This window comes from Lepisma saccharinum, chromosome 21 (assembly GCF_977018435.1).
Source record: "Lepisma saccharinum chromosome 21, izLepSacc3.1, whole genome shotgun sequence".
NCBI classification, from domain to species: domain Eukaryota; kingdom Metazoa; phylum Arthropoda; class Insecta; order Zygentoma; family Lepismatidae; genus Lepisma; species Lepisma saccharinum.
Window position 1 is genome coordinate 38,750,179 of NC_139249.1, and position 72,089 is coordinate 38,822,267.

General features: G+C 38.9%; 2 protein-coding genes across 3 annotated transcripts in view; one reads left to right on the forward strand and one right to left on the reverse strand.

The window, feature by feature from the left end:
- Window positions 1-288: 288 nt before the first annotated feature.
- Window positions 289-25,431, forward strand: LOC146003986 (U-scoloptoxin(01)-Er1a-like). Of its 2 annotated transcripts, none has more exons than XM_083142526.1 (5): window positions 289-443; window positions 16,592-16,639; window positions 20,645-20,685; window positions 22,505-22,730; window positions 23,129-23,275. In XM_083142526.1, exons 2-5 carry the CDS (start codon window positions 16,603-16,605, stop codon window positions 23,179-23,181), a joined length of 357 nt encoding a protein of 118 aa, XP_082998652.1. In that variant the 5' UTR covers window positions 289-443; window positions 16,592-16,602; the 3' UTR covers window positions 23,182-23,275. The 2 variants fall into 2 exon arrangements, with proteins under 2 accessions (XP_082998652.1, XP_082998651.1); XM_083142525.1 differs by lacking the exon at window positions 23,129-23,275 and adding an exon at window positions 24,562-25,431 and having other exon boundaries at window positions 299-443; window positions 22,505-22,728.
- A 44,721-nt stretch (window positions 25,432-70,152) lies between these two features.
- Window positions 70,153-72,089, reverse strand: part of LOC146004256 (uncharacterized) — a 14,607-nt gene continuing 12,670 nt past the window's right edge. The window contains exon 3 of the mRNA XM_083142943.1: window positions 70,153-70,353. The gene's annotated coding sequence lies outside the window, so the exon portion shown is untranslated. The remainder of the gene's footprint in view (window positions 70,354-72,089) is intronic.

The window sequence follows — 72,089 nt, forward strand, 5'->3', positions numbered from 1 at the left end:
GAAATATCCTTGCGGTTGGCAACGCTGCTTTCCCGCCCGCTAACAGAATCCCACTCTTGTGCTCATCTTCAAGCTCTGACCTTCTTTCCCGCACAAGGGTCTTGAGATCCACTCTCTCTTCTGCCGCCAATCATTTTCCGCGGCTGCTGTGACGTAACAACCAACACATGGAGATAGGCCAAAAGGTTTTTGGGAATTAACCTTGGCGCCATGCGCAAATGCCATGGGGCTTTGGTTTTGTAAAGGATCGGCATTTGTTGGAATGTGAGAGTTGGTTTATACAAGACTTTTATCCAACAAAACGATCGCCCGACAGGGAGGGGGAGAGGGTATATAAGCAGACTCCCACAATGGCACTTCTTACTGAACGTTCTGTCTGTGCCGTAGTTGAGTGTTTTTCTCGAAGGGGAAAGTCAGTTCGACTTAGGAATTCTTTGACTCAGGTAGGTACATTTTCTACTTTGGGGATTGTAACTGCAACAATATGCATAGTGGATTTATTACTTCTTTGTGGGCTGTGTGAGGGTACCTTGCCTCTTACTGTGAGCTTGATACTGGTGGTGGATAAAGACTGGGTGATATATTTTCAGTTAGGGATGAACAATATCGGAAATTTGAAATCGCGATACATCGTCACAGAGGATACGATATGATATTTCTTTTCCGTATCGTGATATTGGCGATACATTGTCTCCACGATATATATCGCCAAAATATCGTGACGATATGTCGTCTAGTTGATATCGCCTGCGCGATATTTTTTTCAATATCGTGGACAATAGTGTAGACAATAATATATCACCCAACACTAGTGGGGATCTGTTTCGCTGGCTGTGCATTTTGATTTTCCTTTTGTTGCTATTTGTATACTTCTGTCTGGTTTTCTCTCTCGTTCTTCTTCATGCTTTCTATTTATCTCTTCATCTTATCTCTGTATTTCTCTCTTCATTTTATCTGTTCGTTTCTCATTTTCTCTCTCTCTCATTACCTTTTATGCATTCAATTTCTCTCTTCACTTTATCTCTGTACTTCTCTCCCTCTCTCTCTAAAATTCTTCCTCACGATTTATATTTCTCTTTCTCTCTCTCCTACTTTTTATTTCTCTCTGTCTCTCTCTCTCTCTGTGTCCCTTATTCTCATTCATACTTTCCATTTCTTCCTTTCCTTCTTTTTATCTCTTTTTCTCATCCTCCCTCGTGCTTTCTATTGCTCTCTCTCTCTCTCCCTCCTTCCCTTTATCTCCCTCTGTCTTTTTTTCTCTCCATCATAATAAACCATCCTATCAAAATTTTTATGATGCAGTTTGAAACTTTCTCATATAGGCTAGTGATGTAGGCAGAAGTGTGGGCTTTATCCCACTCCTTCCTTTCGGTGGTGACGCCGCTGGAACTTAAATGGTTAATTATAGTTATCATTGTAGACTGATACACTATGAAGCTGAATTTCCATAGTTGATATGATAAATGTACAATTTTAAAATTTTTAAATATCTTTTTTCATGTAGATGCCGCTTTTACAAAATAACGCATAACATATTGCTATTTTAAATGTTCTGGAATAGTTGGTAATTTTCATTTTTTATCTTGATTTTACCCCTCTTTTCTGCCTCTTTACGCTAACCGCGAAGATGATGGATGTTTACATGAATTCATGAAAGGACACTCATAGAATGAATCCCCATCTTCAGGACGAGAATTTAACCCGAAAAACTTCGGAAGAAGAATCGCGAATTCATAGCGTTATGATGTGTTTCGAGATAAACAGAATTGAACCTAATAGGAAAGTCTGGATAGACGTGAGACCAAGTAATAGACAACTCTATCCTTCATACAAAAAAGTTATTTTTAAGTTTCTAAGCCATTTCTAAGCATTAATCATATCTGTGCAGAGTCAGTTTGAAAGTACTTGGAGATGAGAACCGATTAGTGTTCGTGTATGATGTGGCATATGTGAATGCAAGCAGGGGACTAAAACTTGTATGGATTTTGTATTTCCTGGTACTCGAAATTATAATGGTCGCAGGGGAATTATATTAGGGTTGGCACCACTGTTCTCTTGTGGAGGAGATGGTAAGACCTTTTACCTATAGTCCACGCGATGAAAGAACAGAGCTAGACTTTCCGGCTCCAAATGAAGGAGTGGTAAAAGGTTGGAACAGCGTCATCACTTTGCTTAAATTCCGCGCTTCGGCCAGTCATCTGCTGTTCATTCACTGGTCAACCAAGAAAGTAGGGAAGACCAGATACAGTCCACAAAGTTACCTGCCCCGTTATTGCTAAACAGTTGCAATTTTTTGGCAATGCAGTGCAAGGCAAAAATAAAATCGACTCTGGTTTTGATATCATGTTACGATCCTTCACCTACCAGTGATAGGCTAAACATTGTTAGTATAAGAGGGAATTTCCTCGTAGCATCAACTTGCACAAACTCGCAAGTCTAATTCTCCTTTGTCATTTTTATTAGTGTATAAGAGGACTGTTGAGGGTTTTTAATTTAGCGACATTGCTCAAAATAAAGGCTAAAAATAGACGTTAACATTTCAAGATAAATGATTGAATGGTACTTGAGGGAATCCATTGTTGTGATTTGTATGTGTCCCTTTTCAGTCTACATAATCTTACAAGGATGCATTCTTTTTTTATATTTTCGGGATTTAGGGGGTCAAAATAACATTCAACTCACTGTTTCCACTGCACAAGGTTAGCGTGTTCTTTTTTTTTCTTCTTACTTCCCTGCTACTTCTGGCTAATTGCTAAGAAGCAATGGGGAGACAATCAAAACAGTATTTTGACAGGAACACCCGAGCGAAGGACGGAACTTGATCCGGAGACCTTCGGTGGCTAGTGGATTTATTAGCCAATGCCCGTCGGCCAATGAGGCGGTATCATAGCTTGCCGAGAAACTCTAGGAAGTTGGAGGGAGCTAGGCAAAAAGTTATAGGTCGACGTAGGTATCAAATGTCTCTCCGTCTGTGCGTCTTTTCTTCCTAAAAATGGATTTGGGTGTGTGCCATAGCAAATATTCAATGTGCTCCTACGGTAACAATAGTTAATGCAAATGAACAGATTTGTTATAAAACGTACACCGAACATAACAAGTCACAGCAGTTCGTAAACGCTAAAATCAGAATTTCATTCACCCCCTACATCCTTGCGTATATGCAGCCCGGAACATTTCGTTGTACCTCGGGTGGCCCATTCACAAGGATATATATTCAAGGCTGACTCGCTTTATCCTGAAGAAAAATTATAGTGGAGCCACAAGTAAAAATGCCTGCGCAGACTCGCGACTCCTGTGCACCGTACGCCCACGTGGAGGGGAGGGCAGAGGAGATCATGCTTCCTTATGGCCCGACCTGAACGGAAGAACGGAAAGCTGCGCGGGAACTTTCCGTCCAAGGTTTTTTTATTTGTGGTCGCTCTATACCACTATACTTCGTCCCGGGGATCTCTGGAGCAAGTGAACGAAAGCAAGTCTATGAGCAAGCAGTGGCTCGTGAGGGCTCGACCAATGAACAAGTGTGAGGGAACGGGATTGCGCGGAGGGGGGAGTGCTGCAGGTACCAGCCTTTGCAGCAGTGTGGTCTGCTTCGCCCCGCCCACTCGAAATGTGCGGTCTTGCTCCATAGAGTCCAGAGACAGAGTATAAAGCACGAGCAAAATTCAAACTGAGAATCGGATAAGATAGGACAATTTCAATCTAAAAGAAATGGATTCGAGTCCCGTTTAGGGCATGGGAACTCGATTATTTTTACCCTCGGAGAATTCATGAGCTTGATAATGGTAGAGTTTTTAGTAAACCTCGTGTACATATTTGCTAATCGGCATTAAATCCGAACTACTGTGTGCCTCCAAAAAGGATCAAACCCGGCATCCCTTGATTACAAGTCGACGACGTCACCACTACACCATCGGGGAGGTCCTGCATCTCAATGTTATTCCAGAAATAGACCTGTGTTTATTACAGTGGATCTTAGTTCAATTTAATTAATAAGTAAATATTTCAATTAAATTCTTGATATAAAAAACACGCACAATTAACACAATTGCATTCCTCGGCAACTCTTTTATTTAATAATTTACTCTATGTCACCTTGATGTCCTTATTCTTCCATTTACGCCTATTTTATGTTGTGTGTGTTACAGCTTTATAATTTTTCTATTCTGTAATTCCTAACTATTACGTTTTCTCGAAAAATATTCAAGCGTTTACTAAATTTGTATTTCTTCATATTTTCTTTTCTCAATTTCAAAAGCGCTGTGGTAATAACGACTACACATATAATTGTGGTTATCGTAGCGTTGTTCCAGATAACTTAAATTACTACGTTAAGTAACATTATTAATTCTTTCCTTCTATCTAAAATTCTAGTTCAGTTTTGGTACAATATGTATTTTTTCTCTCATTTATGTTTAGTTTTCACATACTTCTCTCATTTGTTTAATTTTTTCAAATTTTTTATATCCTTATCAATTATTTCCAGTTGGAAAACGTGAATGTTGCTTTTTCATAATTATTTCAACATTAATTTTGTCAGTTTGACATCTGTAGAACTTTGTAGATAAGGTGGTGTAACACTTATCTCCTTGACGTAATGTTTTTTTCTTTGAGATGAAATAACCCACAACCAGATTTAACAATATCAGAGCCCACAAATGTCTTAGTAATGTCACCAGAAGGCTTTATTTAGTTGATTTCGCTTGCACAGATTACAGAGAGAATTGGCCCCAGACACTTAATTCCAGATTATCTCTACAACGGTATCGCAGAATCGCTGAGAATGATATCACGTAGTAACGAATAACATTATACAGGCATTCAAGGAAACAGATTTGAAAGATTCTCGGTTGAACCACACCGAATAGCTAAAACAATATTCCAATGCCATCTGGTGTAATATATTAATGGTACCGCATCTTTATCAGCGTGTCAGAACTTTCTCATGGTCGTAACAGGGAATGTTACACACGTGTGATACAACTTTTCACAGCATATCTCTCTTAAGAACAAATACGGGCTCTGCAAGTGATATTCACATGAACTTCGCGCTTGAAGATTCTCAGGAAATAGCAGCAACATTTACGTAAACACCATTACGTAACGTAACGTAAGTCTTCCTAGTAAAGATCCTACATTTCGGGAGTTTTCTAAGCAAACCGAACGTTGTTTGTGTTCGAGACATCTTCTGCCTTACGGTAAACTCGTGTCTTTTGTTAGAGCAGATGACGTAAACTAAATGAAAGTGAAAGTTGTATGCCGAAGTGAAGATCACTTAGCGCTTCATCCCACAGCTGAGCTCTAGGCATGTCCCCGATTCCCAACCCGGTGACCTATACGCTCGCTTGTTCTTGGTCGGGGACGGGCTACACAGCCCCGCGAGGCACATTAAGCCCGCCAGTAAATATGTCAACCTTTCGAGCGTGCATTAAGATAAATGACAGTCGAGGAACATCATTTTATTTACTGGACCCTGCGTTACCAAGTCTAGTTACATCATACCGCATCGGAGAAGGTGGTGATGTATTTCATAACTTCGAACTCCGTGGTGGAGAGGTTGTAGTAATGAAGCCAGAGTTCCTAGGTTCGAATCTTGGTCTGGTATGAATGTAGCATTGTGTTTGTACACTAAAAAAGATATGCAACTAATCTTCCACCAAATGTGGCGGCTACAGAACACTTCTTTTGGTGTTAATTCGGAATTAGCGTTGTTGAGCACCATCTAAGGTGTCATGTTCCACCATTTCTGTCAAACCACATCAAGTATAGAGGCCTTTAACACTCGATTAGGTGTGTGTTACACCAATTAGGGTGTTACACAACTTTTGGTGGCAACTCAGTTGCTCTTTTACACCGTACTGTCACCATTTCAATAGTTCATCAATTCATCATTCACCCTCATCGTGATTAACCCGAGAGGTGGAATAGCTACTTGGGGCAACTCATTGAGACGGTCTGACAAATCTGAATAAATTACTGCCAACTGATTGAGCTGAAATTTGCTGGTTGAATCTTAGGACTTCAACCTGTTGATATGACAAGCAACTCCCATGTGAAAGATGGGTTTCGAGCCTTCATCCTGGAATTTGGGCGGACTGACCTTACATGCCTGTCAGCTGGACACATTGTGTAGTAGAGCGATATCTTCCAACGCTCGTCACCTCAGCCTGAGGAAGTATTTTTCCAGTACTGACTGCAGCATTCCCCGTATCAAACAGGTTTTGCATAAATGCAGATTATATTCGCACAGAAGAATGCACTTCAGCGTATTGATATTTTGAGTGCATGTACAAATATAGAACCTTAAGACCAACTCTTACGGGACAAGTCGTTAGGTAATCATGGTGATCAAGTCCTACCACTCCCTCTTCTTTTCAGGGGCGATTCCTCCATGTAGGAAGTGAGTAACTTCGTACAGTTCATTTATACTTGCTTCCAGTTCTCTACTTTTTAGGAGTTTAATAATAATGCGCGTTAGAAAATTATAGGAGTAATGTACGTACAGTTGACTAGGTTAGCTACTGTCAAGAGTCGACTCCTGTAGCTCGCTCCAGCCGCAGCCCAAAGACGATACACACACGCGCTTTGTTGCCCCCGGATGAACCTTGCTACACTACAAACATATGAGTGAGAAATAGTAAACGGGCGGGGGGAAGGTTGCGGTTTTAAAGTACCCGGCTAGAAAGCATCGAGCATTTCCTCAATCAGTGATGCCAACCCAAGTAAAATGGAACTAAACCTGGCACAGTTTGATCATTGTTGGCACATAGCACCCTGTTTTTCAAATAATGGTAAATCTAGCGCAACCTGCAAACGTGAGTTTCTGGGATAGGGAAATCTAATTCAAAGGAATATATTTTCAGGAAATAAAAATAAAATTATGTCCAAATCTACTTCACCAGCGGATATGTTTAAAATAAAAGGGATTATATGCATACACAGCGACAAGCTTTTCACAACCATGCCACGATCCATCCTTTATCTTTTATTTATCCTGCCCGATTTTGTTCGTGAGGATATTTTATGGCAGGAAATCGGTAGAAAGTTGGGGTAACCAAACAATTTTGCCAAACCTATTCAAGTTCTATGCTGAATCCATTTCCTTTGTTGAGCCATTGTACACAATTTTGTGGGAAAATTAACAATATTACATAAATTTAGTGAATAATAAGTAACGCAAGTTCAAAACTCCAAAAGTAGATGCATAATTGTACGTAAAACTACAGGTAACTTAAAAAATATAATAATAAATCTTAGCACAATTTTGAGGCATTTAGCATAATTTCAGAGTTTAAGCAGAACTTTTTATTATCCTCAATCCACACAACGACAGGGAGGAGGGGTGGGGGACAAAATCGAAATTCTTGCAAAATCTAAAATATCATCGAAGGATTTTATAGGTTCACATGAAAATATTTCATAGTTCAAGCGGGGCATGGGCCCCTTGCCCTACTTTGTGCATGGGCCTGCAGGTTTACCATGACTTAATCCTACACCCCCAAAAAGCCACGAGTCGCTACTGCTTCTGTTTCTTTCAAGTAGTTTGCAAATAGTCCCCATGATACAGAACATTGAAATTATCAGTACAACCTGTATGCGCAAGGCTCGGAATCTTCGAAGGTGGTAGAACATATTTTGGCTTGAGGTGCAGATTATGGAAATATTTTTGCACAATAAAGAACGTCACTCTAGTTATTCCATATCGATTCAACAGGTGACAAGGTCATGAATTCCCACCTCATCATGAAGTTAGTAAAAGCAACAACTTTAAGTTTTCATCATCTCTTCTTGAGTTGCTGAACCTTAACAATGAGAAAAAGTGGCTCAAAATCACTGACTTACAGGAATTTCTACAGTCGCATAAAACCGCGGCAACTGGCGAACTAAAGTGGACAGTCATTGGTTTGCTCCTCTCACAGTTACCGCAGACGAAAATGTTTCCCTTCGCTTATGCTTGAGTGCGCCCGTGTTGCCATATTTAATACTTCCTTCCTCTGCTTCGTTGTCAAAATCTTCAACAACGTTTAATATTACGCCATTGTTTTATCCGTACCGTTATCACCTTTATTTGATTTTTCAATTTTGATTTCGTGTTTTAAGTCCACTTTATGCACAGTAAGGCTAATCGGGACTGGACCTAAAGTTTAAAGTGGGATCAGAACCACTATGCGCATTTTCACCTTTATGATGATACAACTTGCTGACGACGATATGTTTAAGAATGCCATGGGATGGGGGGACAAGGGGGGCCGTGATCCCCCTGGAAAATGAAAGTCAACCAAAAGTTTTGTATCTCACACATATAATTGCATTCTAGCCACAATAATATGGGTTTATTATTGATTGAACACCATAAATTCAAAATTAAGCAATGTTTTTTTTTAGGGAAGAACACTATTTTTGGGGGAAATGTGCCTTCCTTGACCCCCTGGAAAAAATACCTTCTGTGCCCCTCCCTGGAAAAAATCCTGCGGGCGTCCATGAAGAATGCTGCACATTTTGGCAACGCAGCGGCATGATTACACTGTGAAATACTGGATTAGCCTTTCGTGGTTCCTTCAAAATATGACGATAGATTAAAATGTGAGTCCAAAATTTAAGACAAATTTTGGTCCGCGTAATGAACAAACCACTTACCACAAGCAATTGCGGAAAAAATGTGGCCGAGAAGTCGGTACTATGTGCTTAGAAGCCAGTGGTCCTAAGTTGAAACTCTGGTTAAGGCACGTGATGGATTGTTGAGTGTGTCCCACGCGTGTCGTCAATTCATCATTCATGCTTATGGCGGCAATAAACGAAGAGTTAGAAGCAGAAAAAGGAAAAACACGAAATTGAAAGCGCTGAGAACTTCAAGCAGGCCGTTCCCGTTTCATCTCTTGATGAAGTTCTGACTCACGATCTGCGTCTTGAGAAGAGGAAGCCCGTTGGTAGTTTCCCTTCTGGAGGCAGCGACCGGCGTCGAGCAAGGCCATTGCCAGTCAAGAGCAAAGAAGAAAGCACGAGGATAGCTTTTTTATGTAGAGTACGTGCTCGACTCGCCGTAATCCGTGCGCACGCCAATTCAATCAAAGGATTTGAAGACCAAAACACACAGCAAGCTCGGTGGCTGAGTGTGATCAGTAACCATGGAATTTTAGGTTCTAAATCGTGTGCTTTTAGGTTCCTAAAATAGGCTCTAAAATCCTAAAATAGGCTCTAAAAACCTTAAATTATGCTCTAAAAATCCTAAAATAGGCTCTAAAATCCTAAAATAGGCTCTAAAAACCTTAAATTATGCTCTAAAAATCCTAAAATAGGTTCTAAAAATCCTAAAATAGGCTCTAAAACCTTAAATTAGGCTCTAAAAATCCTAAAATAGGCTCTAAAATCCTAAAATAGGCTCTAAAAACCTTAAATTATGCTTTAAAAATCCTAAAATAGGTTCTAAAAATCCTAAAATAGGCTCAAAAAACCTTATATTAGGCTCTACAAATCCTAAAATAGGCTCTAAAAGCCTAAAATAGGCTCTAAAAACCTTAAATTATGCTCTAAAAATCCTAAAATAGATTCTAAAAATCCTAAAATAGGCTCAAAAAACCTCATATTAGGCTCTACAAATCCTAAAATAGGTTCTAAAAATCCTAAAATAGGCTCTAAAACCTTAAATTATGCTCTACAAATCCTAAAATAGGTTCTAAAAACGCTAAAATAGGCTCTAAAAACCCTAAAATAGATCATAAAAATTTTAAGTTAGGCTCGAAAAATCCTGAAGTAGGTTCAAAAAAACTTGAATAGTTCAAAATTCCTGAAAAATGCTGATTAGGTATAGTCACAGGCAATGAAAATGGGACATCTATATCCTGAAATACGAACTATCTTGCATAACGTTATGTGCGCTGCCTAACCCTACGGCGATGCCAGAACTTAACATTGGAAATTTGCTATTAAAATCCACTCTTCGCCGTATAGTTAGGCAAGAAACTTTTTTCATGTTATCCACAGTCAAACTCCGCAATTTTGTCTGAGAGGATCATCTTATGTGACTAAAACAACATTTCAACAAAAACCTAGTTAGTGGTGCTAACTTCAATGCTGAAATGTTAGTTTGCAAGGCGTGAATGCCACAGAGCACCAAAGTAACGTGAAAGTGAGCAACACCACACAGATCAGACCACTTTGGATTGTACAGGTAACAGTGGCACCAGACATTTTGCTTTGTTTAGAGCTTTGAAAAATCACCATGGACTTGGAGGAAGGGAAATCGACAGAGAGTACGTTTCAAAGACATTCGTCATTGATTTTTTTCGTGACCAAACAAAGCAAATGCCTCTGTGTGACATAAAAATCCTGTAAAACCTCTAAAAATATATAAAAACCTAAAAAAGGCTTGATTTAGGCACATAAACCTAAAATAGGTTCTAACAAGCAAAATAGGTTTTTTAGGCATTATAAAACTTCATCAGTTGTTGCATTATTTAATGAAACGCTGACATAACTTATTATTTCTTACATGTCTGTAAAGGGAAAAAAAGGTTAAAAACGTAAAATTTGAGGTCTAGTGATCAGCCATCGACTCCCGACAAAGGATACGGTTTCGAATCCCGGTCTGGGGATGCTGTACCCTGGACCAAAATTTGCAAAAAATTTCAGTTCTTCTTTTTAGAGTGAAGCAAGTCACCACCCGGTTGGGTGCCAATAGACCTAAAATCACTCCACAGGAAATTTGGAATCCGAGTGACATTTTTCGGCCTTGCCCCACGCGGTTTCATTTTTCCCAAAGGTTCGGATCTCACTTTAAACTGTAGGCCCAGTCCAGATTACCCTATCTATGCATAAAATGGACTTGAAATCACGTTTTAACTGTAGTACTGTAACCGTTCCAGAACTTTTAGAGGGTATAAGGTGTATCTATACCCCTACCCATTTCTCCACACCTTGTTCCTGCGTCCACTACCTCTAAAGTCTTTCTTGTAAGAAGTGTCAGTTCCTGCATGTTTGTAAATTTGTTATGTAGCGTCGCCTTCTCTGTAACTTTTCGCTGATCGCAACGGAGAGGATGAAGCTATGTAGATGATAGTGAGGGAGGGCCATTCCCAAGGCAACACCCATGCCCTAGCCTGGTACAAAATTCCAAAAATCCGATAATTTAGCAAGTCTCACCACGCGTGTTTTTATTCTTCCCATAAGGATAACATGCCTAACATTACATTGGAAATGTAATAAAGTAATTCGCAGGAGGAAAGAGAAGAATTACTTTAGATTTACTTTTGAGTCCGTCACTATTTCTTTTTTTATTCCATTGAAGTTGAAGGTCGGGATGGAAAATCAGTAGTAGTGGATTATAATTAATCTCTGCGTGTCGAATAGTGGAATTGTGGGTAAAGAATAGAATGTTCTATTGATATGGTCATGTAGCTTGGATCATTTCTACCGTCATTTATAAGCCTCCCTGATGGCGCAGTGGTAGCGTCGTCGCCTTGTAATCAAGAGGTCCCGGGTTAGATACCCGGTGGAGGCACTAATGGTTCGGATTCCATTTTGAACTGTAGGGTCAGTCCCGATTAGCCTTACTGTGCATAAAGTGGACTTAAAACATCAAATCAACCGACCAATCGTCATTTATATTTGTGGCAGTTTGTTTCGCCCTGTTAACAAGTTGCCTAAGGATTTATTACTTTGAGACTTGTGCACAGATAACGAAACGCAACCAGGAAAAACATTCAAATCCATAATGGCAAAGAAATGAACACAAAATGCAAATTTTTAGTCTTCGCATTTTCCTTTCTTTCAACACCATGTAATCACATAATCATCAATCCCTTAGCATTTATCTTTTCCAAACAGACTTCCTTATGTTGTAAAATCTTCAAGTGACGCATCACAATTCCTCAGAAACAGGGTTATGCAACTCCTCCATATCTCACGGCGGCCCTCGGTAGGGAAAGTGAAAGTGACGAAGAAATTTCGGTCCGATTCCCTCTCTACGTCTCACGTTTGTTTATCCGAATTCATGGACAGAGCCCTAAGCTCTTTCTCTTGTCGACTGATCTCGCGGAGAAAATTCGTGATTGTAAACATCACGATCAAGAGGCATCAAACAAGCCGTAGATGTGTTCGTTCATTTTTAACGATCTATACTTTCTTACTTTGCTCTTCAGACAGTCCGCACGCTTATCTTGGTTGAAAAATATGCCTTTTGACGATACAAAGACCTAAGGTGTCTATGGGTGCCTGAATCATGACGTTACAGATGGTTCCGGGTTCGAGTTCCGCCCTGAGCATCATCATCATCAGATGGCCTGCCTACCTCTGTCGCGGAGTGGTCAGCCAAACGCCCTACGGAGCCAGAGGTCTCAGGTTCGAACCCTGGTTAAAGGCATGGATGTATAATTTTATTTCACCCATCGTCCATTTCATCAATTCAACGCTCATTCTCATTGTCGCGATTAATTTAATAGATAAAAAAGTGAAGCAAAATAACTGAAATGATTATCACTGCATTTATGTTTTAAATTTTTATTTAAAAGTCCACTTTATACACATATAGGCTAATTGGGACTGGACCTACGTTTTAAATTGGGCTCCGAACCACTATGTGCTAAGTGGGTATCGAACCCGGGACCACTTGACGAAGTTACTGTTACATGTTCATTTTTGTTTGTCTCTTCATCCATTTAGGGCCAACGATTGCGCAGTGAAAACGCTGATGCCTTGTAATCAAGGGATCATGGGTTCGATCAGCAGTGGAGCACATTACACGGTGATTCGGATCCAACTTAAAACTGCAGCTCTGGTTCCGATTAACTTATCTGAGTATAAAGTGGACTATCAGAAATAATTCTGTTTTCCTCGCGGTCATGTCTGCATAAAGCTGCTCTGGGGTTTACCCAGCTTGCCATAAATTGGTACTTGGGTACCTTGTGAGGTAAAGTCGGCTGTAGCGTGGTGCTGGTTACGTCACCTCCACAAATGTCCGATATCGTGTTGGTCCCTGCTCCACATCCCCTCCTTGCTCCTTAATGGTACGATCCAATGAACAAAGGATAACATTGCCTTACCTTGTATCAAACGTCATCCATTCTACATAATGATTTCGCATCCTCGACGTCGCGATTAACGTGAGGCAGAAAATGGATGCAAGTTTCAGGGCAACGAGTGGAAAAATGGAAATAAGGGAAACAAAGAAACTGTAAGAGATTCGAACTCAGGACCACTTGCTTACAACGCCATACGTTTGTTTGAGTTTTTAAGTCCACTTTATGCACAGATGGCTAATCAGGACTACTATGTGCCTACACCAGGTATAGAACCCGGAACCCATTGATTACGAGGCGACAACGTTGCCCAAGCTCGTATCCAGTATTTTTTTGAGGGAGGAGCGAGATCCGAAAATGTGTTTATATATATATATATATATATACATACAAATAGTTCTGTGTTCCTCAAATTAACAATGTTTTCAAATTTCCTTTAATTTTCATACAGCGCCATTGAAAAGTCATGATAATCCTACATTTAGAAAATAATTTATAAATTAAATTTAGGGTATTAGCAATTATTATTACTGCAAAAACATGTCTAAATGTGAGTTAACAAAAAAAATTAATAAAGAGTTATTTTCCCATCACAACTACAGCTCGAAGAGAGTCTGGTTAAGTATTAAAACTAATGGACTGTCCTGACTAAGTCGGTAAATCGGACGTCTGGTAGCCTTGTATCAATGATTACAAAACTAAAACCACCCAATATTGCAGACTGCAGACTTCTGTCAGCCCTTCTCTACTCACAACAAACATTCGTTTTTTGCAAGAACAAAATTTAATTCTTTCAAGTGTGAAAAATCGTGGATGTTGCAAAATTTGGAAAATTGTCAAGTGTTTTTATAGGTTGACATGTAAATATTTCATGGTTAGAAGGGGGAATGCCACCCATGGCCCTTCCCCTGGGTAGGGGCCTGACTACGCCATCGGGGACGTACAGCGCTAAACGCATTGGATGAATGAGTACAAGCGTGCGTACCTCACAACCCTGACATTTGCAACAAGTACCACTATGCAAGGTGAATGCTGTTTCGCATTTTGAGAGGGATATGTGAATATGTGGAGAAGCACCCTTGATAGATTCTTAGCATAGCAAGAAGATGTAGCAATTTACATCAATAATGTAGACATAAAGGGGACGACCTCCTTTCGGAATCCTCTGCTAACCTTGACATCCAACGTCTGTCTGGCACAGTCCCGGGGCGTCTGATCATCATTCAAAGCACGTTCAGAGCCAGGTGAAAGACCCATTTTTCCTCTTTAAATGTGAAGGACATTCGCGACCCATCCTGACTCACAATCCAAAGGGGAAAGAAAACGGTGCATTTCCCTTTCAATGTTTACTTAACATCTCCGATTCTTTACGTAATCTTTGCATAATCGTGATATGCTATGTACGAGGTTCTGCTAGGAATGATTACAAGTAGTTAATGACATGTGCTCTGTACCGATCAATGTTTGGTGCATTGGAAGCTTACAAATATGTGTTAAAATGCACTCCAAATATAGAATAAAAGCTTTCAAATATCTAATTCGAAAACTACTGTAATACAGTAATCGAAAGCAATTCCTGAAAGACATTTCAACGTAAACAATACGTTTGAAGATTTTGAAGTATCATTTAATTAGAACCTTGAAGTTAAATTTCAAATTATATAATATGTACAAATGTATATAATTGTAAAATATGCATTATATAAAATGTAAATATATGTATCGTATATAAAGAAGACAATTTCATATAGAATTTCATGGTTCCTAATTTTTATACGCATTATCTCTTATATTTTATGTATTACACAACCAGCCACCATACCCTGCTTTGTGCACAGAGACATACAATCCACTCAGTGCTATCTGTTGCGCACTTTCGTATCTAATATAAGCATTTTCATGTTTATATAAATTACGTCTAAATGTTATCATAAGATTTAATGTCCTAGGTACTTAGTAGCAGTGGCGCAACCACAGGGGGGCGGGGGGTCCTCCCACAACCTTGGATGGAATTGAAATTCTAGGGGGGGGGGCAAACATTGACGGCCAAGTGTACCTGCAGGGGGCAATTACCACCTAGAACTTCAAACTTCATGCAAATAAAAATACTATTCGTAAAATTTTCTTGCTCGCTTCGTTGGCAAAACTTGCTTTTCTCAGTCTTATCAAGTTCAAAACCGTAGCTACGGGGCGGCGGGAGTCGGCCCTGGGCGCCGAACGATCTAAATGAAAATAAGATGTAAAATTAATTGATTGATTTGAGGTTTTAAGTCCACTTTACGCACAGAAAGGCTAATCGCGACTGGACCTATATTTGAAAGTGGAACCCGAACCACTGTCCCATGTGCCTCCACCGGGTATCGAACCCGGAGCCTCTTGATCACAAGGCGACGATGTTACCCCTACACCAGCGGGGAGGCACAAAAGTTGTAAAAGAGAGAATGCAATGGCGTCCCGTGAAATTATTTGCGCCCTATTAAATCAATATTGATTTCAGCCGTAATGCATTGCAAATTACCATACAGAGAAATATGACTTGTCTGAATTGATTTAGTTTTAAATTCATGAACAATTGTTTTGAGGAAAGGGAGCGTGCACATTTGAGAGACAATTTATGTAATGTTTGCTGTTGGTTTATTGTGAGATGGATGAATTGGTTGTGTAATGTATTTAAATAATATATGTTGTATATTATATGTATTAAAAAATCTTTGAATCCGTACACAATTTAGTGTCCACGTCGCTCCATGCTGCATATATGTAAAACATATTTCGTGCATGAATGTTATACATGTTAATGTAAAAAATAATTTTATTTGGAATGCATTTATCAAGCATTTTCTGTCTTTCTGTTTGTGTGCTTTTTTTACATTATTAATGTGAAATTGAACGTGTTGAAAAAAATATTTCAAATCGTTTGAATGAAACAAATGCTTTAGCACCAACTTCTACCCCATTTTTGCATACTTTACGAGGGTAATAACTTCGTTGATACTACTACTACTACCAGAACCACTACTACTAATAATAATAACAATAATGTTGGTCCCGGGTTCGAATCCAGGCTTGGGCATGGATGTTTGTGAGTGCCCATTCATCAATTTCATTTTGTAATCGATCATCCACATTTTAGCAAATTAGCCAGAAGTGGCACAAAAAGCGAAGTAAAATAAAGCAAATCAATAATAACAATAACAATAATAATAAGAATGTTATAATAATAACATTATTATTATTATTAAGATTAATATTATTATTGGTACGTTTATCCTGGTACTTGCCCCCCCCCCCTCAGACAAAAATTCGTGGTTGCGCCTCTGAATAGTAGAGTTTACTAACTGGTAACATATAAATTTGTATACCTAAAAAACCTACCCTCCACACCCCCCCCCCCCCGGAAAGGAAATCACAAAAATCACAAATACGGCAAAGATTGGGGGCATCCCCACTAATGGTAAGAGCTTAAATCGCACACTGCTTGGATATATTAAGATATTATATTATTCTATAATCGTATTGTGTGTGTGTGTGTGTGTGTATATGAGCATTTTGACATATACTTATTCTTTTGTTTCTTTCAGGGTTTTACAGAATGATTCGTCAAATACTCCTATTTACAGCATTTCTAGGTAAGTTGTTTGAAGCAAACCTTTTCATACACTATATTTTTTTTGTTGAAGAAACGGACAATTACGTGATACATAAATAACGACACAATGCTGTACATCTTATAATTAACACATAATTAAAACGTACCAAGAAGAATGTGATTGTAAGAAATAGTGTGCTGCTATTAAACACATGTGCTTTTGTGTGTACATAATGTTTTTAATTTCATCGTAAACGTCATTTGACATTCAACATAATTAACTTTGCAAGTACAAAGCGAAGTCTGTAATTGTCTTTCTTGTAATATTCTTTTATCTGCCATCTGTGATCTAATTTTTAATTCTATATTTCAAGTTAGTTCGGAAATATAACTGAAAATAAAGCGTTCATAAGATTTTAAAAATCACAATGCATTGTTTCATAAGCGAAGGAAAATACACTTTCAGAGCTATTTAGCCTTTTTCCCATTATTTATTCATTAGTTACAAAAATGCAACCGTTCATACAAAGAACTTTCTACCGAACTGCTAACATTCGAATCTAATTTCAACAACAACCTTTGCTGTATTACCTTTTACGTTGACATTGTACGAGATGGTTTGTTCTATAAGAAGCAAAATAACAGATTATAACACCATTAAGCCTTGTTTCCATGATTATGAAAAACTAATTATGCTGACCAAGGCAGTAATTTATTTTATTACGTTACCTTCCCTGGTTACGTTAGTTTATGTTTTTAATAAAATAAATTACTGCCTTGGTCAGCATAATTAGTTTTTCAAAATAACAGAGTATATCGGACTAAAAACAGAAACAATAGATAATGCAGGGCTACCATAAATAATTAATTCGATTTCTAAACACTGTATTTTCCAAAGTATTGCACATACAGATATTAATGATACATGAAAATAACTGTAAACTCACCCAGTTTTCCTCACAGTCTACAAATGTTCTACATGTGCCCCTCTGGCCACACGACACACATCCAAGAGGTAGTCGACTTCCACCCATACATGTTGTAGCAATCCCCTATCAATGGTCATCACAGAAGCATTGATACTTTCCCTGAACCTTCCCTGGTTCTTTTCTGCACTCTCTTCTGAATGCACGCTGCATTGCAATAACAGATGTGGCCATTTTGTACATATACTGTACTCGTGCTGCCATCTGGTGTGTCACGATGCAAACTTGGTGAGTTTACAGTAATTTCCATGTATCATTCATATCTGTATGTGCAATACTTTGGAAAATACAGTGTTTTGAAATTGAATAAATCATTTATAGTAGCCCTGTATTTTATTGTCATCATCGAAGAATGTTCTACCTAAAGGACTTGACAGAAATTATAAAAAATCAATAATTCTCGAGAGAAATAATTCATTTTTATCGGAGCCAGACTGCGTTCAAATACTAAAATGCAAGCCGTACAATAATTGTTTAAAAACATTTATCCGTTTTTAATTTCCTAAATTCAAAATTTTAAAATATTTTTCAAGGTAATGTGTCGCAAGTATGCACGTAAGCATGCAATGACGTTTAGCATTACTACTTACATTTTGGTTATTTAACGTTCCAACTTCTCTAGGTTAACTGAAACAATGGTGATAAGCAGCGGCGGCGTTTGGGTTCTAAAACTGGGTGGTAAAGACACTATATTTCCATTTCTAGATAAGGTTTAGCATAGTGCAGGGGCAAAAGTGTCGAAAAGTGGGGGCAACTGCCCCACTAATCGCCGCCACTGGTGATAAGTGTCGAATTGATCAAAATAGATGATGAAACAAACACAACGAAAAGTGCATGTCTTGACCTGGATTCGAATCCATGAATCTTGACGTCGTGAACTCCATTCTGACCACTCCACCACTGAAACCGGCCATAAAATAAAGCAGTCGGTAATACTGTTGCCAACATAACATTATATTGACTACCTTCTCATAATTCGAAAATTGATCATTTATTGTTCTCTTCCTTAATATGTTTTTCACTACAACATCCAGGCTTTGTGATCTTGTGCCTTACTCTTCATAGCAGCGGAGAAATTGCTTTTTTGAATCATTTACTAGCTGCACTGGTGTATGCAGGAGGTGGCTGGAATTGTATAGCTCGATATTTCAATTCATATTTAATAGGGATAGGATTTTTATGACCTAAAAATTACCAAAATATGCAAATTAAAATATGCTGTAATGACCTAAAATTTTACAAAATATGTACTAGAATTTGAAAAATATGCCCTTATAACTGTACTGTTTCAAACATGAATATCTAACATATGCTGAGCTATTTTCACATACAAACTATTTGTAGTTCACTTTATGGGTCCTGAGTTGCAATGCACAATGAATACTTTCTCTAAATTTTCAAATAAAAATGAAAAAGATATTGCTGCAGTCAAAAAAAACCCTCGAGTGAACATGGACGAATTCACTCCGAAAATGACTGTATATTTCTTATAAAAGCGAAAATATGGTGAATATGACCAAAAATCCATCAAAATATGCTCTATAACGTATACATGGCCAAATATGCCAAAATATGCCCTTAAATAGCACCTTAATTCAATTAGTTTATTCACAATATGAATTTCTATATATTTAGGGAACACATCACCCATACCAAAAGAAAATATGCTAAGTCATGAAAATCCTAGCCGTAATAATTGCCATTGTTCATAGGCAAAAAATTGCAATGGGGGTTATTTTATGGGGTTCCAGTTATCATTTTGGTTTTTCCCGAGATCTTAACTGCTTTCATTCCAAAATTTTCAATGAGGTTTTAGCCTCATTGGTAGCCATACAATTTCGATGAACACAGTTAGAAGTGAAAGGACTGGTGGACAATGGCGATGACATTTTAAACCTTGTATCAAATTGAAGGGTGACTTAACACCCCGTACAATACCTCTTACAAGAGGATTCTGTGAAATATTGATATTTTCGGCTGGGAATTTGGTTCAATCAAGTTTTAGAACGTGGGCTAGAGCCAACAGACACCTTTTGAAGTGACCCGTTTGCTCATACGTGCGAATACACTTTCCAACTCACTCGTCGATTTTAATGTCACGCGTCTTACTTTTCTGACCTTCCAGATTAAGTTCCATCCGCATGTACTTGCGTTCGTGTCTTCTCCTTGGCTCTTGAGGCAGGCCAGAACATCATGAATTTTTGGTTCCGGTCTTCCAAGACACCTATTTATTTTGTTGTCCCAACCTTCTACAGCATTATTAGTTCTGTGGCGCCTTTGGTTAGGTTAGGTTAGGTTAGGTTCTGATAGTCGTCATTGTCCTACCATTAATTTATAAAATGACCTTCACCGTCAAAGTCATCGCAAATTGTCGTGATCTCGGCTTCATTGCAATTGTCCTAGATTCAGCCTCATCAGCGTACTCCAGTGACTAGAGTTGACGAGCTGTATCTTTGCGGGTGAACCCTGCCCAGGCCCGGCTGCGCAGTAGCAAGGGGGAGGAGCTACCGGCTGCGCGTCATTATCCTTGCGTTCTGTCCTTGTTGTAAACCACCCAAAAGGCGAGTAGGTGGCAACTACATAAACGTATCTCTCTCACACTCTGCGCGGAGTAGCCAAGGCCACCCGCAAAGATACAGCTCGTCAACTCTAGCTAGTATATTCTTCTCTTCCCATTCTTCACTCCCTCTAGCGCATGTTATTACTGGCGGTTCCTTTTTACCCTGCAGTGTCACAAACAATTTCTTTCTCCCCTCTTGAACACTCTCAGCATTTGGACCAACTCTTTCCAACACAGTTTTATTTCATACGCTCCTTTTTTCACCATAGGCTCATTTCTGAAGCTTCTAGTCATTAACTGATTATAAAATGACCGTATTTATATGAGCATTTTATTTATTTTTTTATCTAAAATTCAGTTAATATTGAAATAAAATCTCCAGGAAGGCTGAAAAATTGAGTCGAGAATGGGATTTCCCCGTACAAAGTTAACAAAAGTCACTGCTTGTGAAAAACACCAGACTACATAATTATAATGGTTTTTCTTTTTGTATTTTCAGCTCTCACATACGTGTATTCAAAACCCACAGCATTACACAGAGTAAGTAGTTCCATCTATTTCTTAATGCTACAAGGAATTTATTATCTTAAAATTAGATAAAATTGTTAATCCATTTCGTTTATTTGTTATTCAATTCCAACTCAAAGATAGCGCTTTTGTACTAACTATATGCTATGATGCAAAATTCTTTAAAAAACAATAAGATTTTTATCTGTGTTTAATCATAGTTAAATTTAATTATTTAATGAATATTGTCAATATATGCTTTATTTTACGTCATTTATCACCTATTTATTAATACATATCGGGTTATATTTCTAGCAAAAGTGTATAAAAATGTATCATAAAACGTGACATTGATTTTACAATGAAAATTTTGTGTTCCATCGCAGGGATTTTCATTAATTGTTCTTGTTTTAGTTATTACCATATTTTAATTAAACTGGTCGACAGGGAAATTTTCTTTGCATGTAAGAAGGTGTTCCTTTTAGTTTTCGAGCTGTAGAAGACGAATCTGAACTTGGTTTTAGTCCTGCACCCTCAGATTTAGATATAATGCCAATTATAGTATAAACCTTTAGACCCCATGACAACGTCCGGCATCTTGGTGACCACCATCTTGGATCTAACTTCATTTCTTTAAATGGCATGACGTGCGCCAAAAAGTTGCCATGTCCAATTGCTGTAATCAATCTACACTCCCTTTCATTTTACAAGGGGTGGTCAGGGACTTTAGACTCACCCTGTATATTGCAATATGTATACTTTACATGTTTCTTAATTGAAATTCGTCCTACACGACAACTTCAGTTAGCCAACTTAATATATAGTGTGTGTCTTACTGAGTTTATGTTTGCGTAGCGCAACTGTAAGGGTTTCTCCAAAAATTAACTTTTTCCCCAAATTTTCTTATTTTCTTTTACTTCTTCTTCTACAAATTGGGCTGATGGATCCCAAATGTACCTCGTTGGAATCTGTGTTCCATAAGCTTTCCAATGAGGTATCGTTTGTGATTCTTGGATAATTAGTAGAGGGGCACAAAGGCCGCCAACATGAAGCTCTGCGATTTCCTTCAAATTTTGGCCGGGGTCTAAAGGTTTATACTATAACTGGCATTATTTCTAAACCTGAGGGTGCAGGACAAAAAAAAAGTTCAGATTCGTCTTCTGCAGCTCGAGAACTAAAAGGAACACCTTCCTTCATTAAAAAAAATCAAAGTTTAATTTTGTTGACCAGTGTCATGTCATATTAATTTTTGATATAGTGTGCATCATGACATCCACTGGTTCTCCGTAAGCTTAAGAGGAAAATCTCTTAAACTCTGAATACACATATCAACGATTTCATCTATTGTATATATATTTACAGCAAAGTCATTTTAAGTTTGAAATTAACAGTAGTAGGGCAATAGAGCAAATGGTAACAAACCAAACAATAAGACCACGATGTTGGTCTTAGAGTAGTGTTGATGATGTCTTTGGGATTTTCTATTCAAAACTGTTGAACTTGGTGTTACAAGCCTTCACATCTTATTCGGATGATGGGCATTTTTTCGGGATGGATTAATTTAGAACAGTGTTGCAAACCTCCCGATTAGAATTATTGAGCATTGTATACAGCTACGATAGCCGATGGTAGCGCAGACACGGCTAGAAACACTGCGGGAGACAGGGCAATGACGTTTTCAGAATTTCTGGTGGACACACCTTTCCTTCAATAGAAGGGAAGCTGATTGGCTGTTGCAGTCACCTGAGTCTTAACTTTGCACCGCATGTACGAATTCCTCGGCCATCTTTTATGGCGAGCTGTACCCACTGCTGGAAGCAATGGGCTAATAAATAATGATCTGTTTTTTCAGGCGAAGAGATGGGAGGAATTTCCTAACGTGACGTTTACATTCGATTGCGGGGACCGTCCAGTGGGATTCTACGCAGACACGGAGTTCAACTGCCAAATCTTCCACATGTGTGACGAAGATGGACGACGCATCCCACACATATGCGCCAACGACACGGCGTTCAACCAGCAATACAGGGTGTGCGACTGGAACTACAACTTTGACTGCAACGACGCCCCCAACTGGTAAGGGATGCTACCATTTCGCACGTGTTATTTATTCTTACTTGAGTATTAGAGTGATTGGTTTAGTATATTTCGCTTTTCTTTTCTTCCACTTTTGGATAATTGCAAAGATGAGGATGAGTGAGGATATGATGAAATTCCTGAAAGGACACTCACAAAGAACACTCAGACTAAGGCCGGGATTAGAACCCGAAACCCTGGTATCCTAGTGCGCTGTGCTAACTACTCCAATTACGGCTTTAACCGGTACAAACACGCAATATTCTGTGATAGCTTTCTACGCCGTAGTATAGAAGTTAATGACTATGAATCCATCTCGATATGGTCTATCCTGGGTTCGAATCCCGGTTTGGCCATGGGCGTTCTTTGTGAGTGTCCATTCATCAATTTCATCATCTCAACTACCTCAACGAACTTACGTACGTGACCGATCCGCCCAAACCAAGGAACTAGACGAACCGTGTGATAGTCTTTGGAAGAAAGAGTCTAGAGAACTGTGCATGTCTATAGTCTCGGAGACCTAGTGAGGGATAATTTGCAGAGTCAATATGCATCCTCATCTTCGCGATTAGCCAAAATAGGACAAGAGCCAATTAAAGCAAACCAATTCAATCAGTCAAACAACCAATATATTCAGAATCAAGAGAGAAACATCAGAATGAGTGTTTTGACTTGATAGATGTGTGCAAAACCTTTAGTAAAGATAATTTTTCGTTTTTTACACACTTTTTTCGTGAACGTGGATTATTGTAAGAGTTCTGTTTTATGCACTACTTAACAGGGGCGCCCGTAGCCGGGTGCCCTCCTGATTTATCTGGAAAGACAGAATACAATTCAAATTTTGAAATTGTAACGTGAAAACATAGACGCAAAGCCAGCAGATTAAGTTTCTATGCACATTATTATCCTACTGCTGGGGATGCTTTATGAGAATTCTCTTAACTGGGGGAAAGCATCCCCTCACCTTTTCCCCACTATAACTGCTCCCCCTCAGAAGTTTTCCTGCGGACGGTCTTGCTACTTAGAGTTACACACTTAGATTATTTTCTGTGACCAATTTATTTTTATTACTTTTAAAACTATAAAATTAAAATATTTCTCCACTTTAAATTTTTATTTCCTTCGAGTTTTACCCCCTCCATGCCTTTTACTTGTATTACATATATGTCCTTAACTTGGAGAAATAATAAACCTACTTTTGTCATGTCATTTTAAATGTGTATTTTTCACAGAGCTCCTCACTTTATTTTATAATTTGGGATTTTAGCGGAACCTTTCTGTATGTCTCCCCATGTACTTTCAGACTTCTATGTTTCTGAAACTAGTAAAAGAGAGCTTTTATAATGTAGAGATCTGGTAGCGTATTCCAACCAATTATAAGTGTATGTAGGATAATAATTATCTATGGTTTTGATTGGGCTTTCGTTTCTCGATTTTTCTCGATCTCATAATTAAGGGACCTCTGAAAAAACATATTAATGTAATTTACAATGTGCTTGTAGTTACATAATTATTACTTAACAATTTTAAGTCGCAGTTTAGATGCAAATTATATGTTTCAATTACTGAAAGTTGTTAAAAATGTAAATTATTTTAGCAATGTTTTCGCATGAGTTTACAAAATTATATACCAAATTTGTATAATTATACTTTTCAAATGATAACAGGCCTTACCATCTTTAACCTAACCCGCAAGATACAATCATATTTATGCTGTGGAAGCATGAATTTCAATTCACCTTCGTTTTAACATAGGCCTTTAGTTGCTAATTTGCCTAATTATGCAAAATATCACAGCAGAATGTGCTAAAATAATATGCACTTATTTTTCAGGTACTACCTCAACGAACTTACGTACGTGACCGATCCGCCCAAACCAAGGAACTAGACCAACCGTGTGGAAAGTCTTTGGAAGAAAGAGTCTAGAGAACTGTGCATGTCTATGGTCTCAGAGGCCTAGTGAGGGACAATTTGCAGAGTCAATATGCAACACAAGAACTCCACTAGTCTTGATTTCGGTTGAGAGAAGTTCATCGTAAGATTTCACGACAAAGACTTCAGTGATTAGAACTAGTGGTCAAAGTCTTCCGTGAAGACATGGACAACTACTAACAACGACATCTATCAGACGGCAGTGCGGATTATGACTGCAGACAACGATTCTGGATTTTGTGAATTAACTTTAAGATACTACCACTTTTAAAGAGTTTTAAAAAGAAGTGCCAAAAATATTTACTTTTTACTGTATATTGTACATAATAACATTCAAAAGTTAAATTGTTTTAAGAAATTGTTCAACGAACACAAATTTGGCGAACAAAAAAAATAATGTACAAATTTTGGTGTTGGAATTGTTAAACTAAGTTACAAACCAGTTCAAAACATTTTATTAACGTGAATAGTTTATGCCTCTACTGTGACATATGTAAATATTATAAATATTCGGTTATAATGGAAAATTTTTCATCTTAATGTGAATGAGCGAATTTTAAAACACGTACAATTATTAAATCTGCTTACATCAAGAAATTATACTCTCTAATATTGTTGAAAATGAGTTGTTTTTTCAGAAATTAGAATTTAATTGTCGTAATTCCTGCTACTCAGATTTGAAAGAAAGATAATACTATTTTTTTATTTTCTCTGTAGTTATATCTGGTTCATAGCCAAACTTGTTTCAATTTTTGTACAAAAATGCCAAGAAATAATAAAGTGATTTTTTTTAATTTAACAATTTTATTTTACTTAAATACGAAAAAGTACCTGTTTTCTCTTCTGCCTGAATTCCATATTCACGGAATGAAAAGTGACCAGAAAACTTAACAAATAACTTCCGAATGCTAATGCCCTAGTTTAACTTAACTGGGTGGTTTATACTGTTTGACCACGGAAGAGACGTTTAACTCATGTGGACGAATCCAACCACGAGGGGGGAGGCAGGTAGAAACATGCACGAAGCAACAATGTTCAGATAAGTATTTCTCTTGTATTCCTTCGATTGTTTGTCACTCAATATTTTTGTTTGTTGCGACAAACGTAAACGGACTGCGCACCAACGAATAATAAAGTACATGTAAATATGATATAATAATTTATAAAGCAAACCGTTGTGACATTTGTCTTCACTTTCTGTGCGCCAATTTTTTACTCTATAATTTGAGAGTTGAAACCAACCGATTCAGTATGTTTATCATCCTCGTTTCGAATCCAGAAACACCGTCATTGGAGCACGGTATACTAATAGCTAGGCCATAGAGGCTATGAAGCATTTCTCACAAACGACACCCCACAATTATATTAAACGAATCGCCACAATGTATTCTAATATAATTTTCTAAGAAAATCCCTGTGTAATATTTTGATCTTTTTCACTATAAGGGAAAAGGAAACAGTTTAAGTTAGAAACGGGTGCTGTAGCAACAAGAAATATATTACTAGCAACAATAATATTAATACATATGAATTGCACGATACTCTATAATGGTATACAAATGACACCTCTCAGAGCACGAGAAATGTGTTGAGATTTGCAGTCAAACAAATTCAGACATTTATTTCGATTATGAATAAATATTTTTTTTAAATAAAAGTGTGCATACATGTACAAGGGCAAAACTATTTCAACAAAATAAATCAATTCAAACTGGCTGCTAGTCAAAAAAAACGTACAATGAGAAACAAGTAAATATATATAGGGAATATCACACTCCGAGACAGCGGTCTCAACAAGGGTAGAGGGTTCGAGACCCGACAACAATAATCAAACAAATTTGTCCTCACAAAGACCCTCAACAAGTGCCAGGGTGAAAATGTGAGGGCTGTAGGGAGTATTGCACCCCACACTAGTCCTCCACACGAACCACACCCCAAAGAGCACTAAATTTGAGCAAAGCACATGAGACATGTAGGATACACTGACTATCAAGTGCAAAATAGTTCAGAATCTTGGCCGACCGACCCTTATGTGTAAACAAGTATTAATAAGCAGAAACATTCAATAAAAAATAAAATCTCATAATGTAACAAAAATGCAAGTGTCGTCCAGAAAACTATTAAAAATACTCAAAATTACATATACGTGCCAATTACTCGAAAATGACAAGGAATGAAAATAATGCCAAAACAAATTGTCTTTATTAACAAATCGCTTCATGATACACAATTTTAAATAATTGAGCAATCTTTCATCCTTTTAAAGAAGATGCAAAATCATAAAATCTCTTGCTCTAATAATATACGTTATAATTATGTTAATAACTAATATTCCGCTGACCTAAGCCAGATTGATTCGGAAAAGTGCACTATTTGAATACAATATGATAATAATAAGAAAAACTGTTTCCGCATGCAAGAAATTCTGACCTTCATCACTGTTCATTAAATGCACAAAAATCATACAAAATAAAGTTAAAATGAATAGAGAACTAATTGATGAACAGAATTGTTTCAAATAAGGTTAGAAATACGATAATATTTTAGAACACTACTAACAAAATATGTGCAATATTGGTCACACATCTGACATAAGAATACTTGCACATGTATGCATGTGTGCATATGTGTGGAATACTTACTGTGTGGAAATTTACCATACAAAAGTACTTTATGTAGAAATGTAATGTACAAAAATTTTATAAAAATAACATCATCTACACGTATTTACAGGTGCCCCGGTAACCAAACACTTGTCCTTTTTCGTTATTTACTTTTTCCTTCCTCTATTAAACCTAGAACAAGCGCACGGCTATGTAGACCAACCAATTTGTTTTCATCGCCACGCAATCCCCTCCGGTGAGCCGGTGGATGGCTCTCAGTACCTTCCTACATCATCTCCTTCTAGGTGTTAAGTTTGCTCACACACTTCTAAGTGTTAAGGAGGGCCGGATTAGGCGGGTGCTATTGATGCTGCAGCATTAGGCCCATTCCTGAAATAGGCCCAGATGAAAAGAGACGAGAATTTTCCGAAAGCTGAACAGTTTTCTTTTGCTATATTAACCTGAAAATAAATCTTAGAATGAAATTTGGATCTCCAATTTCGGACGTCTAGGCACAACGTTACTTATTATGCAGTTACTATTATTCTTTGCGCTGTGACGTAACTATAACGTCGTCGTGTTTATTGTTTACCGAAGATTTCAAGCATCAGCCCCAATTTCGTCTTAATCCGGTCCTGGTGTTAAGAACGCTGTTACTGCACTAGCCGGGGCAAAAGGAGAAGCAAGAAAAATCAGTCTGAACTGGAGTATTTTGAACTTTTTCTTGACAGTAACATTTCGAAAATTATCACCGCTTGTACTAATGTTTACTGTATATTGATCTATTGAGAGAAAGGTTTTCTCGTCATGGGGATGCGACAAACACAGTTGAAGTTGAAATTCGCTCATTCTTTGGTATTCTGCCACAGTGTGCTTACCTTGCATTCATACAAGAAAATAGGACTTGATTTTGGACTGATATACTGTTCATTACATGCAAATTTTATATTTAAACTAGCTGATTGCCCGGCGTTGCCCAGGTATTTTTTAATCCCGATCTTCTATTAGACAGGAAAATAATGAATTCTAACTATAGTGTAAAATGAACTTGGAGTTGAATGGCATTGGGAGTGTCACAATTCATCTTAGCGACCCCGAAAACTATGGATTCCACACTAATATCGGTCGTTTTCGATTACTTTTACATGTTATCCTCTTCCCACCCCCACCCCTAGGGGTGCCAGGGGTGTCTTACCCCCGCAGTATTTTTTTCCAGATTGTAAGTGATATGTGTACCAAGTTTGATTGAAATCGCTCCAGGTGTTCGAGAGTTATGCCGGAACAACCGGCATATATATATCAAATATAAATAAAAAATAAGATAGATAGATTACTTTGTAAAATATTATTTTTGGGTTTTTGTGTTTTGTCACAGAGCTTGAACTTAAATTTGATACTTTGGAGTGGACTACAAAAAAGTCATTTTTATACAATGTTCTTCCTTTGATCCCAATATTGAACTTGTGTAATGTGTCACATTATGATGATTGCATAATATTTGTGCTTTTATTATACATGTTTGGGCATAATTGTCTTTACTAAATTGATGCTGACAAAATTACGTATGTGAAAACCGTTTAAGTACCTTTTATCATATTTTTTTTTCCTGGACTTCAAAATTGAAGGAACTTTTGTTTTGAAAAATTCACGCCTTAAGTTTTTTTTGGAACGAAACTCTCATTTTTTCAGAAAAAGTAGTTGAAATCACCATACAACCTGGTCAAAAGAACAAAAAAATTATCATGATTTTTTTCTTTAATTTTGAAATTAATTGTTGAGTTTTTAAAGAAACACTAATAGTGTAACAAATGTTAGCGCGCTTGCTCTACGGTTAAACGAATCATGACGATGATAATGAACTGGTTACATAAGATATGAAAGAGTGACTATAAAAATACATCAACTTCCTTGCCGGGTTTGATCCTCCAACTGTCACAAGTAGGAACGACACAGCAGGAACATGAAAAAAATGACAGCAGAATGCTCTTCGTGAACATCAGGATTGGGTGCAGAAAGCAGACAAGAATACTAGCAGCGAAAGGTGAGTGGGTATTCTTGCAAGCTTACGAGGCTCTGGAGCCTGAATCTGAAGCCAGTATAACCTTTTTCGTGGGATTGTGTAATCAAGGGGTCCCGTGTTCGATGCTCGGTTGAGGCAATAATGATTCACTGATTTATTGAGTTGGTGTTTTAAGTCCACTTTATGCACAGTCAGGCTAATCGGGAATGGACCTACAGTTTAAAGTGGGATCCGAACCACTATGCGCCTCCACCGGGTATCGAACCCGGGACCTTTGATTACAAGTCGACGACGCTACCACTTCGAGGAGGCACATAATGATTCAGATCCCACTTTAAACTACAGGTCCCCCATCCATGAAAGTGGACGTAAACCGAAGCTCAATCTCTCAAACCACCAGTTTCAACTAATTGCCAATCATATTCATCGTCCCGATTATTTAAAGTGGCAGAAAAGCGACAAATACGAAAGTTAGAAAGTAAGCATTGAGGTAGGGGCATTATTTTCTTGGAGGGAAGTCACATTTATTTACATGAAACTGCATATTTAAGGTAAAAGTTTATTTTTCTGTCTAAGCATTGCTCAGGAGGAAGACCGGTGACTGTGGGGGCATTTGCACCAAGCTAACCCCTTTACCTTCGTTCCATAGGAAAAACGTTCTTTCTGTGTGGATCAATGACCTGTGAATAAACAGATATGCTAGAATGCTTCAGGGATAAGAAGGCGTAAGAATACATGATTACATGCAAGAAACAATTTTCACCTACTTAGAACAAGTTTATTAAACAATGAAAGGAGCTACTCATTCTTAAAGTTACTGTTTGCTTTAGAGCACAACAATGACTCTCTGTTCGGTAAGAAGGAAGGAAGTCAATTGCTACTAACAACAACAATTAGTTGTGAAGTTACAAATCAACAAAGTAGTGTACATCCTAAACGAAAGGAGAAAGCAAATCAGGTTAAAGAATTCGAGGAGAGTTTTCTTTGCAGTGAAAGTATTTTCTTGGTCTTAATATTCAATAATACATGACAAGTACCTTGTGTATAGTTAATATTCATTAAAATTCCACTCGGTTTGAAGAGCGTAAATGTAGAAATCATTCTTGGAAACTAACTTTCGACAAGAAGAACTCAATCGGACAAGAATGCTCTTAAACCATTTCAATATAAAATATTAAGGAGAATATGTGGACCAAATACAGACAATAATTAGAGATTAAGATATAGAAAACCAGAGCAGTGTTGCAAAGTTTACTTTTTAAAAATAACTGATTTACAATAACACTTACTAGTTTTAAAAAGTTAACTCATTTGCAGTTACTGGTATGTCAAAAGTAACTGTGAGTTACTTCTACAGGCACTGTTTGCTTGAAATCTTCTCACAAACAAAATACTAAAAATCAAAGATAATTAATTGCAATAAATAAACATATGAAGACTGACATGTGTTTTATTTATGCCTGTTGTACATATCAATATTATTACAACAACAAAGAAAACAAGATGGAACAAAACAGTGAAGTCTTCAAGTTCAATTAGATATGAATGCATTAAAGCGTGCATGTTCTAAATTTAGAATGTAACGAAGCCTAGCTTCCCTGCCTTAGGCGATTCCACGCAAATCCTGTCACCATAACATCCAGAGAATACACATAGTGGGAATTTTTCTCTTTCCCCACGTTACAAAATTCTTAAAGTAACTGTACATGACGTTACTTCTATTGCAAAAAGTATCTCTATTACAGTAACAACCATTTACTTTTGAATGTAACTATTTACAGTTAGATATTCATCCAAAAGTAACTGTTACTTCTGAAACTGCAAAGGATCGGGATGCTACAATGAATAATAACTAGGAACAAAATACAGTTGAAATCGTAAATAACTGCAACTTAAGTGATATACCTATACTGTACATTAAAATTGACAGAATAATGTATTACAAATTCACAAAAATGTAAAACCAAAGAAAATCCAGGAAAACTACCGAAAAAAATAAGAAATACTAAATCTCACGGAGCAGGAAAAATTGAAAGGATTCAATATTAAATAGAAGAAAATTTATATAAGGATAAAAAAAGTTTATTACAAAAAACTGTGCAAATTTTAATGTCAACATTACCTGAGTTGCAATCATTTTCAATTTCGATGTCCCATCTGTTGGAGTTATTAAGAGGAAGGACAAAGAAGCGATGAATACAAACGAGATATCGTCCTGTAGACAGTTGACAATCGAAGTAACATTCCAGCATGGCATTATCAAAAAGTCTGGCAATGCCTTCTGATTTATATCTTAATTTATTTTTTTCCAAATTATAAGCTGCAGCGTCATGAATGTCTTCTGGCGATTATACTTCCGTGCCCTAACTATAGACGGTAAGATTTTTCAAATTTTTTTCTCATATGATGTCAACGTGATTGATGACTTCATCGTTCTGTTTGGCAACATTATGTCTCTTGCATAAGATGTGGGGTGTATCACATTCCCACTGTGGTAACTTTAACAAGTTCAACAAGCCTGTATATTTTGTTGGACAACCTCAACATATATGATTCAAATAAGTTGAAACTGTGTTATTTTCACTTTATTCGCGGTATAAAAACGGGGAGGTAGACATGATTATCACAAGTTGTATGTACACTCACCGGCAATACAAATGGGACACCTAGAACCTGAAATACTCGCTTTCTTGCAATGCGTGTTGCCTAAATCTGCGGCGGTGGTAGAAGTTGACATCGAAAATGTGCTAATCGCCGAAGATCTAGACAACACACATGACACCTTGCAGTTTGACTACACTCTTGACCTTCGCACCCAGTCTACCTTCCTGGAACAGTCCAGGGACTGTTCGTGCAGCCGTTATTTGAAATACATCCATTGTTGACTTGTTATTAGACCTCATATTTCAGTGGAGCAGAATGGTGATACGTGCGAACAGTGACGGGAGCATTTTCGGATACGTACTATTTCTATATATATACAGGGTGTATCAAAAGTAATAGCGCAAAACTGACACAGTTGAAAGTACACGATAATAGAAGCAAAAAAGTCTCAGTAAACATGGGTCCGCAAACGAACCCTTTTCGAGATAATTGCGAAGGTGTTGTCAGAAGCCGTCACTGATTGCATTTTGTAAACACCGAGTGCTTTACTCCTTGCGCGTTCCGAGGTTTGATGTTTTTATAGAACCTGTTTGATTCCGACGCCACCTCTCGGAAATGTTCTGTTTTGTAAAGAAAGAGCAAACCTCGGATCGTGCAAGGAGTAAATCAATCGGTGTTTACAAAATGCAATCAGTGACGGCTTCTGACAACACCTTCGCAATTATCTCGAGAACGGCTCTTTTGCGGACCCATGTTTACTGAGACTTTTTTGCTTCTATTATCATGTACTTTCAACTGTGTCAGTTTGCGCTATTACTTATGATACACCCTGTATATCAGATATTTATAAAGTAGCAAACTAATTTCTTTATTAACTGGTTAATCATGTAAACAAATTACAAAAAAATTAACATTGTTTTATTATGTATACATATTTCATTAAATGTTGCTTTCGGTCAATCAAATAAAATCAATTAGACTTCATTCATATATTATCTTGCAGCCTTGTTTAACATGTAAGAACTTAGAATTGTGAACAACGATGTCCGTAGGATTTTTTCTCAGGCGGGCCAGAGTTACAGAAACTGTTATTATTATTATTATTATTATTATTATTGTTATTACTATTATTATTGTCAACATTATTAATATTATTAATATTTACTGCTATTATTACTGTTTATATTTTTGTTATTATTATTATTACATTACTGTAACTGCTAGTTACGTTTTTTAAACTATCTACTTTTGTATTGATTGATTGATTGATTTAGTTTATTTTACTTCGCGTTTTGTGCCTCTTGGCTAATTTGCGAAGATGGGGATGAGTGATGAAATGATGAAATGGATGAAAATGGACATTCACAAACAACCATACCCGACCGGGATTCGAACCCGGGACCCTTGGCGTCGCAGCGCGATGTGCTAACCACTCGGCCACAGGGTCGGGCTATCTACTTTTGTAATTTCCATATTCTGTATACAGGGTGTCTCATAAGTAATAGCGCAAACTGACACAGTTGAAAGTACACGATAATAGAAGCAAAAAAGTCTCAGTAAACATGGGTCTGCAAACGAGCCGTTTTTGAGATAATCGCGAATATATGATTACAAGCCGCCACTGACTTCATTGCTTGTAAACGTCGTCCTAGTTGGTAAAATGCTAATAATGTGTGCGAATGTGTGGTTACAAGCCGTCATTGATTGCATTTTGTAAATACCGAGTGCTTTAATCCTTGCGCGGTGCGAGGTTTGCTCTTTGTTTACACAACAGAACATTTCCGAGAGGTAGCGTTGTAATCAAACAGAACATTTCCTTGTTAAAGTAAGTAGAATGTTCAATAAAAGCAATGAGATCTCCTGATTTTTCGTACTGTATTATTGGTATTTTACCAACTTCGAAGACGTTTACAAATAGTTTGCGCTATTACTTTTGAGACACCCTGTATATATATATATATATATATATATATATCTTGCATAACATTAATTCATGTAAGACGAAAAGCTGTTTTTTATAGTTAGATAATCAGCGTAAAGTAGACTGTAAGGTTAAATGTAACCCTACTGCAACTAATAATAATGCTAATAATAATTGCTGTAACTTACGGCCTGTAAGTCATGGAAAACAATAGCCTACTTTTTGTTATAAAATGTCTCTACAAGTTCACCATTCTAATTATATAAACTCTTTCCAGAAATCTCAGGGGAGCAAGTGCCCCCTGGTCCCTCCCTGCGGGCGCTCATGACTGAAGTATCATCACTTAATTGCTAGAGGTAAGTGTCATGTGGGGCTAGTGACAGCATTAGCACCTTGAGAAATACATCCTAACAGCACCAAACCTGACCTGCATAACCTATCTACCTATGTACGTATATAATAGCTTAAATAAACCAAATATAACTTACCAAACCTATTTACATGCTTATTTATGCTATTATATACATTCGTGGATAGGTTAGACAGGCCAGGTTTGGTGCGGTTTGCACGTTATTCCTAAGGTGCTAATGCTGTCCCTAGCCGTTCGTGTGTAAGTGTTCCCTAAGTTTCCAATTCTTGCCAATAGAGGCACCACTGTGTTTGTGCTCCAACAGCTAAACATAGGACCAGAGCATATAGTGTGCTCACTCCCTGAGTTGATGTGGTCCACCGCCTAGATGGCAGCGGTGACGTTTGAGACGGCGCGGAAGATGCTTACATAACTAACTACATAAGAAACAAAAATGCATGTAACTTACGTTTGGAGAAAAGCTCAGCAGCTGGATAGTTTGGAGAATTTCCGAGATGATTTTACTGTCTTCGAGGCACTTAATTCCTTTCTTATCTCCTTGGTGCGGAAGAAAAATCGACATTTCAGATAGTGAAATAAACGTTTAGGTAGCGTACGCAGCACATGATCTTCACAGCATCCTAATTGCGAAGTTTTTGCAGCAATTATATTAAAATTGTCCAAACACTCAAAAACTATATATCACCCCATAAACTATTAGCATATGATAATTTTTCTGCAACAACTTCTTCCACTTGTAACAGCACATCATAAACACTTTTCGATGCATAGGTAAGGTATTTACAGCCGTCGCCCGAATAATAGTCTTGGATTAACGTAAGTGAAGCAGGTACATTAGTTGGTTCCCCGTGCAGAAAAGTTGTACACAGTTTACAATCCGTCACTTTTGAAATATACCGCACTATGTATCCTGCCAAATGATACACCAAGTAATCTTTACCAACACTTTGTTCATTTAAGTTCGGTATGTTGTTTTCCCGTCCGGTATTTGAATTTCATCTTCAACAATGGAAATTTTTTCCCTTACTTTATTTTCAGCTTGCTTCTTCACCGAAAGATTTTTATTTTCGGTTGCTCTTGCCAGAGTTCGCATATGATTAACAAAAGACGTCAGAGGAGATTCAGTCCTGTATTCACAGTTTCCGTCCGAAAATAAAGCAAGTTTTGCTGGTACGTAAATTGATTGCAGGATATGTAAGTGCAGAAAATCCACAGTGGAGGGATGATCATCACAAGTGAACGACCGCAATATACCAAAATGGCGTTCTAGGGGATCTTGATTAAATTTTCCTGTCAAAACGTACTTGTAATTGTTCTTCCACAAATATTCGGACACTTCTAAAGTACTTTCTAGAGTCACTCTTAAGGACTCTAGCCTTTTTTACTGAAGCGAAGGAATTTCGATTATCTCTAAGGACAGCATTCCATTTTATTAAAGTTGTATGTGCTTCTGATCCTTTATATAGTGCCTGTGGAGGAGTGAATGAATTTAATGCGTCAACCAGGCAGTTTAGGTCCCTTGTGAAATTTTCCGTTGTTTCACTGCCTTCTAACCCCTCTGCATTAATACTCCGATAAAATTTTATTCCATTAGCCACAGATCTGCTGAACAGCTGCAGTGCGAGTCTTACATTCATTCGTTGGAATGAATTAGGATCCAAATGAGCAGAGGTCACTTTGTAGCAAGCTTTCATACCGGAAAATTCAGTAGATGAATCATGTTCATACACTTTTCTGTAAAATGAATAATCAACAATATCACCATTATAGTACACCTGCACTTCATCATGGAAGTTATTCCTTATGCATTTAAATATATGTGGTGCGTCTGAAAATGCCCAAAGCTTTCTACTAGGGTCAGCTGGATTGGATATAGAGCACTTAAGATTGTTTCTGTTTCCGGAAATTCCTAAGCATTTCCATAACTTTTTGTTAGATTGGCTACCGTCAGATGGAAAACCAATAATTCTGACCCCTGCTTTTTCCAATAATCTGGATAAGTATTTTTGTGATAATGTCACCAGGGGTGGCATTCCTGCTAGCATATACTGCTATGAGTTGAATCCAATTATACAGAAAAGGAACAAACATAAAAACTAGAGCATGATTTGCTAATTGATTCTTGCTTTCGTCTGGAGTAAGATTTCCCAAATCAACAAAGCCGTCTATTTTTAAGGAATTCGAGATAAACTGAATTGCTTCTCTAAGTTTAACTTCATCAAAAATCAGCATTCCGCTTCGTTCATTCTCATTCTTTTCACTAAAAAAATGTGTTATAGCGTCGATGGCGTGGGAATTTACGCCGTAAGGAGATTTAAGACCCTTCACCAATTTTCTCAAGTGAGCTTCAGAAGGCAAAGGTAGCAAATCGTGATGCAAATAGTGTCTATACCCCTTGGGGGACTTAAGTTTCAAAAGAAGAGAATATAGTATAAACTCAGAACTGTATCTCATTCCTGTCTTACTTTTCAGTTGGCATTTCTTTAAGGTTGTATCAATTACAATCTTTTGATTTTTGCTAAGAGACGCGAACTATTTTGACTGTGTGACCGTTGTCTTTAATTTAGCATCTATAACGCCTTTTTCAAGCAAATTTATTTTAGCCTGTGCGACCTCTAGTTTATTCTGCGTTCTAATTAAATTGTGTTTCTGATTCTTAAGTTTTTTCTTTAGCAATGCTATTGTATTGCTAGCATCCGCAGTGTGAAGCAAATCATCCTCTACTGATAAGCTTAATAATACATTGCGACGAGTACCTACTTCATTATCATCTGTCCGCAAAGATTGCCTTTTCATGGGAGAGTTTCGCTTCTTAACTGTCTTAGAGAGGTATTTGGGCAGATTAGGAAATATATGAGGAACTGCTTCTGGTTTTAATTTCCACCTTTGTCGTGGAATTTCTACTGTTTCGCCATCCACTATGAACGAATCCGCGTTCACTAAACGGTCAGAGGAAAAATGAATATCACACACATAGCAATTATGACTTAGTTTTTTTATCTGTTCTAGGGATGGCACACTCCCATTTTGAGAAACCATTACTGTCTTTAGGTGGCCTAAAAAAATGTCTACTGCCTGAAGAACAGCGGTCATATCCAGATCTACAGCCGGGTATGAAACACGTAGGCATCTTGTAGTTTTCGCTCGCTGCTGTCTCAAACACAATAATAATGCGTTGAACACAACACAAACTATTCACAACGGATCAATCACAAATCTAACGACACTAAACTGAATAACGTAACAACGTTGTCATTAATAAAAGTACACAATGTTATTCTAGCAACACAAAACACAACGCTCTACATAAAGCGCGGCCTCACTGCAAGCAGAAGACGCTCGTCGCAAGCGAAGGTGCTGCCAGTGTTTCGGTGTGGCACCGCTCTATTCACTTGGCTTACGGGAAGAAACCGAAGTGCGCACACTTTCTCTTCTATACGCTCTGATAGGACTAAGTTATTTCAATGTTACGTCGATTGTGCTCTGAGCCCCTCATATAGCCTATATATAGATAGATAGATAGAGAGAGAGAAATATAGAGATTTAAATAAGAAAATAAATAAAAGGAGAGAGAAAGAGATAAATATAGAAAGACTAAAATTATTGGAGATAAAAAGGAAGGGGAGAGAGAGAGAAACAGAGTGGAAGAGGGCCAAGATAGAGGGGGGTAACTATGACCACCAAAGCCCCCCTTTAAGCCCCACTTAACAAAATCCTCTGGCTGTCATTTACATTCATAAATATCACAGCCTCCAATAAGCCAAGAGATAATGTCAATTCCAGTTTTAACAAATTAACAATGAAAGAAACATTCGTTTAATTTGTCAACTGTTGAAATTTCCATAGTGATGCTTTTGTCTTATATCTGACAGTGTAACAAAATCATTTTGTGACGAGGAGAAACTGAATAAATCTCGACTGTGACGGAGTGAGTATATTAACTTTAATACTACTACTAATAATTAATAATAATGAAGTTATCAGAAAAGGATCAGATGAAGAAAATCGACGCTGGGAGAGATGGTGTTCCACGAGAAGAAAAGAGGTTGGCGGTGAGATTTTAATGCTCGGACAGGTAACTTACATGCTTCCTTTTCATAGCTGCGCATCAAAGACGATTTGTATAGTCTGTTTGTCTTGCTATTGATAATATTAAGTTTTTGGGAGACTGGTCATAAGAAACCCATAATTGCCCCCTACAAAAATAGAAAAGTTTTTGTTTGCAAACAATAAAAGTTATTTTTTATTGTAAGTTTATCACACAAAACATCAACACATTAACCATGAGACATTCACTGGAAGGGTTTTGGAGAAACAGAATCGAGGAGTGCAGACGTGTTTCACGCGTTCTCTGTGAGTGCGACGTTGCCGGTTGTTCGCGCTAACGATGGGGATCGAGCTGTGCGTCTGGAGAGCCCGTATAGGCTCTTGGAATAACCGTGGAGGGCGGAAGTTGTTGCAGTTCTGCAGCGAGTGTACGGTGATTATAAAAATGGAGTCTGTTGTGTGTGCAATGGTGTTGATGGCGCTGCTTTTGATAGGCGGCGTAGAATTGAACCCAGGACCCATAGACCGCGGGGATGATGTTAGCAGAATTCTGGAGAGGCTAAAGGCACTGGAGGGCATACCCGAAGCAATCCAGAACATCAACCACAAGCTTTCGACCCTGAAGCAGGTCCACGAAAAAACAACCAATATTGAGGCCGGGCTGGCTGCGATTGAGAGAAGAATGGACGACTTGGAGAGGGAGAACCGTGAACTGAAGGAGGAGAATAAGTGCCTGTGGAGACGAGTCTGGACAGCTGAAACCCAGATAGACAAGGTGGTTGGACACTCGAAAAGAAGTAACCTCATTTTCGATGGTGTCCGGGAGGACGGCCGCGAGACCTGGGAACAGAGCGAGGAGAAAATCCGGACACTGGTGAAGGAAAAGATGGGGGTGGAACTAAATGACATGGCGGTGGAGAGGGCCCACAGACTGAACTACCAACTAGCCGGATGCAGGCCCATCATAGTGAAATTTCACCATCACAAAAAGAAGGAGGAGATACTAGCCAACAGAGGAAAGCTCAAGGGAACGACGATATACGTGAGGGAAGATTACTCTCCCTATATCGCGCGGCAGAGGCAGCTCCTGACCGACCACATGAGGGATGCCAGGAAGGAGGGGCATCGAGCTTTCCTGGCCTACAACAAGTTAATAGTGGACGGCAAAGTATATATGACTAACGACGAATGCTCGGACATCGTCTGCGTGGGACAACATCGGGACGGATGCGAGACCCGCAGATCCGAGAAGGAAGATGGGAGATTTGGCAACACGGCAGCACATTCCACCACTGGACCAAGAAATAACAACGGAGATTTCACGTCTGGAAAGAAGACCAGGGACGGCGCCATGCCGAAGGCGAGTGTGGACAATGTGTGTTTCGAACTTCCCCCCCTGGGGCAGGAATCAGTCGACCGCGGAAGAAGAGACCCGAGGCTGCGTTCCAGAAGGGACACCGATTGACGCGTGGAGCCACACGGAGACAAGGAGGGGGAGGCCCAGGGGACATCAGAGTTGCAGCTACGGAGATTTCGGCGCCCAGGGCGTGAATCGCACTCGCAGGCGGCAGGAGGGGGTGATCAGAGCGACAGAGAAGAGAGGCCTTCGGAGCTGCAGCCGAAATCAGTGCAACCGCCGGAGGGATACAAGGATGATTCTGGACACTTCCAAGATGCAGGTGAGGGAACTTTCTCTTTTGTCCAAAATGTGGAACGCTCGCTCAACGACCCCAGATTGCGTATCCTAACCTGGAATATCGAGGGTCTGGAGAAGAGGGTGCGTGATGAGAGTTTTATGGAATTTGTTCAGCAATTTGACATTCAGTGTTATATTGAAACTTGGGGAAGGTCTAATAGTGTCCCAGAGTCACTGGGGGAGGGGTTCTCGAAAGTCACGTGTAGGAGGGCTAATAGGGGCAGGCATCCGGGTGGGATAGCAATCATATTTAAACAAAAATGGAAAAAGTTCATAAAACCACTAGATATTAATTATGAGGGGATGCTGGGGATTCAATTTTCGGGGGGGTCTCTGAACTTCATGCTAATAGCAGTATACAGGCAACCACCGGGGTCAAAATTCTACTCAGAACAGTTTTTCGATAACCTTGGAAACTATTTGCTGCGTTTGGGGGAGGATCACCCGGGAATCAGCATCGTAGTCACGGGCGACCTGAATGCTCGCATAGGGGGGGGGAGGAAGTTCCTTGGGATACTTACCGAGAGATCGATGGGGTCCAAATGACGGATGACAGAATGTATTTGGGACATAGGCGAGAAAGCAGGGACAAAACTTTAAACGCGGGGGGGAGGGCGCTGTTGGATCTCTGTGCGATACATAGGATGCAGATATTAAACGGCAAATTTTTCTATGATCAACCAGGACACTTTACGTACGTGGGGGAGGGGGGAAGCAGCACAATTGACTATACCATATGCTCACTCGATTTGCTGAAAGAAATCAGGGATTTTCATGTACATGCCCAAACGCATTCGCATCATATGCCTCTCGAATTCTCCCTCCAGTACAAAATAAACGGGAAGGCAGTTTTCAATAACAGTAATACGAAACTCAAGACAGAGCCGGGGAAAAATATACGTAAATACATATGGACAAAGGAGGGGGAGGAACGATACGTGGGTTTTATGGGGGATGACATAACAAAAATGATGCGTGAACGCATGTGCGCAGCCTTAGACGAATCCAATATAGACGAAGCGGTCCAGCTGGGATATCATATCTTTGAACGTGCAGGAAGAAATATGGTAAAGGGAGGGGGGAAGGGGGACAGGCCTGCAAAGACAGGGTGGTACAACGAGAAGTGTAAAGCGATGAAAAAGAAACTAGATCACGCGTTAAAAGGGTATAGATACGTAAATAGCATGGAAACCAGAAACAATTATATATCGAGCAGAAAGGCGTATAATAACTTCTTAACGGAAGAAAAGGAGAAATGGGAACAGGGAAATTTTGAAGATATAAAAAAGGCCGTGGCAGAAAAGAATAACACCGCTTTGTGGGGCATATTACGGAAATTACGGGGACAAAAGAGCAACTGGGCACATATTGAACCTTACATTTGGGAAGCACACTGTCGTCGTGTCGTCGGGGGGGAAGGGGGGCCACCACGCCTAGAAGTTACGCGGGAAATATACTTTTTAGGGGATTTCGTTCCGATTCTCGACGAAGATATAGGGGTCGACGAGATAAAAATGGCGATAAGGAAACTGAAAAAGGGGAAAGCGGCAGGACTTGACTCCATTGGGGCGGAATTTTTCAAAGCCAACGAAACTGACATGCATATGGTGGAAGCACAAAGCAAATTAATGGACAAGATTTTTAAAGAGGGGTACTTTCCGAAGGACTGGGCAAGCTCCATAATCTGTCCTATTTATAAAGGGAAAGGAGACAAAAATGACGCAAACAATTTCAGGGGCATTTCTTTATTACCTATATGGAGTAAAATCTACACACACATCTTAAACCGTAGGATCCAGAAATGGACAGAAATATTCGACAAAATTTCACCACTACAAGCGGGCTTCAGGAAAGGGTACAGCACGTTAGACAACATATTCATATTACAAACACTAGTACAGAGGAAAATAAAACAGAAGCGGGGGAAATTATACGCATGTTTCATTGATTTTGAAAAAGCATTCGACAAAGTTCATAGGGATATTTTGTGGGGAAAATTGTATGAAAAGGGAATGTCCGCGCGCATGATCAGAGCACTGCAAGCAATATATGCGAGGGTAGAATTCGGAGTAAGATGCGAAGGAAACCAAGTCTCGGCACTGCAGCCTTCGCTCAGGGGACTCAAACAAGGATGCATCCTTTCACCAGTGCTATTTTCACTGTTCATAGATTGGGTAGCGCATGAAATTAACATGGACCAGGATTCTATCCCATGTATAGGAGTGCAAAGTATACCAGTCCTTATGTATGCAGACGACATAGTCATCTTGTCCGAGACAATAGAGGGTCTTCAAAGGGGCATAGATAGCATATATGAGGGGTGCATCAAATATAAAATGAAGGTAAACATTAAAAAGACAAAAATTATTGCTTTCAAAAATGGCTACATATTTAGCAGACAAGAGACATGGACATACGGGGGAGAGTTAATCGAGCGGGTTAAAAACTTCACATACCTGGGGGCAACGCTCTCCATGACAGGGAGTTGGACACACCACATAAGGGCAAGAAAAACTAAAACAAAATTTGCAATAGGACAAGTCATAAGGACAATAAATAAGGCACCTCAAATGCCTTTCCCGGTCATTCAAAACCTCTATTCATCGGTAGTGTTAGGTACATTAAACTATGGAATAGAACTATGGGGGTTAAGGGGGGACAACACAATAATTGGCATACAAACAGAATTTTATAAGAGAGTAATGGGCGTAAGCAGAGGCACGGCCAACTGTGGGATTCTTAAGGAATTGGGACTGAACAGAGACGCGGTACAAGCACGGATGAGGGTTGTTAAATATTGGATGCGATTATCACAAGAGGGCCAAACTACGCTGAGGGGACAATGTTTGGAAATACAGACAAGAGAGCATAACGTTTACAGCTGGGGCCTGGAAGTGAAAAATCTCTTATATAATAGCGGAATGGGTTGGGTATGGGAAGAGGGAGGAAGGGGGGGCATCTCAAAAGAAAATCAAATCAGGGACAGGTTACTCGACATAGACAGGCAAGAAATAATAGCAGACTGCCAAACAAAGACCTCAATCAGGGAACAGCTAAGAGTAAGAGAATGGGGGAAAGCGAAATATATCCAGTTCGTGGGAAAAAATGAAAGAGGCGCGCTGGCATGGTTCAGGTTAGGGGGATGGAAACAACTAAGAAAGAGAAACGAAGCAGGGGAAACGATATGTCCTTTGTGCGATGGGGAGGAGACGGACGAGCATATCCTACTGCACTGCCCTTCTACACGTGACCTAAGGGACAAATGGATGAAAAACTTAACAGGCAGGGAGATGATAGAAGTGGTAGACGACAGAATAAAGATAAAGGAAGCGGCGCAGCAAGTGGGGAAATACCTGGGAGAGGTAAGAGAACGGCGGGGGAAAGCTATTAGAGAAGGTAGCGAAATGAGTGATCATGCTCCAGACGAGCCATCTTTATAGTGTAAGTGTGTGTAAAGCAACATGTATGCGTGTTTTGGTGAGAGTGCAGGAAAAGAGAAGTCAGGAGAAAGACTGAAATAAGAACTGTTGAGGGAGGGGAAGAATGTGTATATATGGAACAAAGTAAGAGACAGCTTAAACGAAGACTAAATGTAACAAAATATTGTAGAAAAATCAAAAATATGTAGTGCGTACAGCCTATGGCTCGCACAAAAAGAAAATAAATCTAAATCTAAATCATTCACTGGAACGAAGGACAATTATAAACGACATTTCGATATTTGAAAACAAGTCTTGAGGAGAACAACACAAACATTTATCTCCTCAAAGATGTTTCAGGTAAATTAAGATCTTACTAATTAACCAAGAAGAAGCTACAATATAGGTGATGCTAATGATCACCATCTGCTGAGCGAAATTTAATTTCTGCTTAACATAGGAGACTATTAATATTGAATTGAGTTTAATGTGCTGAAAATAGGATTGTGGTAGAAATAATAGGCGATGAAGTGAATCCTTTTTACAATTCCAACCATATAAACTAACAAATGTAACTTTTAATTATGTATGCAACTTAAGTATGGACCTTCTGAGGTAGCTACACTGATGAAATATTTGAAATGTAGCTTCTCATCGATAAACGTGATTTTGGATTTGCGAAGATATTAATTTATTCTAATGAAAATATTACAAAAATGTCAAAATACATAGCATAGTTTCAGTCTGCCTTATTGATATCTAATGAAATCAGACCTAAGTTCTGAAGTTATGTCCGAAACATGGAGATGTGACCTCACAGGGTACTGATCACGAAACTATTTGAAATCATCTCCAAGAAATCAGCACCTAGCAGCAAGAAGGAAATGTCATGGTTGTAATGACGCTACCCATTATTATTTAATAAAAGATGTGATTTTAGTCGCATAAGTTTGTAGTATGTGGTGAACAGTGCCTTAAGTAAGAAGGAACTGGCAACACTGTCAATGTGAACATGGGCGACAGTGAACGGTCCTCGTAACCTTGTTAGCTCTTGTAATACTTCTAATTGTACTTAAGTACAATAAAGCACGTCATTTAATTTAACGTTAGTCTTAATAATATTAAGGCAAACGAGACACAGCGCAGTCGGTAGGATTAAATTTTCACTAAGTTGTCTGTAGGTTGGATACTCGTGTTTGCTTGTCTTTTCTACAGGTTTATACGATGATGCCTGAGTGTAAGTGGTTTTGGAGGGGAATCGACGAAATTCAACTAACTTCACCATCAACGGTCGAAATCCAACAGCCCTGTGAAAAACGAATTTTGCTTAAATTAACTTCTTACTCTTGTAGCTTGAAGCCCTTCAGGCAGTTTGTCAAATAAACTCTCATGTGTTGAAAATGATTTTTTATTTTATGATCATAATTTTGTCAATTAACAAGCCGCTGTGGTGCAGTCGGTAGGGCGACGGACTGCCACCCCGGAGTCCTGGGGTAGATGGGAAATTTTCAGACCATGTCCCTTCATGGTAAGTTATTAGGGGAAAATTGCTGATCACATCACTCACAAAGCAATTTAAGTGCAATTTTGTCAAACATTGGACATTCTGATACTGCACGGCGAACAACAACCGCTAAACATTAAACTTTAAAATTTTAGTGTTTTATCTTGGCAGCTTACACTTTGCGGTTCAGCATTCGTTTTAATACGAGTGGATGTATCGTGTCGACGAAAGAGTTATTCGAGGGATAATTGAAAAAGAAAAGAACACAAAATCTGTAAATTCCAGTAGGCAGTATGTACGTATTAGACGGATACAAATGGGCTCACGTGAAAGGACACTTCATACACTACTTCTCAACATAGTCTCCTCCCCGCTTCAAGCATTTATCCCAGCGCTTCACGAGGTTCGTGATGCCTGTTACGTTTCCCGGTTTATTCTCAATGGATCAACTTACTTTTATTCCTGTACGGCGAGCATGAGACTTATCAGCCTACTATGAAGCTCTCAGGTTGTGGGAAAACAGATACGGGTATGTTTACGTAAACTTTTTTTTTTTTTACCCTATCAACTGTTAGTCGATTTTAGTCATCTTTCTGAGTTTTTTGCAAAATATATTCAGTTCACTATGCACTTATTTTTCACAAGAATAAAAAAAACAAACTTATATATATATATATATATACTGTTTGTTAGATCGTCAAATTACATCTTCTTTCATATCCATAAAGAAGCCATATAGTAGGAGGAATGGGATCCGTGAGCAGGGCAATTAGAGATGTTGGGAATGGAACTTCATGGCGACGCAAACCATTATATACTTTATCTCGTTCTCTGTCGAAATTAGGACATTGTAGAAAGAGATGTGTGGCATCTTGGTTAATTTCTCCACATGTACATGCATGTTTTGTTGTAATGTGTAATCGTGCTAAATTATCGTTAGTACGAACATGACCTGTACGTAGACGTATTATAAAAGTAATAACTGATCTTGGAAGATTATATGAGTAGTACCAAGGTTTGTTTTGTGAATGTTCTGCAAGCCATTTATATGTATTGCCCGCGTATTGAAATTGTTCCATACACCACTGTTTCCATTTATCTTGAAGTTTATATTTAACTCTTGGGAGAAGATCCGTGTATGGAGCCTCGCAAGTGAGGTAGATTCCGATGATCGGGCGGCTTTGGCATATATGTCCACACGTTCATTTCCCGCGTTTACTTGGTGAGCCTTTACGTAACTAAACTGAACGTTGATATTTCTTCCATTAGCATTCTGGGTTTGTTGGATTATTAGTATGATGAATAAAGAATGTTTACAAATCTGAGGATATGAAGAACTCAGCGCCATTAATACGCTTAAAGCATCTGTTATGATAAGAATTTTTGTGTAATTATTTTGGATAGCGTATGTGAGAAGTGAGAGCGCGTCTGCCGGCAAACTGGATGCAACACTCGCGTAACTGGGATCGCTAGCCATGTATTGAAATAAGCTAGTACAATTACATTCACAGTTACAATTATAATGAGCACGTACTTTGTTACAATGTGGATTTAAACGTAATAAATCAACTACAGATAAACTTTTTTCACATCTGACAGACACTTGAGAAAAAGTGAGAATATAATCAAAATTTCCATCAGCTATTCATTGATTTCAAAAAAGCATATGATTTGGTCAAAAGAGATAAATTATATAATATATTAGTCGAGTTTGGAATACCAAAGAAGCTTGTTAGTATAATAAAAGTATGCACCAGTGAAACAGAAAGTAAAATTCGTGTGGGTATTAATGTGTCTGACAAATTTACAATTCATGATGGGTTAAAATATGGAGATGCATTATTTCCATTGCTCTTTAATTTTGCCTTAGAATATGCTGTTAGGAAGGTAAAAGAAACTAAGGAAGGACTAAAATTAAACGGTGAGACTCAGCTGTTAGCATATGCAGATTATTTAGACTTATTAGGGGATGATGTAAATGCAATTAAGAATAATGCAAAAAAAATTTTGAAAACAGCTAGAGAGATAGGTTTGGAAGTTAGCAAAGAGAAAACTGAATATATGCTTACAGGCCGAAACCAAGTGTTAGGTAATAATCAAAATCTAATTATTGATAACAACTCGTTTGAACCAGTTTCCAAATTCAAATACTTAGGAGTAATACTAACAAATGAAAATGATATTAAAGAGGAAATAAAAATTAGGCTTAATTCAGGAAATGCATGTTACTTTTCTCTGCATAAACTTTTGTCTTCTCGTTTAATATCTAAGAAACTAAAAGTTAAAATATACAAAACAGTAATTTTACCTGTAGTATTATATGGATGCGAAACTTGGTCCCTTACATTGAAAAAGGAACATAAATTGAGAGTATTTGAAAATAAGATCCTTAGGAAAATCTTTGGACCTAAAAGGGATGAGGAGACAGGTGAGTGGAGAAGGTCACATAATTTAGAAGTACATAATTTGTATTCATGTTCAGATATTATTAAAATAATTAAATCAAGAAGACTTAGGTGGCACGAATGGGAGAGGAAAGAAGAGTTTACGGGATTGTTATTGGGAAACCTGATGGTAAGAGACCTGTGGGAAGGCCAAGACGAAGATGGAGGGACAACGTTGATATGGACCTAAAGGAAATCGGTAGGGATGGGAAAGAGTATATAGATCTTGCTCAGGATAGGGACAGATGGAAGGCCTATGTTTCTGCAGCCATGAACCTTTGGGTTTAAGAAGGCTAGAGGGTTAGTTAGTTAGTTAGTTACGTACCTTGTTACAATAGATGTTGGGAAAGTTGTCCTCCTGCATCCGCACATTTACGGCTTCCTTTTTAGGAAATTTTCACTAACACGTATTTTTACCGAAATTTCCTCAATTTCTGTCATGATATTTTCTTTTAATTCTTCTTATGTGTGGCTTCAGGCGAATACGTCATGGAAATGTCTGTTTCTTGTGCAAGGCTCCGGAAGGATTTTTGAGGAGTATGTTCCAATCGTGCTCCAACATTGTCTATTTTCTGCTCAGTAAGTACACGCCTTTTCACCCTTCGCTCCTTACCAAGAACACACCCTGATTCCATAAATTTGTTCACAAGTTTTCGAACACTGTCTCTGTGTGAAACAGGAACATCTGAGAATTCTGCTGCAAAACGCCTTCTACCTTCGCTACAAGAATTCGTAATAACGCAAGAGTCTTGTATACAAATTCGTCGTTTTAAATTGTACGTATAGCGTGGCTTTATTACACTGCACCAAAGCACCAGTAATACGTAAGCTAAAACAAAACAATCTAAAACACTTGTTAACACCTTAACACTTCACAAATACGTGGAAACTGGACACCATCTATTTGGATACTGAAGCACTGACTCGTCCAGTGCCAAAGTCAGCGAACAGCTGTGGGTCTAAATGCCGGTAGACGCGCTCTCACTGCCCGACGTGCTATCGTCCGGCCCACAGACGACTTGACCGTGAAAAGCACTGTACTTGTTGTATTACATATGTTTGTAGCTAATGGCGAAAACGTACTGTTGCTCCACGAAAGGAGTAAGGTTCGCAACGGTGGGTGAAAAGTTCGTCCCAAGTTATGATGAGTGCCCAAGAACAAAATATTAATTTGAGACGTTAACGGCGAAGTAAGCAAGGAAGATGTGTATTCTTCTGTTGTTTCTTACAGACAAATTTTCAAGATCAACAAATGTGCATTTATTTTTAGTTCCACTTAATATAATACCTGTCGGTATGCTTTTCTATGTTGGTTACAGTGCTTTGGAAGGATTCGGTCCTCAGAAACTGATTCTAGAGAAACAAATTCACAATCGTATCTACTCAAAGTACATCAGGCAAATTCTTGACAGAAAAATCTAGCAGCTCTTCTACTGTGAGGTAGATTATCCGATTTACATTATATTAATTAATCCTAAGCCATTGTGTGACTATAGCTCTTGTCTATTCTTAGGGCGGCGTTCTACATGCTTGGAAGGGGAGTGGCAGCGGTGGCGCCGAGAGTTACGACTTGGCGGGAGGAAGTACTGCGCGTACCTCGTTCTACAGGCTGCTGCGTTTCTTATCGTGCTGGATCGGTCGCTTCACCACTCCCCACTAACCTTGCCAGCATGTAGAGCACCTGCCGTAAGAGTAGACAGGAGCTCTAACAGAATAGACGTCAGTTGCAGAAAATCTCTGAGGTTTGAAAAAGAGGAGAACACTTTTTTACCACCCTTCTCAGTGGCGGCGAAAAGTGACAACAGATTTTGCAGTTCAGGTGCAGAGTTAAATTGTTGGACAATGTAAAGAGTTTACAAAATTCTCCTCTATGAAAATGTGAAACATTAATGGCACTGCAATCGAAGAAACCATACATTAATCAAGGGGTTCCCATTTGTTTGTCCAGTGTGAAACAACCGTTTTCGACTCATAAAAAAATCAGAACGATTTTAACAATGTTCACAGTAGTCTACAGAATAGCCTTCATGACCATTATAATATCTAGAGTGGCACAAGATAAATGATAAATAACCGCGGCGCAACAGCCCGTGAGGGCCAGGGCCTGCCTACCGATGCCGGCCTCACTCCTACCTGTCGAGGTGGACGAACATCCAAATACAGCAGTTACGGTCAGTAGTTACGGTCGGAGTGATTTTTGGAGGAGTATGTTCCAATAGTGCTACAACGTCGTCTACTTTATCCTCAGTATGCACACACATACTCAAGAACAGATGGTGACGTGTGGTCAGCACGAAGAACCCCCAGTCGTTGTTGATCGCCCACTGAGAAGCAGGCAACGGGTTGTCGCGTATCTCCGCTTATCAGTGGGCGTCATGCTCTAGACCGCAAGGCCAGAGAGCGACATAGAGTGGCCATTGTAGGAAGTAGTGTCCGAGGTAGATTCCTAAACGAAAAATGTCGGGACATGGATTAAAATGAATGGATTGTTCAGATTAAACTGATACGTCTGGTAGCCTTGCATCAATTGTTATAAAACAGAAATTACAAAATTTTGCAAACCGAAGACTTCTGAAGATTGTATCTCTCAACCCATTTATTCTGCAAGGACAAAATCGAAATTCCTGCAAAATGTGAAAAATTGTGAACGTAGGTTTTTTATAGGTTCATATTAAAATATTCATACCTCGAAGCAGATGGGCATGGCTCCATATTCCTCCCTTAAGTACGGGCCTGATCCCAGTCTGCATTAAGCCTAGAAGAAATTTCATTCGGTTCTAGTTTCAACAATTTAACAATAACATCATGCACTTAATATGCCAACAATTAACTGTTGAAAATTCCATAGTTATAGTTTTGTCTTAAATATGATGCTGGAAGTGTAACAAATTAATTTTGTGGCCAGTAGAAGTGGAATAAATCTCGACTGTAAGGGAGAGAGTATATAAAATTTAATTATAACCAATAAATATAGACTGATTGGTAAATTTCTCGTATCGGACAAACGGATTTCTTCAAATTTACAGGAGAAATTACTTACCGAATGCAGTTTCTTTATACTTGTGGAAGTTCGGGGAAGTGTTTTCTCGCATCGTTCATTAAATTTTGCCGGTAAATCATCTATTTTTCGATATAAATGTGTGACCGATGCACGAAAGCTCTTGCATTCATTTACTTCCAGGTGGATGTAGCCTGCGTGTGATGACGTAATCCCGGTCAGTGTTTCCAAACACGTGTTTTTGTAACTGAAGAAGGCACGTTTAGGCAAATGGTTTGTGGGGCTATGTGTCAATGGTTCGTGGGGCTATGTGTCAATGGTTCGGAGGCTATGCGAGAATGGTGTGTGGGGTTACGCATATTTTTTTCTAAACCAATTTTTAACTATTGTAATCTATACGTGACCCTACCTAACCTAACCTTACCGGAAATGGTTCGTGGGGCTATGTATGAATGGTTCGTGGGGCTATGCGTCAATGGTTTGTGGGGCTACGTAGGTATTTTTGGGTGGAGTGGGCTGGAAACACTGCATGCCGAGTACGGTAGTGAAACTGTGTCCGCCATATTGCGTGTTACCGAAGGCAAAAAGAAACGAAGAAAACTTACTCGATATGTCGCAAATAGAGCTTATTTCTGTGAAATAAGCGAAATGCCACTTTAAGTAATGTTTCTCAATGCAGAATACGTAAGTACAAATATTCAAATTAAATAAACTAGCAAATTTCAGCCGTTTGTCCGATACGAGAAATTTACCGACTGATTTTTCTAAAAAAATATAATAATAATCCGTCGCGCAACAGCCCATGAAGGGCCTAGGCGTACCTACCGACTGCCGGTCTCCCTCCCACGCTTTCATTCGTCACCTCTAAGCGTGGAGATCTTCAACCGGTATTGGAATAGTCGGGGGGTCGGCCCGACGTATCCCCAGCCGTTATAGTAGGTCTCCGTGACCGGAGAAAAAAAATATAATCATAATTAATAAATTGATTACAGAAATCAAGATAATGGATAGCGCCCCCTCTCGAGAACAAGTAATCTAATAGTTTGAAGTATTAAGAAATAAGTAAAGAACTGTAATGAATACAATAAGAAAGTAATAGAGAAAGTAATACAGTAAGAGAGAAATACTTGTTCAAAGGGGGGACCATTCTTAATCTATGAAATGTTTGAATATGAGCCTATAAAATCCTAAGAAAATAACATTGAATTTTTTGCAGATTTTGTAAGGTTTTTGGTTATGTCCTTGCATAAAATGATTGATTTGCTTTATATTACTTCGATTCTTGTGCCACTTTCAGCCAATTTGCGAAGATGGGGATGAGTGATGATATGATGAAATTGATGAATGGACAATCACGAACGTCCATGCCCAGGCCACAATTCGAACCCGAGGCCCCTGGCGTCGTAGCGCGGTTTGCTAACCACCCAGCCACGGAGACCGGCTCCTTGCATAAATTAATGGGTTGTTTGTGGGAGGAGTCAAGCTCGGAAGTCTTCAGTCTGATTTGATGATTTTCTCTCCTCGACCGGAATTGAATTTATTTAAAATTACTGGACCTTTAACAAAGCCTGATTATAACCACACCCGGACCTTCAGACAAGAACAAGTGAACTGGTATACAACGTGGCGTGCCCAGGATTTTCGAAAGGGAGGGGTTACGTATAAGTTTTCTTGGTAATGTCATATTTGTCTATGTTTGACGTTCTTTTTTTTTTTTTTTTAGGAATACTGATCCAAAGGAAGGGTTATAACTCCCATCAACCGCCCCTCTTGGCCACGCCACTGCTGGTGCCCAAGGCGCCTCGAAATTTGGAATTGTAATTAATTTGTGTAACCAATCATCTCAACTCATGTGACGTAAGAGGATACGCTAAGCATTGTTGAACAGAATGGCAAAACTGAACTGAATGAATGTAAGATAAGACAGTGTGTGTGAAAAAAATTGATTCTCAAGGTGCTGAATAATTTGACATTAATCCAGAATTAGGGCCTCATGACAAAGTCAACTGTTGAACCTCCTGGAGGAATATAAAAAATATATTTACTTGTTCAGAAAATGATTAAGGGAAAGCTAGAAGTTATGTGAATAGGAAAAAGACAACGGCTAGATTCTACTTTAGAGTCATTCCATGTCAAATCAACACAGATATGTGCAATTTTCAACCTGACCATCTCCGATTTTCATGAAATTTGGGGAGTTGAAACTATGCATGGAACTTAGTAACTATGAAAATTTTTAGTCTCGTGCGTCTTGTAATTGTTATATTATTCAAGTTCAAAGTTAGCAGAAATTGCCCTTTTTGAGTCCGCTTAGCTATACTAAATGTGCTGTAACTCCGCCACTATTTTGCCTAGAAAGCTCAAATAAAGCTTATTGTACAGGGAATTGAACAAGCTTTCCAGTGATACATAACAAGCCCACCTTTCGATAAAAATATAATTTTGTCACGTGACCTTGACTTTTGACCTTAAATATCTCAAAACATGTCATCACCGAAAATCGTGAAAAAAATATATTTGGTCCCTCATGCCATACTCTAAAACATATAAAAAAAATGATTTTGGGACTGCAGTGGGATCAGAAGATACAAAATAATATGTGTAACTATGTGACTGATAAAAGCCCCATTACATGAACTATGACCTTTAACACCCCCTTCAAAATGTAAAGGAGTTATCCTGGGTATAATTGGTCATGAAAGAAATAGGTTAGGCACAGGGAGACCTCTAGCTGTGTGTGTCAAGCGCAGGTCCGGCATATTGTTGACCGCCATATTGAATTCAACGCAAACATTTCAAAGGAAAGTGGGTGGTGTGAAATATCAAATCAGGCTAGAATTTCACGAGAAATGAAGCACCGAAGGTTTTTCCAAAGTATATTTAACCATCAAAAAATTATTACTGCATGCTTGTAATCATTTTCTCCTTTACGAGGTGTTAAATAAAAAGAATTGAGAATGCTCCTAACGTGTTAGGAATTCGTCGAGATCACGCTGACATCTTGGGACAGACTACGCACCATTGCATATGATTTTAATCAGCAACATTCACCAAATACTTGAATAGTGGAGAATGTTGGGCAAAGTATCTCAAACAATTACGTGACACTTCCTTTGGAATGAAAAATTCTTCAGTGACAATGTTAATTTTTATGTTCTCGGTAAAGTTAATAAAAATTATACGCAATACCTGTGATTGATAATCTACAGTAGACAGATCCCAGCAGAATGGTTGTGGCTGGTAAGTTAATAATATGGTATAGTGTATGGAGAACGGGAATGGTTGGTCCATATTCAACGACGTAAACTTAAATGGTGAGGGCTTCTTGGATGTGTTATGTTAAGTGAACACGTTTTTCATCCTTGCTTACGGGGTATGGCACTTTTCCAGAGTTTTGAAACAGGACAGTGTGTGACCACACTATGTGAACATTCTTCATGGTAAATTTCTAGGTAGATTGATGGGCAGATGGGATCTATTAAAAGGCCTGCACATTCCCCAGATCTAACATCTTAGGAGGACTTACCTTCAGAAACATTTGAAGAGAATGGTGCATGCACTAAAAGTCCCTGATATTGACCATCTGAGAGAAGGCATAGTTGCTGCTTGCGATGATGGTGCTCCTGCTACATTGCCAAATGTTCTATGTGAGTGTGAGAGACGTCAACGAGTGTGCTCACAGGAATATTGACAACACTACAATGTGCATATATCGTAAGTGAAAGATATGTGTATAATGTTTTGCTGGCTAAAGATACGTTGGAGAAACTTTCGTCACATCATTTCTCGTGAAATTCTAGTCTGGTTTGATATTTCACACCACCCACTTTCCTTTGAAATGTTTGCGTTGAATTCAATATGGCGGTCAACAATATGCCGGACCTGCGCTTGACACACACAGCTAGAGATCTACCTGTGCCTAACCTATTTCTTTCATAACCAATTATACCCAGGATAACTCCTTTACATTTTGTAGGGGGTTTTAAATGACTTTTGACTCGTCATAGTTCATGTAATGGGGCTTTTATCAGTCACATAGTTAAACATATTATTTTGTATCTTCTGATCCCACTGCAGTCCCAAAATCATTTTTTTTATATGTTTTAGAGTATGGCATGAGGGACCAAATATATTTTTTTCACGATTTTCGGTGATGACATGTTTTGAGATATTTAAGGTCAAAAGTCAAGGTCACGTGACAAAATTATATTTTTATCGAAAGGTGGGCTTGTTATGTATCACTGGAAAGCTTGTTCAATTCCCTGTACAATAAGCTTTATTTGAGCTTTCTAGGCAAAATAGTGGCGGAGTTACAGCACATTTAGTATAGCTAAGCGGACTCAAAAAGGGCAATTTCTGCTAACTTTGAACTTGAATAATATAACAATTACAAGACGCACGAGACTAAAAATTTTCATAGTTACTAAGTTCCATGCATAGTTTCAACTCCCCAAATTTCATGAAAATCGGAGATGGTCAGGTTGGAGGCTGTGTTGATTTCGCATGAAATGACTCATTACTTCCTTATTGCTTTTTGTTGGTGGTAACCGATAGGAGTTAACAACACTGTAGGCTCGTCTTTGTATCCGCGTTGTGAATGCGTGTGCTTTGCTCGTTTGCTTTCTGCGTGGTGATTGCTTCTTTGTGTTCGCGGTGCGTTGTGCGTGTGTATGGTGCGTGTGAATGATCACAGATCAGAATGGCGTACGTCTGGTTGGATGGTTTATTTTTAGTTTTACGCTTTCTGTTCACGATAGCCCAACAAACCATTCACGGGTAGTCCCACGAACTATTCACGTTAGCCCCAAAACCCAAGCACGAGTAGACCCACAAACCATTCACGTTAGCTCCAAAAACCATGCACGGGTAGCCCCACGAACCATTCACGATAGCCCCATGAACCATTCACTGGAACGAGGTATGACTACGAGGTTAGGTTAGGCCTGTTAGGTTAGGTTCCATTAGCTTTCATTTCACCCATAAATATGTGCTTCATCATCGCAAAATTTCCTCAATACGTTCAATTATGCATATCCGGAAAACATCGTTTTTTGTCGATTTCCTTCTCCAGGTAATTTTTTCTCGCTTTGGTATTTACGTTGTTGAATTCCTTATACGAGGCGCATCCAGAAAGTAAGTTTCCCTATTTTTTTTTAAAAAAAAAAACCAACACAGTTTCAGGAAACCATTTATTGGCAACAGGTACAGCAAAGGTTCAGCTATTTTTCAACATAGCAACCACCAGAATTGAGATACTTGTCGTATCGTGGTATCAAATTTTGGATCCCACTGTCGTAGAACTCTACCGCTTGTGAATGGAACCAGCGTGTGACAGACGTCTTCAGCTCTTCGTCGTTTGCCAAAACGCTCACCGGAGGACAGGAATTTCTTGAGGTGCAAGAAAACGTGAAAATCGCTGGGACCCAGATCAGGACTGTAAGGTGCATGATCAAACAACTCCCAGCCAAATTCCGTCAAAACAGCTGCTGTGCGCCGAGCCGTATGTGGACGAGCATTGTCATGGAGGAGCACAACACCTGCAGTAAGCATGCCACGCCTCTTGTTTTGAATGGCACGTCGCAATTTCCTTAGTGTTTCACAGTAATGGTCAGCGTTCACCGTTTCACCTCTGGGGAGGAAGTCAATGAGCAAAATGCCCTTCCTGTCCCAAAACACGGTGCACATCACTTTCTGTACCGACAGCGTCTGTTTGAATTTCTTCTTGACCGGAGATCCACTATGCCGCCAATGCATTGACTGCTGCTTGGTTTCCGGGGTGAAGTGCGAAATCCACGCCTCATCGCCCGTGACGATCCTGTCAAGCAAATCATCGCCGTCATCATGGTACCGTTGCAGGAATGTCAGTGCTGCTTCTGAACGTTTCATTTTGTGTTCGGATGTCAGGTTTTTTGGCACCCACCTGGCACACAATTTTTTGAACAGCAGGCGCTGCGTGACAATCTCATGCAACACGGATCGCGATATCTGCGGGAAAAGGCTACTCAACTCCGTAATCGTGAAGCGACGGTTCTCTACGATGCGCTGCCGCACCAGCTCAACCAGATCATCAGTGATGAGGGACGGACGCCCACTGCGCTCTTCATCATGGACACTTTGACGACCTTCCGAAAACTGCCGACACCAGCGACGCACCATCTGCTTACTCATAATGTTCGGCCCATAGACCTCACAGATCTTACGATGAATGTCAATTGGCGCAATGCTTTGTGCATTCAGGAACTGTATCACCGACCGAACCTCGCATGCGGGAGAAGGAATACGAGCTTCCACTTCGGACCACTGCTGCCTCGCTACTGGCGCCGGGCGGGATCTGTCCGCCTGTCATATGATTGATACGTCTTAGCTCTGCTGCGCATGTGCAATTTACACGGCTCATTATGTTTACTTTCACGGGGAAAAAAATAGGGAAACTTACTTTCTGAATGCGCCTCGTAGAATAAGCTTTGTAACGTTATATGACACGTATTCCTTAGGAAAAGGACGTAAAGTAGAATCGTACCAAGACAACACCAAAACAGATATCTTCTTTTCCGAAGCGTATCAACACGATTCCTGTACAGGGTGGTCACAAAGTGGGCGTACCCCCCTTTTGTTTCCGACATTACAGTGGTGTTTTGCGGAGATATTCTGGCGTCACATCCTATCAGCATCAGAGAGTTCATTAACGTGACAAGGACGGTACGGCTTGCACTTTAAAATCAAGTTTCATGTGTTTCTTCATAGTCGAACAATTGCAAATCAACAACAATTAAACATACTTTCCGAAGAAAAGCCAAGGGTACGCCCACTTTGTGGTCACCCTGTATATTGTCTGTCTTGCTATTGGTAAATTTTTTTTTTTTTTGGGTGCTGGTCATAAGAAAACCATAATTGTCCCATACAAAAAGAGTCAATCAAACCATTGGTCGAAACAAAGCACGTGCAGCTTATTTTTAATATTGAAGATGTTTCAGAAAGCATATCCGTGTTTCAACCAGGAGAATATCTTAGGAAAGAAAAACAATTGCAAAGCACATTTTAACATTTGAAAACGATCCTTTAGGAGAATGACAGAAGGAGACATTTTACCATGAATTAAAAACCTTGCCAAATTCATCCACAATGAATCACGGGTTGCTTGTCCATGCAGATATAAATCTCGCCGGCATGAAAGGGATGAAACCGCTGCCTACCTTGCCACCCATTGTCCTGTCGGTTAGGTTATGTTAGGTTAATAATACATTAATAATAACGACCCTTCATATACACATAGTAACATATAACTCATTTTACATGCCATCCTTTCATTATATTCATAAAAATCCACTAAACTAACATCCACTATTAATATTACAGGGTGTCCTACTTAAAAGTAGCTCGGATCAAATACATGTTGATCGGAGCCGGGTTTTTAACTGTAACACCCTGTATAACCTATAAAACTCATAACACTACTTTGGAATACGGGAAATATCGGTTTTCTGTGTGGTGTGTGCGAGAAGAAATTAAGGAGCTTTTAATATATTCAACCTGATCAGGAGGTGTGAAATAGGGATAAGATGAAAAGGGCATATTTTTATGTTTGAAACGACGGGTTTTTGTGAAGAGAGTTTTATCACACTTTTCTCACCTTCTGCTTGTGCAAAGGTTATGTCTTGAACGGTGGTTGGTTTCGTTGATCTTTCTTCCTCCAAGATTTTATTCATCTCTCTGAGAGATTTGTTTTCTGATATGACTTCTTGATGCAACTTTTGTAGTTTGCATATCATATCAAACATTTAGGTTGAATTATCGCTGGTGATGCTCTTTCGTACGTCACGATAAGTATAAACCGAGAGCTCTTTTAGACATTACGAAAAAGTTAGCTAATACACAAGACAATCATCTCAATTTTATTATAACCACACCCGGATCTTAGGCCAAAATTAAATATATTGGTACCCTGTGCGCTGTAAATCTTGAATCGTAATTAATTTTTGTAACCAATCCTCTCAACTTTCGTGTGACTGTTCCGAAAGCTTGTTGAGGATTGTGGAATGATCACGTGAAATGAACAGAATGGCAAAACTGAAGTAAATATAAGAACAGAGATACGGTGTGAAGAAATTGGCTCACAAGGTACAGGAAAAATTGGCATTAATCCAGAATTAGGTCCTCATGAAATGTAGAAGATCCTACAAGATATCGTAAAACGGTTTTTACTTTGTCAGAAAATGACCAAGGTAAAGCTAGATGTTACGTGGATAGGAAAAGGATATACATCTTCTTTTGTGAAGCGTATCTACACGATTTCTGTTCATTGTCTGTTTTTGTATTGATAACATTAAGTCTTTTGGAGGTCTGGTCGTAAGCAAACCATAATTACCCCCTACAAAAATAGACCAACCGTTGGTCAACAACTAACAATTCGTGCAACTTTTCAATCTTGCAGATTTTCACATAACGTATCCACTTTTAAGTCAAATGAGACTGTATCGAACAAAAAATAGTAACAAGTTACATTTTAAGATTTGAAAGCAAGTCATAGAGGAAGAAGAACAACATTTTCTTCCCTTTAAAGATTTATTATTGTGTTAATGTCTTGCAAAATTAACCCAGAGTAAATTCCAATATAAAAAGTTTTAATGAGCACCATCTGGTGGCGAAATTAAACTTATGCTTAACAGAGATTACTATGAATATTGAATTAGGTTTTCTCTGTTAGTTATAGGATCGTGTCAGAAAACTTACATTTCTGTATACATACGTTTTCATGTTTATAGAAAATGCGTCTAATTCTTTGATGATACGTAGAACATGGGAATCGTCCTTCTGAGATAAATACACCATAAAAATATTTAAAATGTACTCACAGATAAACGTCACGTTGGATCTATGCAGTGGCGGCGATTAGGTGGGGCGAGGGGGGCATTTGCCCCCCCCCCTATTTGCAACTTTTTCTTCCGCACTATGCTAAACATTATTTATAAAGAGAAAGTAAACCGTTCTTGCCTTCCCCCCTCCAGTTTTGGAAGCCAATCGCTGCCCCTGGATCTATGAAATCATTAATGATAATTAATGATCGTATTACAAGAATGTCAAAATACGTAGGATATAATTGGCATATACAAAGAAGAAAAGGAAAATTTTTGGCTGCTTCATGAACATTTAAGGAAATCAGAACTGAGCCGTAATTCTGAAGTGAGGTTCAAAAGAAATGAGAATCATAGTGTGTGCCGGTCACGAAACTCCAAAACGTCAGTACCTGGCAGCAAGAAAGATAAGTCAGAATTGTAATGACAGTACGTATTATTATTCAATAAAATATGTGGTTTTAATGCACTGTTCATACGTTAATGCGTGTGTGTTTTTTGGATGGATACTCGTGTCTGTTTTCTTTTCTGCAGGGTTTTATCTTGGTGCCTGACTGTAAGTGGCCTTACAGAGGAATCGTCAAAATCCAACTAACTTCACCATCAACGGTCGAAATCCAACAGTCATGGTGCAAAAACGAAGATACGAAGTTCTGAGTTTCTATGATTTCTGACAGAGGATATTCACCTTTGGAAAAGTCGTATTTAAAGAGAGTTTATAACTTTTATTTAAAGTAATTTCTTACTCTTGTAGCTTAAAGCCCTTCAGGCTCTTTGTCAAATAAACTCTCGTGTGTTGAAATGAGATTTCATTTTTAATCATAATTTTGTCGTTTAATAAGGCGCGGTGGTCTAGTGATCAGGGCGTCCACACGGAAAGTGGAAACTTTTCAGACAACGTCCCTGCGCCTCTGGGGTTCACTTAAGCTGTATAGAATAGACACTCGGGGGCAATGTTGGGAGGGTAAAAGCTGAGGAAGCGTATTGCTCATCACACCACCTCCAGACTGCAGGACAGGGCAATTTTGACAATATTTCCTCTCGTAATTTTTTTTATGCTGGAGATTCTAATACTGCATGGTGAACATCAACAACTAAACATTAAACTATTATTTATTGTAGTGTTTTATCTGAGTTGATGAAACTTTGTTCTTCTAGGGAAAATGACCCGGCTGACAATAGGAATCAGGTTTGTTCAGTAAATCCAAAGAAGGAAAACTTGCATTTGCATTTTCTTTGTTGATGAGGCATCCTATAATGATTGTCTTATCAACTATTCTAAGCCCTCTCCGAATGTTTGACTCCAATAGTGTTATTTGTAATTTTTGAGAATTGAGTGGAGTATCTTAACAGTATTAACTAAAGAACTAAGCCCCCCACGATGCAGCAGTGGTAATTTCGTCGCTATGTAATCAAGGAGTCCCGGGTTCGATTCCCGGTGGAGGCACATAGTGGTTCGGATCCCACTTTAAACTGTAGGTCCGTCCAGTCTCGATTAGCCTTACTGTGCATAAAGTGGACTTAAAACACGAAATCAATCAATCAACATGACAGAATCTAATAGCAACTGTGCTATATTTGTCTGGCCCTACGGTGGCAGGCCCTCATGCTGGCAAGGGAAGTGGGGAGCGGGGATTACGCCGCAAACCAATCAGATAACAGCGGTGGTTCTTACAGTTACGACGTGGCGGGAGGAAGTACTACGTGCACCTCGTTATACAGGCTGCTGCGTTTCTTATCGCGCTGGATTGGTCGCTTCCCCGCTCCTCAATTCCCTTGACAGCATGTAGAGCGCCCGCCGTAAGACTGGACAAGAGGTATAACATATATCGTTCTCAAATAAATTAATTGTTTAACAAAATATCCGCTTCTATTGATTGATTGATTGAATTCAAAATTTTGGGTGCTTCAGCACCTAGGCTATTTTGCACCCGTCACGTTATATGGGGTCCAGCCCCTTACCATAACTATAATTAAACACTTTTCTGAGGATTAAAATATTCTTACCTTGGTTTAAATCTGAGGCTGTAAAGGAGGACTCAGCACATATAAAAACAAAATACACAGTACTACGAAAATTATACTGGCCGTAGGTCTAGACGCCAGATCCTCGTTAGTCTGCAAAATGCAGCCCAGGGTGTATGTAGTACGCGGAAGTGAGGTTGACAATTGGGGGTACTACAACCCATCTGCGTGTTCGAAAAGAGGCGGCGAACAGGTTATGTTTGCATTTCTTCATTCGTGGATTTCATCAACATTTTACGAAACAGTTCATCCTTTTTTGTCCGAACAGTCTATTCTTTTTACTCCCTGTTCCGACTTTTCGAAATGCATATGCATATTTAATTTACAAATATATTATATTAATTGCTGCTTCTGATTTGTTTCCCTTCGGTCTATATGGCGTAATATAGATAGGCTTGCAATTCACAGAACGCAACGTCTGTGAATACAGTTTGCTTCGAAATACACTCTGGTTGTCACTGACAACGTACTTCGGGAATCCTGATTGAAAACAGTACTTCAAGAATGCTTGCGAGATCGTCCTCGCCGTTGTAGTTCTAAGCGGTGTCAAACTAATGTGCCTTGAGAACTCATCTTGAATGACAAAACAGTACTTGTATCTCCCTTTCGTACTTGTAGGCATTGGTCCAAAAATGTCCAGAACACTTTGTATCCAGGCGCAGTAGCTTTCCTCGAGTTCATAAATCCCATCTTTCTGCTGTTATCAGGATTATACTGAAGACAAGTGATACAACTTTTGCAATAGTTACTGACATCTTTGACTACTCCGTCCCAAGTATAATTCTCTAGGACCTTAAACAATGTCTTTCCATGTCCTAAGAGTGCAGATAGTAAATCATCATGCGAAAATTTAAGTACTTCACTCTTCAACTTATCTGGTACCCACAGCTTAAATCTGGAACTAAACGGTGGATAAAGTCCAGTGTTTTCGTCAAAGAAACGGTAAAGCAGTCCATCATCGTCGAGACAGGAATGTTGCAAATGAAAGTCAAATTTTCTCTTCTCTCGAGCATCCTTTATCTCAACTTCGTCTCCATTTAAACATCCAATTAATTTCGACAAATAAGGATGACGCTTCCGTTTTCCTTTTCTGCTTCCGGTCGAATTTTTGACACACTTTCCGTTCGACTTTAGGAATCGCATAGTGTTCCATTATCATCCCATCCGGCACCTCTAATCTGAAATATCCTTCAGGCTTGATGTCCCCCATCCGATAATTTTCTTCTGCGTCCGAAGATCAAATGTAATTCTCCCTCTCAGAGAATCCAGCCTCAATCCTCGACAAATAGTCGACCGCTGTGTTATTTCTACCGGCAATGTATTTTACGGTAACTGGAAACCTAGTCACCCTGTTTATAATTCTGTTTATGTGGCTCGGAATGTGAGAAGATTTCAAGATATGGTCAGTGTAAGCTATCACTTCCGGTGCTTACAGAATGTAATATTCAAATTTCTCCGGACCCATGGTCAACGCAAATAACTCTTTCGCTGTCACAGAATAAGAGCGCTGAGTTTCAGACAGCTTCTTACTCCCAAATGCAACAGTCTGCAATTTTCTCGTTTTATCGTCCTCCTGAGCGACGATATAGCCAAGCGCTATGTCAGAGCAGTCTACAAACAAGTGAAACGGTTTCGAAACGTCAGGAATCTTGAGATCAGGAGTATTTACAATTGCATCCTTCAACTTCTGCAAACTCTCTTCTTGTTCTTTTCCCCAAGAAAATTTCCTATTTACTTGTAACAAGTCCGTGATGGGTTTGGATATCTTTATGAAATCCGACAGAAAATTTAAGAAACCTACAAGTCTCCTAACTTGCTTGATATTTCTCGGGCGCTGTAATTGCTCTGCTTGTTTCCTCTTACTTTCCGCACAAGATATCGTATTTTCTGAAATTGTAAACCCAAGAAAATCAATTTTCTTTCTGAAGAGACGCGACTTTCGATAACTAATCGTCAGTCCTTTGTTTTCCATCTTTTCCAGCACAGAATCCAACACTCTCAGTTGTAGCGTTAGCAATAACTACGTCATCATAATAACATATTGCATCAGTTTGATAATGCTCTCCTAGTGCCTTCTGCATCAGTTCCGCAAGGTGAAAAGGTCCGCTGCGACAGCCATAAAATAACCTTTTGTACTTAAACGTTCCCATTTCTGTCAAGAAACCTGCATATTTTCTCGTATCTTCAGAAATCTGCATATTTGCAAATGCAAACGGAATATCCAGAACTGTAAATATAGTTCCCCCAGAAAGCTTACATATTGTCGACCTAATATCAGGTATTTCTCTACATCAGCCTCCAATCTCTTATTCAAAACTTTGCTATCGATGCTCACTTTACATGTATTATCTCTCTTCACATGAAGGATGGACAGTGAAAGATAATCGTGTTCCACCTTTCAATGATCCCATCTTCAAGCATCTGTTCAACAGCCTGATTCACTAATTTCCTCTTTTGCTCAGAAAGTGGTCTAGGTTTCGCTCGGAACGGCTTCTCGTTATTCACATCCAAAAGAACCTCGTAATCCTTTGCTAATCCCTGTTTATCTTGAAAGGCATCCATATGCCTCCTCACTATGGCTATCAATTTCAGCTTGTTTTCCTCTGAGATCTCGGTACCCTCCATCAGCATGGAAATCCTTGTCTCTTCGTCAACCCCTTCCCCTTTGATATCGCTGCTACGTGTCTCCGCTCTGCAAGCAGAAACGTTCTCTCGGACTCCGTCGACTCCACCCGTGGTCGAACCCAGTCCCCTAGAAACAACAGCATCAACGCTGTCACGTGTCGGCGGTGAATCAAAAGACATGATTTTCAAAAGATCAGGTTCAATTGCCCATCCGTTACGAAGGATCGTTGGTACAAGTCCCAGCTTAGCCATGAATGTCCTTCCCATTAACATTTCATGATTAGCGTTAGACAGCACGAATATCTGATCGCTAGCCTTGTGTCCGTAAAACATAATATTCACATAAGCGTTTCCCAAAGATTCCACATTTCCTTCCGCAAGTATTACTTTAGTTGTACAACCTTATATTTTAACTCCATTTGTCTTCATTTTCTCGAAGACTTCAGAAGACACAAAGTTATTGGACGATGCCGTATCAATACATGCGTGTACTTCCACATTAGCCACGTTGCATAAAACGATAGGTTCCCTTACATCTTTTACATTTACATTGTGAGGTGAAACATTTTCCTTCTGTGTAAAATTTGCTGTTTCCATGTCACGAACTTGCGTTTTTTGTCACTTTATTCCCACGTTCATTTATCTGGTTTTCTTTACGATGATTTGAAGCTCTGCAAGCTTTACTTAGGTTCCTGGTTCCTTAGCTTTGCATTTCTGGTTAACGGACTTTCTCAGCTCCCAGCTGTGAATTTCGACTTCAGAAACAAAAAAATTGAATCTCTGTCTTTCCAAGAACTCCGCTTGTAGTTCTAGCGCATATTCGCTCATTTCTCTCATAGATGTGAATGTTTTGTTGTAAAAATAATCCCTAAATACCGATTGCAGTGCCACTTTACAAAATCAATTCTCTTCTGTGCAGAAGCCGAATTCCTTATCCTGCTAAAATGCCTGTCAACTTTGCGAACATATTCCGCCAATCCCTCGGTTGCTAAGTTGAATCCTCTGAGACAAAAATTACTCTGCTTCTGTCTCATAATCCAGTACACCGACCCCCTTCTGGTTAGAAAGCACAAGATTTTAAAACTAACCGCCTTCCACAAGCTGGCTGTCAACGTCAGCGTAGGCCAGCAGGTTACATTGTAAACTGCATAAAATATAAGTATAGCTGTCACTAAAAAAAGAATAACATTGAACATACACGAAACAAATTTAAAAAAGAAAAAGAACAATTTATGCTGACCGTTATTGTCAAACATTGGATAAACTGAAAAACGCAATTCGACATAAGCGACCAGGTCTCCTGTCAGCTGGTGTCATTCCTCTTGACGATAACGCTCACCCCCACTCAGCAGTGCAAACACAACACAAAATTAAAGAATTGGGGTGGGAACGACTGCCGCACCCTCCATACAGCCCCGATTTAGCGCCGAGTGATTTCCATCTTTTTCCGGTGTTAAAGTCTGAATTGCAAGGTTACCGTTTCGAAACAGATGAAGAAGTGAAGCGTAATGTGAGAATAGTGCTCAATAGCCAGAGCCCTAATTTTCTTGCAAAGGGTATGGACAATTTGGTGCAACGGTGGGCCAAATGCCTGAATCTCTATGGGCATCATGTGGAGAAGTTAGGAAGGATCCTCCTACACATGTATGTATAGTTTTCTAATGTATCTTAAAAATAAAAATGTTTACAGCATACGGAAACTTATATATTGAACGACCCACGTACATATTTTTATACACGTAATTAACTAATTGATTAATATATTAATAAAATATTTCAATTAGAAAAAAACACTTTGCCCTGATACGGGGCAGGGTAAATTTTTTTTAAAAAAATACTGATAAATCACTGAATGAGATGAAAAAACAGACTTTTACTGATTTTGCTGACCAATTTTCAGCCTTGCATGCACCAACAATGGAAGTTAAAACTAGCTTCCATTCGTGTGGAAAACAAAGGCACATATCTTTCTATGGACTGACTCGCTCAAGAACACGAGGACTATAGTATTCCCATACTTCTTCCTGTATTTTGCACATAATCATAATATAACATGCGTTTTCCGTAATTAACTGTGTATTTGGAAAAATAAATACTGAAATGGAGTAAACGCACGGACACACTAAACTGTAAACACTCAACTCAGTGATAGTCCCACATTGTTGATGCTCCCATTTCAGAGCAGAAATCTTGTTGAAAGTTATACATTGTGTCTCTTGTAGGGGGGGGGGGGCGAAACTAGAACTGGATGGGGGGCGCCCCTGAGGTAATGCTACCTCTACACAGAGGTACCATGAAGGCATATAAGGAAGGACATGTGTACGTAGGGTCCCACACATTCACAATCTCGGCCATTAGTGAAGGTGATGTGATGAGCACCAATCTCCGGTCACCTATACTTCCCTTCCCCTAAGGTTGTTTTATTAGAGGCTAGGTAAACCCCAGAATCGACTTACGGAACGATATTGCCGGCAAATGGAACCAATGTCTCCGGAGTGTCAGTCAGGCGTAGGTAATTTTTAAGGAACAAAGTACAAATCATCTATTACAGTGACTTTTATCTTTTCGCTATTTTTCAGTTATATTTCATTCATTAACATGTTCATTTTTCTTACTTTTCTACCACATTCACGTCTTTACCCGAGATTCGAACCCAGGATCCCTGGTTTTGCATGGTGCTGGACGACTGAACCAACTGAACCACCGAGGTCCTCTATATGGATAAGGACAAACAAAAACATACTAAAACAACGTGGATTCAAATACAGGGTGGCGCCCGGGAGTGGGAGATTTTGATGATGCCGTAATGCACAGTAATAATATATATATTGTTACATAATTCAGGAAAAAAAGAAAACATAACTCACGTTTTGAAAATAACGTCCTCTAAATGGCGTCTCTTCCTGAGGTAATGTTCCTGCATTCGGGAATGAACGTTTCTCATAACTTTCTGCACAGTGATAGACCGAATCTCTTCATATATCGCAGCCTTTAGTTCCTGCAGTGAATGATGATGAGTAGTAAACACACGATCCTTTAAATATCCCCATAAAAAGAAATCACACACTTACAAATCTACCGATCTTGCAGGCCAGTTCAAATTGCCGTTCCTGGACATGACACGCCATTTAGAGGACGTTGATTTCAAACCGTGAGATATGTTTTGTTCTTTGTAAATGGCATACATGTAACATGTTATGTCCTGAATTAAGTAACAATACATATATTATTACTGTGTATTACGGCATTATCAAAATCTCCCACTCCCGCGCGCCACCCTGTATATTCATGCATACGTATCAACAACATACAGGAGAATCCAATCTGTTTCTTCATTTTATGGTTCACACACGTTTTATGCTTCTGTTTTTCATCTCTGGGCCACCTTTGTGTTGGTTGATTTGTTGTTTTAAGTCCACTTTATGCATAATAAGGCTAATTGGGACTGGACCTACAGTTTAAAGTGGGATCCGAACAACTTGTGCCTCCAGCGCGTATCGAACCCGGGACCCCTTGATTACAAGGAGAAGACACTTCCACTGCGCCATCGGGGAAGCCGCCACCTTTGTGTGTGTGACCTAATTGAAATTATGTACTGAACGAACAGAAACTTTAGAGAAGGATGCAACCTTATCCATTTTGGTCCCTTGTATACGCAGGGTGAGGCAAAGGTCCTGTACCATCCTATTAATTTGTAAACGGCTTGACGGAGGAAGATGAAACTTCGGATATTGGTAATGGGGGGCACAACGGATGGAGCCATCATTTAAGGTGTGCGTTTTCTCAGAAATAAGACTATGCTGTTATTTTTACCCTAACTTTATTTGGTGAGGATATTTTGACAGTTGAAGCTTGAATTTATGGCCGTACTCAGCCCTTTGTGAGTCACTTTGGGAGGAAGTTAGTGCCTTCCGCTTAAAAATTAGTGCTCAGATCTAGCCTACACGTTCACGAAAGACAAAAAACGCGGAATTTCTGAGGCAGCTAAATCTTATGTGGTCTATCCTATTAGGAGAATCAAATCTAAGCAACCTCCTTAACCACTACAAAAGGTATCCATTAATGTGAAGTATGACCTCGTATTGTCTTCACAGTATCATTACTCATTATCTCAAGCATCAGATATTTAAACGTGTGAAATTTTAACTGCAGAACTGATCCGACTCCCCCCCCCCCCGCTTTCGGGACAAACATTAGCTACATGGAATTAATACCTTCTACCTTATTAAATAATGAATCTTCATAAATTTTATTATCCCTTTCTTCTTTATTTTTCACAATTTACGTAAGTCAAATCTTTGCAAATACCACTAACAAAACGTTCAAATAAAGGAAGGGGGCGATTAAGAAGAAATTTCTGCAAATCACCTTCCGTTTAATGATATTAATTAAATTTATACGCCAATTACTCTTAAATTCTTTACCACGTGGATGGGGGCCGGTGATCACCATCTCCTCCTAATCCGCCGCCGAAGACATGTCATTCTTCGCATCACGCTCCATAAAGCACAGCCAACAAGACGTTGCACCTTTCTCTCAGTTTATCAAGAAAAGCGTGAATTTACAGCACGCTGGTGTCCGACGCCCATCGGGGTCACGAGAGGGGGTGGGTGGGGGGCGCACGACGACCACAAAACATGTTTGCGTTTTCTCCCGTTGCTTAATTGACCGCATCATCTTTGGTACGTCGAGGTATTTGCATAACGCACATCGACATCTTCCGTGTTTATCTGCTGCGGGACATTTTGCACCTACTCTTGTCAGAATTCGAAGTTATCCAACTTAATTTTCATCGTCAGCAAGGAGGGAAACACAAGAGAGATTCACACCACAGTTTCTGACCAACAAACATTGAAACGAAAACTCAAACGCTGAAACTATCCGAATGATTGCAACGAAGCGCCGTCATGGCTGTTCCTTCTTCTTCACTAGTTCAACATAGTTCATTTGTTGTCCGCGAGAAAGCAGCACTAATCAAGCAGAAAATGAGCTACCCAGTTTGACCCGATCTCCCGGTTTTGCCCCTCTCTCCCCTACAGAAATGTCTACAAAATAACTATTTGAAAGATTTAATTATACAGCAAACGGCGAAGATAAAAGTAGGGAAATTGTTTATAGCTATTTTCAATCTTTCTTATTCTATAGAACTATCTTGTGATGTTTTAAGAAATGAAATTATATTGATGTGAAGCAGATAATCTTTGTTGACTTTTAATGGACAATTCACCGACTATTATTTTTGCAGTTCAGTTTACCGCAATATTATTAAAAAAGCTTTATCTAGTCAAATATAACAATATTAATTATTTATTATTTATACCGTAGGGGCATTCCATATTTTCACGGGTGGACATGCATTTTAGAAAGGCAACATTTTTTTAAAGTTTCTGTGCAATGAAATCTGAAACTTAAAACGGTTGATTAAACATAACTACCCTTAAAATACTTTCCCTGATTTGTGGCTATAAATGAATATTTTTGTGTCACCGGTGGGACAGACGAAACACTGCCTCTTCACTTAATAAGATTTTTTTTTTAATTTCTGTGAATGCTCGAATGATGAAAAATAAATTATTTAAGACAAAGGGAGAAGGTAATTGGTCTTTGAATATTCTAGTGGAGTTGGGGGGAAATGTAATAGTTACAGGAGAAAATTTATTGATTTTTGGTATCACGGGTGGGACATAATACAAAACACAAGTAAATCAAAAAGTTAAAATAAACGAACTATATGAAAAGGTACCTTTCTATCTTCTAACTCAATTATGTATAACACTTGATTTTTTAATGCAAATGACAGTATTAGATTGTTCACTCAGAAGATAGGATAAAGTTGAAGCATTACGTTTAGTTTTAAAAACTGAGGTTCATGAACACTCTCACATGTCACACTACCGTTTTGAAAATCTTTCTCACGCTAAGGACAATAAATCGTATTGTCTTATAATTTATATTTTTTATTTAGAGTCGTTATCTTCCACTTTTAGCTAATCGCGACAATGAAGATGAGTGATGAAACTGATGAGAAACACTCTCCAAGATCACCCATGCCCGGATTTGAACCCGAAACGCTGAATCACTTACTTCTTAAAAACATTGACTGCGTAATGTGAAAAATACTGCAGTAAGACCACTTTCATCGCAATAAAAATGCTAAATTTCGACAGTGCTTAGAAGTTAGGCGTATAGTGCAACGATACTATAAGTACTTGTTAAATAGGTAATTTATATAAGATTATAATGATAGCAAGCCTTACTGGGTATAGTGCTTCCATCTATTGGTAAACTAAACAGTCCAGTAATAACTTACAACCGTTAAGCTACTACTCTATAAAAATAACAAAAATGAAAACAAATTGTTTGCCGGTATTTATTGGAAAACAACAACAATAAATCAATAAATATCAACAACAACGGTATAAATAAAAATATAAAACATAACGTTAATTTTGTAACAACAGGCCCGTTAATTTAATCTTGTACGTTTTTATAGTCCTCACACAAACGCTTATTTTGACACGTTGGCACTACACATGCTTCTCTGGAAACGTGAGATAGATGTTACCTGCAAATATATAAAAAAAAGTATTAATTTTAATGAGTTGTTGTTTCTCGTCCTAATCAGTGGTTAAATGCAGTGTGCGAATTAACGGGGGGGGGATGCGGGGGATTTTCCCCACAACAAATATTATCCCCGGCAAAAGACAATTATTTACGATATCCGTGCCATGGATGTTTTATCCCCCTCAAACAGGGGCGTATCCAGGACGTAAATCTGGGGGGTTCAGCCAGGGGTTCCCATCCCCCAAGGCCAATGGGGTATGCCCCCTCTTTAATAATACGAGGATAATCATCTCTGTTTTTTTGTTTTCTTGTTATTCTTGGAATCGTAATTTCAGAATTGAATGTCTCTTGAAACTTTTCAGAAGCAGTTTGAAATATTTGACTGAACTATTCACCTGAAATCTCCCGAAGTCTCTGAAGCAGTTCTGTGACGTCTCTTGGGTAAGAAAGAGCAGATGTGATGAGGGTTCTAAATATTTTGACAACTGTACAGTAAAACTGAAAACCTTTTCACAGAGTACAATAAAGAAAGTCCCCTTTTCAATTGCGGCTGGATGATCATTTGGTTGGGATGGTTCACTCGGACAGCTTCATTTTTACTGAAGTCAGATTTTCAGCTGGTGTATCACTACCCAGTGTGAAACTTATAAAGAACTTTCAGTGGATGTTATTTTCAGAATCCACAAACCGTGCACGCACACAGAGAAGGTTCTATACCTGCCACATCAAGTGTCTCATTGGAAAGTATCCTGAATCTACCAGTATACTTTTTTTTAAAAAAAGTAATTTGGTGGGGGGGGGGGGTCCGGACACCTTGGACCCACCCCCTGGATACGCCCTTGCCCTCAAAGAGCATGCACTTGAAAAGCATATAGTATATGCTTAACTATGTAAGAAACACAATTGAAAAATTATTCGTGTCTATTTTGGTCCCTGCCGAAAAACATTAAAGAGACATTGTTCTGCAACTGAACAGCTCACCGAGCCGAGACAACAACAGACTGTTTTCCACTTAAGATTTCATAACGTAGTGCTGATTGGTTATTAGATGAACATTAAGTTTGAACTTAGCAATAGAAATGTGGTCAAATGTTCTGTGTTATTACTTCCATAGCTTTTTTTGTGCATGAGTTTGGGTTCTTTCAGAATGCAAATGTACAGATCTAAGTGTCTCTAAATTACGTTTAAATATTATCGTAAGATTTAATGACCTACGTCATAAACAGACAATACAGGGTGATTCAGAATTCCCATTACACACTTCTAGGGTTGTAGAGGGGACTTAGTAAATCAGGTTTTGATAAGGAATTTCAGATCTCCATCATCATCTAATCAGGCAAAAATGGTATGTGATGGAGTGACACGATGCGGAAAACGCTCTGCATACAGACATTGCGCAGCTCTGCCATTACGTCCAGCTTCGCCGTAAATTAACAACATGTCGGTGTTCTCAGCAAACGTGTATCCAACCATACTGTACTGTCTTCCGCAACAACTGAATAGCAACTGACGTGAAGGTCGAAGTCCACCGGATTGTAAATAGAGGACGTTGGAAGCAGCACACATGACATCAGGTAACTGAAGACATTGTCCTCCGTCAATGAGGGTTCCCTACCGTGAAGCGGGAGATGTGAAATTATGTGATCTTGTCATCTGTGTAGTACCAAAACGGTACGTTTCCGGACGTGTGTTCCTTATCAAAGCTTGATCTACTAAGTCCCTTCTACAACCCATAGA

Excerpts from the sequence above, each read along its gene's own strand:
- LOC146003986 (XM_083142526.1), top strand. The coding sequence starts at position 16,603 with ATGATTCGTCAAATACTCCTATTTACAGCATTTCTAG. Across the intron at positions 20,686-22,504 it reads AACCCACAGCATTACACAGA|GCGAAGAGATGGGAGGAATT; the intron begins GTAAGTAGTTCC and ends CTGTTTTTTCAG. Across the intron at positions 22,731-23,128 it reads CAACGACGCCCCCAACTGGT|ACTACCTCAACGAACTTACG; the intron begins AAGGGATGCTAC and ends TTCATCATCTCA.